Below are 72089 nucleotides of genomic sequence, written 5' to 3'. Positions count from 1 at the left end.
GAAGCAGCATGAAAGCGTCACGGGGAGGCCTGCAGCCGTTATGAAGAGAGCGAAGGGTGGTGGTCCTCCTTATTAGCTGCTTGATATTCACATATTGTTAGGGTGCGCCTGTTATTTTGCCCGCCCCCCCTCGAACGGGTTCATTTAGTTCTCTCTGTGTGCATTTGATCATAATGTCCTCACCTCTGCTGGCTCCTCATCATTAACTCCCAGGAATCCTGCAACAGTGGAAGTTTGTCTCTTCAGACTGTCACCGACCAGATTGGACTATTACAGTGCCACCACACACACGCACACGCATGCACAAACACACACAACCAGAAATGAGAGCGTGCGAGAGAGCAACAACACACACTCCCCCAGTGAAGAAGAAACTGCAGTACTGCTTACTAATCTCTGCACTTTGGGAGTTTTTTTCTCATAGGCTCTTCTGCAAAGGAAAACCCTCGCTGTTGAATTAGATTTGCTTACTCGTCCTCACCCATCTTCAAAGGACTCAGATAACTGAATATACCTTTTATTCATTTCATGGCACTGTAATTGTTTTTTTTTAACCACTGAGCAAATCCTGAGCAGGTCTTTGGGGAATAGATTTGTGTATATGACTGTTCTTTCATCTGCATTGTGTTTAGTAATAGTATTATTATTTTAGGGTATTGTTTTTTTCCCTCTTTTTTTAAACATTGCACTATTTATTATAGTTTTCTGCTGCTACGAGCTTTCTTTTCTTTGCTCCCTCAATGATTTTGAGGACAGCCTTGTGCTTTAGGTGAAAAGGACTCATCTGCTATCACAGGGTGAAGAAAAAAGAAAATGCCTTCAGGTCTTTTCATTAAAACAATTACGCTAATTTTACTTTACTTGTTAAAGAAAAAAAAGGAAATGCTTTATTTTAAGAAATCCAGGGCTGGTAAAAAAAAAAAACTGCAAGCAATGGGAAAGTGCGCACAAGCTGAAACATGGAAGAGGGCTACAAGACAGGATGAGCACAAGACTGAGACTGTCATGATTAAAGCGGGATAATAATTAATGCGTGTTATGTTTTATGGCTTTCTCTGATGAAAACAATAAGAGCAGCTCAACATTAAAAGATGAAGACATGTCTCCCCACTCATCTGCACATCTTCCCTCATCATTAAGGTTGGGAATTATTTTATCTGCACAGTTTTCATGTTGAGAGTGATGTTATTAGTTTCTTTGTGCTTGTATGACCACAGCCTTACAATTAGATCCTTCAGATAAAAATCAAAGCCCACTGATGCATCAGAGCTGTGGTACGATATAAATTATTACCAACCGATCTAAAATAGGACAGATTAAATTTCACAGTTATGGCACTTTTTCCTCCCTCGTTCCTTTTTGGCACATGACAGAAGTCACACAAAAGCGTTGTTGGTTGCATTTGTGTATAAATGTTTTCTTCACATCTTCTCGTCTCACTCAGCACTGTCACATCCAAAGCCCCAGTGTTAAAGAACTGACTCTGAGATGTACCTGAAAAAGTAAAAATAAACAACTTTTAATAGCTCTTAGATGATAAGTCAGATGCTGCTCGCTGTAGTCATGGGGTCCAGTCAAGCTGTGCTTTTGGTAAATAAAGGCAAACTTTAACATTTTTGGATCAAAGCGGCACAATGACACTCGAGACCGTGATTTTTGAAGCTTTGTGGTGTCTATAGTCTCGGCTCTTCTCTCATGTGAGAAATCTTTTAGACTAAAACAGGACATTGTTCAGTGTAAGTTTAATTAAAGTCTTTTTAGTATTCACTTCTTTTACCTTGCACCAAATTTAGCCTTTACTTTTCCTCCATGAAGACGACCTATTATGACCTCCCCTGCAACTTTAAGGACTAGTTATAAAACCGACAATAAATATGTGGTTCAATGATAATTAGAATAGGCTCTGTGTTTTTCCAAAGGTGGCCCTAGTAAACTGTATAGGCAGAGATCACCCTCACTAACCTCTGATGCACACACAGTCATATTGTTCTGGAAGCAGGGCTGAAACATGACAGTAACTGCTCCGTTTCGGGGGTAGACATTAAAAGGGACACTTTTAAAAGGCCATGAATGGCTAATCATTTAGCCTAGAAACAATGTCCATGGATGTCTGGTGCAGAGTGACACATACCCAGCGGTGGGAAGGCGTTTCAGCTAAGGCTTTAGTCACCCAGAGACTGGTCGACGACCCTCAGGGAACCACTGGGAAAAATATGAATTCCCTGACTGTCAGTCGAGTTCCTGGATCATAAGCAAAGAAAGTGCTGCACTAAAAGCCTCTTTGGCACAGGTGTCGAACTCCAGGCCTCGAGGGCCGGTGTCCTGCAGGTTTTAGATGTGTCCTTGATCCAACACAGCTGATTTAAATGGCTAAATTACCTCCTCAAAATGTCTTGAAGTTCTCCAGAGGCCTGGTAATGAACTGATCACTTGATTCAGGTGTGTTGACCCCGGGTGAGATCTAAAACCTGCAGGACACCGGCCCTTGAGACCTGGAGTTCGACACCCCTGCTCTATGGGATTGCTTTGGTTGTGAGCCAATTGCCACAGTCACCCAGTGATTGCATGACTGGAAAAACATACTCTTTACTCTTAACCCCTGACTGTACTCATTTCTGTTTAGTTTTTTTTTTAAGTTTTTTTTTTTTTAAAAAGAAGTTGATGTTCCCTTAGAGTAACATTATTTATTATCGTATTAATATAACACAAGGTTCCTTTAGCATTGCACAGAAATAGCTGGCTTCACTTTTTATATTTTTTACTTTTACACTGAAAAAGTACAGCCTAACTCAGCTTTTCAGTTTTTATTAGAGTATTTTTTTTTAAAACAAAGCATCTGTACTTCCACTTCTACCAACAAAACCTCGTGATCCAGCGTGTTTGCATGTAAACAGTTTGTGTACATCTCAAAACTATTGGCAACAGAAGAGGAAGTGCTGAATATTCACTGGCTACTCTGGAAGGTTTAAATATTTGCTGATATCCCTAGAAATCAACTTATGAGCTGAGGAAGTCCCAGAATGCAGTTAAGTGAATATCACTGGAATAATGTATTTAGCTTCAAATTACACATTTACAAGTTTAAAGGGCAGTTTTGAGGAAAAAAATGCCCCCCTGAATATGATTATAGTATTCAGCTGAGAATGATTGCTGTACACGTAAATGAAAACCTCTGGGACATTGATATTCAGTGATTATTTTTCTTTCTTTAGTCAAGTCAAGGAAAACAGATGTTGGCCAAAGTGCTGTGCAGCTGTGCAGGAAAAACAGCTAAAAACAAAACATGGCACTTAAATGAATAGTCAGCATAAAAAGTACAGTAATTCAATGCTGAAAAGCTCCTGCCATTAAACATATTTCCTACAATTGTGCATTTACACGTGTCTCTTATTTGAATCAAGAGTGATAAACTCGTTTTAGCTCCTGACCACAATTTCATCTAAATAACCCCAAAAGCCCAGTGTATGTGTATATTTTTACACAGCTCAAAATGTTATCTTTCTTTTAAGCAAATTATAAACACAACCTCAAACATGCTATTGTACTCAACAATTCATGTACAAAAACAGCTGATTTACAGCAGGAGCGCTCTTAGGAAAAATATGTATTTTTTTAGAGAGTGTGCTTTTTTGCAAGTCAGTCTGCAATCATTACACGTGTGTTACTATTTACATATCAAGTGGATCTTTAAGAGCATGAAGGCTTCACATAGAGATGATTTTAGAACCAAACACATCATTGAGATTTAGACGTAATTTCTCCTGGGTCACAGGCCACATTTTTGGTGCTTCCCTTTGGTGTATCACACGTAATATATTCTTTGTTATATTTATAGCTATACATAAATATATATATTGTATTATGTCACTTCTAAATACTTAAAAAAAGGTTTTCCTATTTGTTGTACTTTAAAATTGGTGTTGATAGGAAAAACCTTTCAGTGCTTCTTTGATTTAGGCTCTGGCTTTACCCACTGCTGCTTTAAAATCAAACTAAAATTTAAATTTTCAGTCCATGCTTGGCTGAATGTTTGTGGAGTCTGTCACAGAAGCTTGCGGCAGTGCCAGGGCCAGTCAGGAGTGGGCTGATTCTGTGACTGGACTCCAGTCAACTCAGTCTTACTCCAGTTCACATCATCAGGCTGTATCCCAGAGGAGGAGTCAGAAGTTTGACAGACAGCCATGCTGCTAAACACTTGAGAGGACAAGCTCAAGGTAAGTAGCGAAGGAGGCGGAGAAGAGGCTTAGGCAATAGGCACACATACATAATCATGTTAGGGGAGTGCATGGGGGACAGGATACACTAATGCACAGACACACAAACATCCATGCATTGGAGACACTCTGCTTAGCCACACAGCCAAAAGCTGAAGTCTGAAATCCATGCATGAAGTACACTTTGACACAAGAAGGGCCTGCTGCTACTATATATATATATATAGGACCTGTAAATTTCCGCAGGTATAGTGTAGTGAAGAGAAAAGAGAGTAAAGATAGCATGAGGGAGAGAAAAGGCATAGCAAGGGGATGAGTGCAGCAGTTTTGAAAGCGTTTGGCTCCGTTCAAATAGTTGCCATGGTTTCGAGATGTTTCCATGGAAATGCTAGCTGCCAATAAAATGAATTTGAGGAGGATCTTTGCAGCAGGTTGGCAGGAAGGTGAGAACGATGTGGGAGAAGGGGACGACAGGAGAGGCAGCAGAGTGGGGGTGGAAGAAAGGAGAGGAACGGGAACACAGAGGCCACTTCGCCAGCTTTTCTAATGCGACAGTAACATGCATGGGTGGACAACCGGGAAGAATTTGGGGTAAACAAGGTGATGGAAACATGCTGCGCAATGAAAAGTGAATGGCAGTGAGACTATTTCAGGCTGGATGGGTTGTCATAGTAACCATAGCCTCACAAAGCAGAGTGCAGGTAAATACCCAGTAGTCTGGCTGGTCACTGATTAACATGTGTGCAACTGCAAGAGTGTGTTTGTGTGTGTCTGTGTGTTTCAGTGTGTGTTGGAGATATAGACAGTAAATAAAAGATGGTCTTAAAAAGTCTTAAACATGCATTCTTTCAAATGTCCAGCAGGTGGCACCTCCTGCGGATGCAAAAGAAGATCTAATTGTATAAATGTCAGTAACAAAAAGAACATATTTTTCACCTGATCAAGGACCTCATGGTTTCACTCACTTGTTTTAGTTTTTTATACAACTGATTTTGCAAATTATGATCCACTTTAGTGATAAAAACTTGGGGAAAAAAAAGTTTGGAACAGTTTTAACTTACAAAATTTGGTATATATAAGATGTACATAGGCTCTGGGTCTAAGAAACACGTAAGAATCCAAAATGTTCAGCAGGGGGAAACTCCAAAAAAAGGTCAGATTGTACAGAGGACTATGGGAAAAAAGCTCACTTTAACTGTAAGCTCAGTAAATAATCATTTACTTTCATTGTAAATGGAAAAGTATTGGTACTTAAATACTCATATAGTGCTTTTCTACTCTAATTGAGCACTCATCCACCCAATCACACACATTGATATAAGCACTTTTTTCTGTACCTAAGCAGCTTGTATAACCTTTGCAGACACACTTTTACACACTTCAGTGTGTTTGCCCAAAGGTCCTTCAACATGCAGTCTGGAGAACCAGAGGAGCAAACTAACCTTCCAATTCCATGTAGCATTTGAGATGCATGAAAACTTGCTGTCTTTATGTTATCTGTTGATTTTGCTTGTCTTGGTATTGTAAGGTCGACTTTAACATTAAGTCAGACATAATGACAGAGAGAAACAAAAAGTTGTAAGGAGGAGAGAAGAGACAAATTGAAATAGCATAAAGCCGAATGAGATAAGCTAGATGCACCAGGAAGAGGGATGGAGATGCTGCACATGCCCCCGAGTCAGAGCAGCAGGTAGGCAACCTCAAAGCGTGAAAGTTGGGAATGACTACATATCTGTCCTATGAACGAATAAAAGTGCTGAGGTGTGTGGGAGATGAGAGGTCTTTTAAGCCTGAGCTGGAGTTCAGTGGGGGTCGGGGGCTAAGAAATCACCTTGTCTCGAGTATGAGCAACGCGATGAGACTGGTCATCACGATGAGCCACCTTTCATATCTCATTTTCACTCTAAAAATGTCAAGTTGGAGGCACCCAAAATGCTGGAGTCGAGGAAAAAACACAACTTCCTAAATTGTTCGGTGGCTTCAGAGTGGCTCCCTCTGTCTTTTCTATGAAGTGATTAAAAAATATGATTTGGAACAGAGCACATGCAGGAGAAGGTGTGCTTTTGTGTTAGTGTACACAAACTCTCTGAAAACACTTTTCTCTAACTTCCTTCTTGGAATCAACAGAGTGAGCTGAATGCTTTTGCAGGGTGCCGACTCTGACGCACATTTGTATATGTGTGTACACGAGTGTGTAAGAGCACCGTGTTTCATACTTTGGCTGCTCCTTCAAGGACTAAACAAGCTTTAAATGTGCGTTCAGCCACTGATCTTCTGCCCACCCCCCTTCCTTTCCTTTCTTCCATCCTTCTCTTCCGCCTCACACCCTGAGTCTCCTCCTTCACTCTCTTTTACTCTCTTTCTCTGAAGGACAGCGGTATTCCCACATTTCTTGGTCGCCATGGCAACGCTGCAGCAAGGAAGAAAGAGAGGCCGCAAGAGGAAGGGGGGTGGGTTGTGGTGGTGGTGGGGGGGGACTCAGGGAGTTGGGGGGGTTTGGATGAGAAGGTGGTAAGGGGGATGAGGCTAGAGATGTGTGAACAATGTGAATGTTACCCCAGTGATCATCAATTGCCCCCCCCCCCCCAACAAAAAACAAACAAACAAACAAAAATAGCAAAAACAAAAATGCACTCCTCCCTCTCATCCTCTATTTTTTGTAACGCTATCCTTCCATACTGTCCCCAGAGTTTTAAAACTCAACCTCCACATAGCGCTGTCATTGTTATCATTATTATTATTGGGTCATTTAGCAGGCAACGTTGGTATCCACGGCAACCCGGAGAAGTGGCACTGGTTCCTTGGTGAATACCAATATAGACAAGCATCCATCAATATCCCAGTGACTCATTATCAGTCTAATGGTGAGGCCACTGCTATCACACCAGACTATAAATAATGTTGTCTCATTAGGCACCACTGCCTCCGCCACCAGTCCATACAGAAACAGGTCCGGTGGAGGAGCAGAGGTGGCGTGCCCCTGCATGGTCAACAATCCTTACGCTGCAGACATGTGTGCTTTTGCGGTTGCGTTAAGCTGCAGGATGCTGGTAAAGTACAGCGAGTTAGCGCGCAGCTGTGGCGAAGGCAGCCAAGGCGAGGGGGCAGGCAGGCAGCTGCAGCACACTGAGGGGGTTGACTCAATAAGCCAGGTAGTGGAGTAAATAAGGCTTGTGCACTCCGTTATGTAGGTGTGCACGACTGCAGGCTCTGCCCCCGTGTCTGCTGTCTGTATCCCTGTCTGTTGTTCACACTCTCTGGCCAACGCGCACACACACAGACACACACAGGCAATCCTGCAGGACCGCAGTGGCTGCTGCCCGTCAGTACTCCTCTGTGGCTAATCGATGGATTGAAGACACTGATGAGACCGGGAGAGAAAGCGCGAGAGAGAGACATTCACCTCAGCCGTTGCCTTCTTGCCTCAAATCATTACCAAACTACTTGAATCGCTTAGCGCTGCAGCAAAAGGATGGAAGGGAGTGGTGACAGAAGTGCCCGCATGCTCCAGCTAAGGTTGCACACCGCACAGTACATGGATTGTTAAAACGTACAACAAGTGCACACTCACGTCTCATTGTGCACCATTAAGCCAGTCAGTTCACCTTGGGGAAACAAACACGGCACCTTTATGTAACCAGGAGGCTCAGAGCGAAGAGGAAGAGCAAGTTGAGGCTGGGGGTGGGAGGGGTGAGGCGAGGCTGACTCTTCTCTCTACAAGAGACTGCTGTTTGCATGTCAATCATCTCCAATGTGTAAGAAACCTGAGAGGACTGTTAATTCTGCAGGTTTGCACGACAAGTCATTGCGTGTTGATTGCCTGTCTGCTGGGTGGTAATGCATTCATAATTGCATCATGTTTGTTTGTACAGATTGTCTTCCGGTTGTTCTGCTCTAGTCTGGAATGCTGAATATTGGAGATAATTATCTGCAATATAAGCCTGCACTCCGGCCAGCTGAAACACTCTCGTCTCTTTTGTTGGAATCCTGTTGGATGTCAGGATTGGAGGAGCTCTATGGAAACTGATGTGTGGACAAGAGCCCACTGTTGGGGCCCAGACTGGAACTCTGATAGTGTCTATCGCAAATCAATATGCTGCAGACGCTGCACACCACAGACCAGACTCCACCACCTCCTTAAAGAGCTGTTTTTAATGCACACTCAGTCACACATGTTGGCTGGTGGATTGGTGTTACGTTGACGCTTCCACCGGTGTCTGACAGAACATATGCTTGCTCTCGGGAAAAAAAATAGACATCTCTTCATGGATAACTGTGCATGAAATATTATCCCTTGGCAAATCCTTGTTATAAATTACATCTTGTGTTGTTTGCGGGATTTTTTTGACCTTCTCCTGGGATGACATATTCTCTGCTCTGTCTAACTGCAATCTGCTTTTGTCATACCTGCTCTTAAAGTGTGTAGGCTTTTCATTATCTTACGCTAGGTTTAACAGTCCATTTAGGATGTGTCACAGTAAGATGGAAAATGGTATCGCCTGGGTGCTGCCTTTCAAGAATGGAAATAAATAGCCTCATTTTCAGGTTAACCAGCATTTACAACCTCACAGAGCCACCCTGAAACTGAGACTTCAGTTTGTGTACGAATCAGATGAGTCTGGCAAATAAAAAGACCAGATGAATCTGCAAATTATTTCAAGGTCACCTGTTCCCTTCTTCCTTATTTTCTGCAATATGTGCAATGTTACCATGGTGGGGAGTCATAGTAAACAAAGACAAAGGCACAAGTAATTCCCGTTACCCAAATGGTCAGGCTCAGGCACCAGACTGCTCTAAATGCTGGATTTCTGTACAGGCATTTTTAAAACAATTTGGGTATGTCTGGTCAGACATGGTCATCAATAAGCACAGCAGCCACACCCACCTACTCTTCAAACTTTCTGTTTGCATGGTTCAGCCAATCAGGATGTTTTGAACAGCTGATATATGTAAGGGTTGCAAAAAATATATATATTTTGAAATATGAGTCAAGCAAAGTTACCCTTTGAGGTCTGTCATCACATATGATAACTCTAACCCTAATCCTACAACACACTTTGGGAAAGAAGCAATTATTCAAATCAACTTTATTTATAAAGCGCCAAATTACAACATTCACTTCAAGGCGAATATAAGGTAAAGACCCTATGAGAATACAGAGAACAAGAAACTTCTGGCCGAACCAGGCTTAGGGATGGGGGGCTATCTGCTGCCACTGACTGGGTGTGAGGGGGAGGAACACAGGACAAAGACACGCTGTGGAAGAGAGCCAGAGTTTAATATAGTAACATTAAGATTAAAGATTGATGTGTAAACACATAGTGAGTGAAACACTCTATAACACTATATGTACTATATTTTTTTAACAAAAAGGAAAGTTTCCAGCCTCATTTTAAAAGTAGATGCTCTGTCTCCTGAATAAGCACCAGATATTTTAAATCCCCACTGATAGCAAATGGTGCTTTGGTATATCAGTCTAAAGCAAATATCTGCATAGTGCAACATAGTCAATGTATGCATGGTTATTTTGTTGGCTTCAGTCCTTTTTTGTGGTATAAAACTTGTATGCATCAAATTGTCGATAAAATCATCATAACTGTAGGGTCCATGAGTTGAAACAGAGATTCAGTGAGCCTGCATCTTGCTGTCATCTTAAATCGGTCATGTGATTTGGACATGCCGGCACATCCATGGACTCCAGAGGGTTAGAGTCCAAGGATAAAAATATGAAGTTGGAAAAGAGCATACAGCTACACATTAAAGTTGCAGAAATCATGATGACAGTTAGCAGAACTAGATGTATTCATTACCTATCTCAGCTCCATTGGAGCAGTTGAGCATGCTACTACCATGGATCTGTTAAAGCCAAATTAATATCTGTATGTTACAGACTAAGTGTCTTGGACGCTTGTGACGACAATGCTAAAATGCTAGCTAGCTTGGTTAGCTAACGTTCAAAAACAGACACTTCCTCATTTGTAAGAAACGTAAAAAAATATAAAACACTATTTAATACTACAACTCTATCCTTCAGCAAGAAGGTTCTGAGAATTAATTTGTGGGCCAGCTGGGACCCTTCTCTGGGTTCTTTAGTACTCTGGCCTCCTCACAGTCAAAACACGTGCTTGTTAAGTTAATTGGTGCTTCTAAATTGGCCTTAGGTGTGAATGTGAGTACGAATGGTTGTCTCTTGTCTCTCTGTGTTAGCTCTGATGGACAGGTGAACTGTCCAGGATGTTTTCTGCCTCTTGTCCAGTGACAGCTGGGATAGGTTCCAGCCGGGAGACCCAGATTTCAATTAGCAGTTAAGAAAATGGATGGATAGCCTTCTTGAGAAGACCTTTGGTGCACAGCTGTTATTTGTGAGAGAACCTTGATTTTCATTTTGACAAAGTAGCAATAAATAAAGTTCAAAATGAATAAGCATTATGTTCACCGAGGCTCAAAAAAGGGCTAATTTTGAGGTCCCAGTGAATGTCAATAATGGGATTGAGATTAACAGTGAATTACCACTTCCAGTGACGTAAAATCTCTATTCGAATGCCTGCCAGGTTGCTGAATCCACCCACGGGCACCCACGTGTCTGATAATCTGATAAACATTAATTTTTACACAACAAACACAGTTTGTGTCACCATTAATCATGTCTGCATGTTACAGCGGGTACATAGCACACTGCACATATGTCACACCGAGATGCGGCGCCTCGATACAGTATGCAGGATGTGTCATAGGTTGCACGTGTCATCCTGTCTTCATTCTCTCTCCCTCCATCTCTCTCCCGCTCTCTCGAAACCTGCTTTCTAATCAATAACTCATCTCTCGATGTCGATTCCCCTCTACCCCCACAGGAAAACAAATGTCCTTCCACAGGACAAACAAAGAGAGGGGAGGATGATGGTGGCAGGGGGTGAGGAGGGATGGCAGTGAAGTAAAGAGGTAAGTAGATAATTGAGAAAATACTGTAAACCCAGTGAAATGGCAAAAAAGCCTGTTGCAGTGAAGAGGAGGGGAAAGGTGGAGAGGACATGGGAGGGAAAGATGGGGAGTAGAGTTACAGAGGGAGGTGGAGGGAGAAGGATTAAACGGGCAGCCATGGGATGGATGATTAGCCCCTGTCTCCAAGGTTACACTTTACAACTGTATCACTGCAGAGCGGGACAGTGGTGATGTGAAGGAAGAGCGAGTGTGGGGCAGTGGAAGGGTGACACGGACCGTTCATCACACCAGAATGAATTAAAGAAGACAGAGACACCTCTTTCTGGCTGTGACCTTCACATCCAGAACTAACTCCAGCCTTGACCTCCAGACGAAGCTCACCTCCCAGAGTAACCATGCAGACGACGCCAACGTAGCATAAGCACCAGAGCAGAAAGAGAGACAAATGGCAGTGAGGAGCAGAGTGACATCCGACGGGCCCCAGAAGGGAAGAGACAGGAGGGAGAAATCACTTAGATTCCAGCCAACTGCAAGAATTGGCCTTTAAAAAGAGAAGGAGAGACACCCCCCCCCAAAACCCCCCCCCCCCCCCCCCAAAAACTCATTTGGTCCTCCCTTTTCCTTTTTTTCTCCGCCTCTTTCTCAAATCACTATTCCAATCCCCCCGTCACTTTGTTCCCCACTGCCTTCAATCACAACTATTTTAACATAAGTAAAGCTGAGAGAGAAATAGACTCTTGTGATTGAGTTGCATGCTTTTGCCTCAGTGTTTTGTCACATATAAATTGCCCTGGATTTCATGCAGTCTGTTCTAATCTTATACATACTGCTGCTCTACCCTTGAGTCATGTAGATACTCGTGTCGGTGAGGTGAAAATGAGAATTGTTAGGTGGTTTTGCATAATCTATTCAGTGCGGTCGTGGACTGCACTCTTGATAGCATGTATGCAAAAGGAGGTGGCGTTGTATCAGCATTTTGAAGTTCCACCACATGACTCCACTGGAAAGAGCTAGCATTCGCCTTACTGATATCCTTCCACCATGCACTTAAACTAATCCACCCATGCAGAGGATGTTCATGCAATTCAAACCTGTTTTATTTAACACTGATTGTGCACAGACTTCATGCAAAAGAGGACAGTGCTTGTTTGCATTCCCCCCCTTCATGCACACACCCACACAAAGGCTGGAGGAGTAATACATAATGTGTAACTGGATTACAATAATCTGATTACAGAATTTACAGAATTTTGGAGGGGGGGAAAGGAAAAGCTAAGATTACATGCTAGATTACAGCTTTGAAAAAAGAATAAATACGTCCTGGTTTACATGTCAAAGCTGCTTGAAAGAAAATGGAAAAGTTCATGTATTAGATTTGAACAATTGGAGTAATCTGAAACAAGTAAAGCCAGATTGCAGTACCTACATATAAAACACCTTGGCGAACAAATTCACACAGTGCTGAATATTTTTAGTATTTCTGCACTGTTGCTTTGAGGTAAAGTTATATTTCTCTTTATTTTCATGTACGTCATAAGCCCACGTCAACAGTGCCAGAAGGGGGAGACAAAAGTTGTGCACTGCAGATATAAAGGCAAACAAAGTAAGAATGATACATTGGGTCTTGAATGCTTCTAAAAAATAAATGAGGCATTTTAGGCCAATTTATTAGACTTGATTTTTCCACAAGGGAAACACCAAGTCAAGTTTTCACACTGGATGCTGTCTTGCATGTTCGAATGATACAATATTTAAAGGTTTTCCCTTCAAAGCTGTGTTAACGGATTTACTTTACTGACTCTAAGGAATGTTGGTCTTTTGATTTTGCTGGTCAGTGCACCACTTTGATTCCAAAAACGATTTGATGGCTTGTTGCAAAGTTTTTTTATAAGGTTCTATGGTCCCAGTGATGGATAGGAATATGTTTTTTTTATCCCTTGGCAACACCATGAAGTGCACATCATAGTGCACATCGTAGTTTAAGGTAAAATGTCTTAAACAAAAAGTGCCAGCATAACATTTCATTTTTGCAGCTATGCTATGCAGGCAGTCTTCAATGCACGTGCAAATTTTAGTTTAAATTTGGCGAACGCTAACCACAACTGTGCACTTTGCCTGCACGTTGCTTGCTGCAAACCACTGAAAATAATGAGTGTCAGATCAGAGCGCAGGCAGGTGCTAGATCCTGTCCGAAAGCACCTTAACAGATCTGCTACCTTGGCTCAAAATTATCATGTTTTTTTAAATATACATGTTGCTGTGCAAGCACGATTTTAGCACTGCAACTTGCAAGACCCAAGACCCATCAAGTCTTTGATCTATTAGCCATCTCCAGCAGAGAATCATTGATTATATTTCATTCCTGATTACATTATTGAACACGTTTTAAACCTGGACATTTAGAGAACTGTTCAATGCCCCAGCTAGAACACTGAACATTCTTTTTGAGGAAAGAGACATATATGCATGTTATCTGTTTTCTCGGATTAATTGTGCTCAGATCTCGACAGATTTGCGGCAATATTTAGTGAAAAATATCTTTTCAGAACTTTCATCCATAGTTTTTCTCAAATGATTATCTGGTCCAGGGCTGCAAAGCTGTTTTAGTCATAGGACAAGAGGCAGTATGCCCGTCTGTCACATACAATCACATCTTCACCCAGTTTAAAATCACTAATTAAACTAACATCAGTGTCGTGGGGCGATCGTGGCTCAAGGGTGTTCGTCTTGTAATCGGAAGGTTGCCGGTTCGAGCCCTGGCTCGGACAGTCTCGGTCATTGTGTCCTTGGGCAAGACACTTCACCTACCGCCTACTGGTGATGGCCAGAGGGGCCGTTGGCGCGATATGGCAGGCTCGCCTCTGTCAGTCTGCCCCAGGGCAGCTGTGGCTACAATTGTAGCTGCCATCACCAGTGTGTGAATATGAGAGTGAATGAATAGTGGTATTGTAAAGCGCTTTGAGGGGTCCCAAAAAGCGCTATATAAATGCAATCCATTATTATTATTATTATTCTTGGAACGCAGCTGGAGTATCTAGAGAGAACCCACGCAGTAGGGACATATGCAAACTCAGAGTACTTTGGAGTTTTGAGTCCCCAGTTTGGACCTTCTTGCGGTGCTTCATCATTGCACCACTGTGGATGGATGGATAGCACCAGACCTTGGTGCTTTTCTTGTCCACTGTCAGGCAGATAGCCACAAGAATTATGATATTAAAATTGTTTATGATAGACTTTATTTCACAAACATGACAGGAGAATCAGTATCACAGTAAAGCGGATTAAACCTAACACACCCCTACACCCATAATCTGCACCCATACACGCAAACGCACATATAAACGCACACAAATATTGTAAGCCAATAATTGTAACCCTGAGTCAGTACTATTCAGAAGCTGACCTCTTGGCAATCCCCCAGCCAGCACGAGCTAAGTGTTCACCGCAGGCTAAACAACATCCCACAGAACAACACACGCAAACATGCACCCACGTGAACACAAAGACACACAGGCATACAAGCAGACGTAGGGCGCAGGCGTAGGTCAGCAGCTCAGGTCACAATACACACCCTGCAGCCAGCCGGTCCACAGCCTCAGTGTCAAATCAGGTTTAACACAGTGACACAATCTCTTGGAAACACACTGCTGCAGCACGCTGAGGGGAAAAAAATGATGCTGACTGAAGGAAAATAACAGCGACATGGAAGAACACACACATTAAGAATTCACATGAATTCATTCACACATATGCGAGGCAAAATAACCTGCGGAAACAACATTTGTTACTCTAATGATGTGGCACACATGGTCTTCCACTTTTTTTTTTCTGTCTCACTGATTTTCATTAATAGACCTACAGTCATAAATAAGCAACACGATCTCACATTGCAATTTGTGAAAAAACGTTATTTTTATTTCATAAATTTCTCAGTATGGCACATGAACAGAGATCGAATGTTCTGAAAAAGATTTGGCACGGAACCTTGAAGCAGAACAAATCCACCGTTCTCCACACACACCATCTCTCTCTCACACACACACACGCACGCGCACACACCCCTGTGACATGTTCCTTCAGTGTTAATATGCACATCTGTGGTTATAACAGGTTAAAACACAGTCTTAAAAACAATCACAAGAACAACCATAGTCAATATTGCAGAAGAAAAGCTGAAGAGAAACAAAGAAGCAGATGGAGGCCATGTTTAATTGAACAGAGGGAAGGAAATATCAGAAGCCTTGGTTTGTTGTGGGTTTGTTTTCCATTTTCCTGAGAGAGGATCGGAGTGGTGCAGGGGGCTAACCTGGAGCACGACTGCACGTGTACTTGTTTATGTATGGGAGGATTAAGGGGTTAATGCAGAATCACAACATCTAGCTGCAGGGGGGGGTGGAAAATGGCAGTAGGAGAAGGTGGGTGGGGTGAAACACCAAATATGAGGTAGATAGAGAAGAGCGGAGGAGGAGAACAGAAGGGTTAAGGGGATGAGAAGCATGAGGGGAAGAAAGGGGGATAATGTAAGACGTACTCCTGTGAGCAAGCAAGCATACGAGTGTGTGTGTGTGTGACTCAGAGGGAGAGAGAGGGGGGAGAGGCTGTGACTGAGGCTTTAGCTACATTTCTTAAGGAGAGGGTGAGAAAAGGCAGAGAAGCAGGAGAAGTCAGCCATGCTCCTCCTCTGCCTCCCTTGGGTCGGGGACAGAAAGGAGTCATTTCCCCTCTGGCGCTGGGTGACATATAAGCACCACAGCGGCCCTTCCTCCTTCATGTCTTTATCTCTGCCGCACACAATTACACAAACACGGATACCGTGCGCACTCGAGTGCACACAAGCACGCACGCAGCCCACTCGGACGTATGCATAAATATGCATACTTATGCCACTCATGCGGCTATTACACAAGCGCACACTGAGCTGGAGCCTTACACTGGTGCACACGCATGCAAACACACTCGCACATGTAGAGTAAAAAAACTGTACAGATATGGAGTGACAGGATGTCTCTCATTGTCAGCTTTCATTCCTCCTGTCATCCTCGTCCCTTTGCAGTCTATCTCTCCTTTCGCTTTCTCTATTTCTGTCTACTCTGTCCTCCCTCGTCACTCTGTTTCCTTTGGGCTCAGAGGGTGGGGAAGCCAGAGGCGACAGAAGCTGTTGCGTGGTAAGCAGGCTCTAGCGAATGTGGCACTGGCATGACGGGATGCACAGAAAACGCTGCAGCTTGAGCACAATCGAGGCCACTGCGGTGCCCGTCGAACGTCGCTCGTAGCCGTTCTCGAGCATCAGGGTTAAAAATATAACTTGAAAGGTTGGTGTCACATAGACTGCGAGCAGAAATGAGAGCAGACATGAAATGAGGGTACTAAGGGCCAGACCGGATAAATAAATCAGCACCAATGAGAGAAGCAGCATGCCTCACTGGCTGACATGAGGGGGTGGAGACAAAAAAGGGTAAAGAAAAATCAATATCTCCAGTAAAAGTTTATTTCATATTGATGACTGTTTACAACCGCTTCATCTTTTTCTAAACTTGAGAGGATGAACCAGGTCTGATTCAAAGCTCAGCCGGGGAAGCCTTAACTGGGTCAGTGCTGATTTCTACTCTAGTTTCACCTCTCCGAGACCAGACACCGTCTGACTTGACACTGAGTTGACATCCAGTGAGGGTTTGACCTCATGTCCTCTGGGGGCTCTGTTGCCTCAGTAGACAGATAAGCGGTTAGACAACTCCATTATCAAACCACCAGCCTACATACATATGGCTGTCGCTATCTCCTCCCTGCCCCCCATAAGGTGCTCCAACCAGACCTGAATTTACACTTCAAAGTGTTGAAATGTACTCCGTGGCCCCTGCCCAGCTTCAAACAAACATCACACACACACACACCAGAGTGCGAATATGATGCCGAGCCAAGGCTCCCAGAAACAGTAAATCTGGAAGCTAGACTGCTGTGGATAGCAGGGAATATGCGTTTGGAAACTTAACTGTAAGCATGTCCGCTGAAAAACAAAAAACAAGCGCGTCCATGCTCACAGGTGTACACACGGGTGATCACACCCACAAACTACACCCTTTTTGGCTCCTACCTCAAAGCACACTGTGTTCTGTTGATCTTATGTGCTGCACAATAATGTTTAACATTTAGTATTTACTGTCATATTCCCATATATCATTGTGATGTTGTTTATTCTATTACTCTTGTTCTCTTCTGCTTGCTTTCTTTTTTCTTTCTCAGCAGGTGATCCAGGTGATTGATATATGCATTTTTTTTCTCTGCCCGTTCTGTTGGTTTTTGTCTTTTGCCCTTCTCCCCCGTCCCTCTTCTCAGCTGTTTCTCTTTCCCTCTTTCTTTCTCCCCTTCTTTCCCCCAGTCAAGTCTGTCCCGTATTCAGTAAGTGAAAATAAAATAAACAATAAAAGAAAAAAAAAAAAAAAAAAAACTTCAGCTCAGTGTAAAAATATAACAAATCAAAAAAAAAAAAAAAAAAAAAAAAAAAAAAGCATGTCCGCTGAGAGGAGCACAGCTGCTAGGTCAGCACATCCTTTAATAGTTACGAGCTTGTTCAGGCCACAACACAAGTCCCCGAGTCGGCGCTCATCACAAAACAGGAGGGGAGTTTTCCACAGCGCTCGAGGGCATGAAGTCTCTCCAGAAGTTTCCAAATCCCAACACGAGCCACAACATCCCAGATTGTTCTCAAAACACAAATCTGCATTTGAAAGTGCAATATGGTCGCTGTCAGATGAAAACCTTCCACAGCCCCAAATGTCAGCTTTTCAGGATCTAAGAAAGAACGGGCCTCTTTTGTGGAGTTCTGAAAAGGTTTCACTTCCAAAACGGCCTGTAGCGTCTAAGAACAAATACTAAAATATAATCACTCCACTGATGTTCAAAACTGCAGTTGGAAGGTTTTCACACGACAACACTGATATTCTCCTTTATGAAGCATTCATGAGAAGCTCTGTGTTAAGCAGTGCTCCAGCTTTATGATTCCCATTAATCGGTACTTTACAATTACATGGGCTGTGAGCGTGTCCCATTTTGCTATTCACAGCAACTCTGTGGATTTTTCTCAGTTTTCCTCTGAGCTGCAGCTCAGCGGCCCTCTGACCCACAGCTGAGTGACACAGAGGAGATAGTCATCCGGGATGAAACACCACTCATCACTCTCACGTCACGGCCCACACACTCTGACAGCCCTCTCTGACTCCACACAGCTCAAAGCTCACAAGACGGCCAAAATGGACATCTTGCGCCCGGCGCCATTGTTTCCAAGGCAACAAGGAAATAAGCCATGCGCTAATGTCCCAGTCGCTCTCAAATTACGGACACCTTCACAGGATGTAAAACACACACGTGTGGACTGAAGCATGATGGCAGCAGTTCAGAGGTTTGCATTAACCTTCGCTGCACTCAGCTGCAAATTGTTTAAGAAAGCTGCACCTCAATCAATAAATCACTCCTTCAGTCAGTGTCAAGAGGGCACGCGTGCCCTGGTGTGTGTGTGTGTGTGTGTGCACGTGGTTCTTAAATGTATAAGTACCCAAGTGCACGGTCAGGTTTGAAAAGTGGCTGCAGAGCAGGGTTTTCACAGTGATGACACAGAAAAAATGTCTTTGCACATCTCATCTCAAGCTCTGGCAGGAAAAAGAGCATCGCAGTGACAAAAAAAGTTCCTCAGTTCTCTCATAATGTGACTGAACACAGTGACCCGGGCATCTGAAAACTGGTGCCATCAAATCGGCCTTAGACCAGTGTGACGGCGATAAAGCCAGCATAGCGAGACAGGGCTGCTGCTGTTGGGATGGTGGAGTGGAACGGTGTGGGGGGGCTGGCTCGGTGACACAGTGGCACACAAAACACTGCTGCACTTATTAGAAGCAGCACTCATCATGTGAGGAGACAAGCTGCAACATTTGGCTCCCGTGGACCGTCTTGATGACCGTGTGAAAAATAATAGCTATAACGATGCATATAAATTACAACCCGTTTGATGCTTCTGGCCTCTGCAATGTGGAGAAAATTAGCACTGGTGACTGCACATGCATCATTGACACCCTGTGTATCAATAATGCATTGAGTTCGGCTGTCACTTCTCTGCTATTTTTAAAGGGGGGGGGGGGGGGTGATAAAAAGAAATGAGGCAGCGTGGTGCTCACACGGGGCTTGTAGTGCTGAGGTTAACATGTGTGCGGGGCTGCCCTCGGGGACAGGCCCTGTTTTCAAACAGTGCTGGTCGCAACAAGCGGCAGATTGAACCAGTGTCCTCCCATCTGCAACTACGCAAACCTCACCCACCGCAAGCGAGCTGCCCAAAAATCACTTCATGTGCAGCATTACTGTTATGACTAGTCACATCACCGTCAAGGTGATTAACCACAAAACAGCCACTGAAAATGCACATTAAAAATCACTTAAGCTTCGCCAACAGGCGTTTCCCTGAGCCAGGGCGAAACAATAAAAATAAATGGCACAATCCAAAACGCTAACCTTCATTAGCTGGCTAAAAGTGTGAGGTAAACATAAATTGCTGCTCATCTTGACCCTTGACCCCGAACTTGACAGGGAGCTAAAAAGACGATGAGGATTTGGTGAAAGAGGAGGTCGCCTCGATCGAGAGGACGTTTCATCACTCTTAGTATGCAGAGAAAGAGAGACAGAGAAGGGGGGGGGGGGGGGGGGAGCTGCTTACGCAAAAAATAAATAAAAAACTGTATTTTTACTTTAAGTGTCAGTGAGAGGCTCACAAAAGTTGCCTGAAGCAGAGGGAGACAGACAGAGCTGGTTTAAACTGGGGATTTAAAATGGAGGTCTGACCGCCCCTCCTCCCTCTTCCCCTCTTTACACAACCGAGCTAGCAAAAGCCCACCTGAGCACGCACGCACCTGTGCAGGAGCGCACACACCGAGCAGCGCTGCATCAACAATGGTGTAACATCTCTTGCCATAAACAGCGTACCGCTTCAAATGTCCTGATTTCCTTGCCTTACACAACAGTACAACGGGCATTTTATAATCCAGAGCTGCACATGCACTAAACGCACTCAAGCTTGGACTCACACGCGCACATATTCTGGTGATTTTCACCTATTCCCCGAATGGGTGAATGAGCGGGTCCCTTCCTGCACAGTAAACAGCATTTCCATTAGATTGTTGGGAGTGTGTTCAGTGCTCTGTGACTCAGACACTGCAGCACTGTGACTGTGTGTCTCCAGCTCAACCGCTGCTCTCTCTCTAACACCGAGCCTCAATAACATGGCCTCTGGTTTGTGCCACTTCACAGGAGCTATAGGGGCTACGCAGCGCTTTCCAAAGTGGCGAGCTACCACAGGCGATAGGCAGGGCACGCAGTATTTGAAGAATTAGGGGGGCAATAGCTTTTGTAACAGTCCTTGCTTTCAGCCACAAACCTGGCGCGCGCACACACACACCACACTCTTACCCACCAGCATGCCCACATGATAATTTCACTGTTATTTGCACACACAGAGGCAGATGAATATGTAAATAACTTGTGAGCAGAATATGGATCCCTTGTGCTTGGGAAGGAATATGTTAATGAGAGATGCAGGGTATGAGTGTTAATCACAAGTGCTGGGTGCATAAATGTGTGGTGGCCTATGCAAATTAAACACATAGGGGAGAGTGGCATGTAAATCGTATGATTCACTAAGAGAAAGTCAGCGGCGTGAGAAGTATAGTTGCTGGTGTAAACAAATCAACCACATTAACGAGGAACATTACCGGGGTGAATTACTTGGCATGGAAAAAAAGAAGAGGAGTTCTATACCCTCTGCTCTCGTCTGTTTAGCATTCGAAACCCAAATCAAGACGCTGTGATAAGGGCTGTCGCAGCAGCAACAGTTGCCAGGGAAACCTGATGGCAAGATGCTGAGGGTTGGAGGGTGGAGGGAGTTTTATGTGAGGACATGGGCACAATGCTCAGGTTGATTTGCTACCACTGAAGGAACACTGGCCGGCTCGTCGAGATATGGCACCTCAAAAGGAACGAGACGGACAGGAGAGGGGGAGGGCGACCGGCTGCCTTACGAGGAGCCGATGCTGACGGCGTTTGGCGCATTAGTCTGAGGGTGTAGTCATGGCAACGAGGTGTTGACATAGCGCAATCGCACTCTGAGCACTGTGATGGTGATGACATTCACGAAAAGTACAGAGCGAGTGTGATTGAGCTTGTAAACCGGAGCAGGGCCTTTCCTGTCCCCCTGTGCAGAAAATAAAAGGACCCAGTGCTGACCATTTCACATTCGCTATGTCTCATCTCAAGAAGAGCCAAAGGGACACAAACAGTGATACTACAAATAAAGTTGATTGTAACATAAAGGAGAAAAAAAATATATAGCCACCAAATTTCACAGACTTCCACTGCCATTTTATGTGCCAGTTTTTTTTTTTAATTTTAAAAGTGACCTCTGCTAACAGAACATCTCTCATAATTATAACCAGTGTAATTAGCTAATTATAATAACAATAACAATATTACAATAAAGATAACACTTGATTTAAAAATAAAACAAAAAAATCAAACTAGATAAAAACCCAAAATGAAAAACACTTATCATAATAGTTTTGTTTCCTTTTTTTTTTCAAAAGAGATCTATAAGGTTCTATATTTTTTTTCATTTAATTGTACTTTTTCTTTAGAAAAAAAGTTCCCCCCATCTCTGTTTCCTGTACTGCACGTCACTTCCTTCCTCTTCACTGAACGAGCATCGCTTACCTTTAGAAATGCTTGGCAATGCCTGTCGTCCATTTAGTAGTTCCCTGCTGCCATGAAATCCACTCACACACGATAACACTGAGATACAGTTGCGAGATAATCCTCTGCAAAGATGCAGTCTTCGTCAAAGGTTCGTGTCCTGTCTTTAACGTGTGACAAACATGAGGGTTCCTGACTGCTTGAGACAGTTGGAGGAGTTGGTGAGAACTGGACTGAGGAAGCCATTTAGAGGGGGCCAAGTTATTTCCTGCTGATGCATGTGGAGTAGTGGCACGCCGTCCCGCTGCTGTTCATTAGCCGAAGTCCAACAGGATCAGTCATAAACAACTTCAGCGTCATATACAAATGAAAAAAAGTACTTTTCAGTTATTTGTAGGCACAAGTAGTAATAATAATAGTCGCATGAATGCTAATAATGATAACATAATCCCTTGGATAAATCTCAAATGATCGGCTGAAATCAAATCTGGAGACGTCTGTAGAGCATGCTAAATCAGCATGTGCAACATTTTGTGTCATTTCATGTGCTAATCATTAAACGTTCATTATGACAAATAAAGCTAAACCTTGTTATCATTATTACCGTTCCGATTATTATTATTAACACTCCCGCTAGGCTGTAGCTGTACCAAACGATGGAGAGCTGTTGTCGTATTTCGTATTTTCGCAGTAGAGCATAAACACGTCCCTTCTCCGGTGACCCTGTTTATGTGAATGCGACAGGAGAGGGGAAAACACGCTCTGTGGCTACAAAAAAGTCAAGACCAAAATAAATTCACTCAAACATTTTGTCTGTTTTGCTTTTTTTTGTTGTTTTTTTTTCCCCCACTCTCCCACGTGTCCTTATGCGGCACAGTCAGTGGCCATTTTGTTCCAAGTTGAGGGAAGTAGTAAGGGGGAGGGGGGGGAGGGCAGTGGGGTGGGGGGCACTAAAACAACTGTGTGTGTTTTTCTTTTTAATATATTCTTCAGACGTCGTAGTTTTTAGTCAGAAGCTTGATAAAGATTCTTTATAATTTACTTCTTTGAATGAAAATATATTTACGGTATATATAATATGTACTTTAGTCCTTTTTTTTAATACATCGCTCTTTGTCCTTCATGCCACGGGGTTTCTCTCCTCCCATGATAGCCCACTCTGTTGCTTTCTTCCCTCAAAGAAGACAGTAGCCAGTAAAGTGTGAAAGGGAAAAAAGTGAGAAAGTGAGAGAGAAGTGAAACCACTCGGAAAAAACAATTGCTGTTGTTTTCTCTCCCTGCAAAGTACTAGTCTGTGTTCTGAACAGTATCGCTGCTCTGCTCTGTATTTTAGTGCTTCCTGGAAACCTGGGACAGCACTGCTCACCCAAATCATTGTTTGTTATTCGGAGTCTCTGCCAAGCACTAATCTGAAAACATGTTCAGTAGCCAATATTATGTCTCCCTCTAAATATATACACTGAGTGTGTCTGGAAATATACGAAGCTATCTGTAAAAAACATACAGGCTGTTGTTCATAGCTGTCCACTGGGTGAAAAGAGTTGGCTTGATCTTGGACTTTGGCAAAGACTATAGCGGGTTGCGCACATGATTGTGATTTTTGTGGTGATCGTTCCATGTGTTGGTGTCTGACTTAGTGTAAAATTATGTTCAGATGCTATTTGTGGGACTGATCAGATGCAGTACTGTCTCCTTCAGTCTTCCTATCTGCTTCTACCTGCCAAGATTGACAATACAAAGCAGCAACTACGAGAAATTTCATCTTTTTTTTCTGAAACCCGTCCACGAGGACGGTATAGGCTACAGTCAGTTCAAATATTCGCGTACTTTCTATATCACTGTCACTATCCAGCATCCCTTTCCTCTTACCTCATACTTCTACCCTCACTTTCACTCAGATTTGAGTCTCTTGCACATTTTCCTTGGAGCCACTCTTAAAAAGTAGTGGCTCGTTCTGGCCTTTCCCCATCAGGCCTTTCAGAGAATTGTGGAGACCCAGTTGAGGAAGGGGCACTGGGGAGGGCAGAGTGCCACCTGTCGGTGTTCCCCCACCAGTGGAGGTTGGAATCTGGGAACAGGATATGTTCTGTGACTGAGAGCATGGTGAGGGGTTGTTATTGTTGTTGAGGCCCACAGATCCTGTGCCCAGGCCCAGGCCCATCATGTTGTTGTTGAAGTGATGAGTTTTGTAGTAGTGGTTGAGGTGCTCCGATCGAGCCAGGTTGGGCAAGTTGACTATCTCTGGGTGGTGCAGCCTGAGGCTCTGGGTACCTCCAATTCCACTGCTTCCGCTCTGTGTCACGGTGGCTCCGCCTGAGATGCCGCTGCCCCGACCACTGGCCCCAGCGCCGAGCTCATCCTCCACATTGATGATCTCGATGGCACGTGCAGGGCCGTGATGTTTGTGCAGCTGGTGCTGCTTCCTAAGCTTGTAGAACACCACCAGCATCACGGCTGCCATGAAGGTTATGGCTACGAAGCAGCCAATGATGATCTTGGTGGTCTTCATCACATCATCCATTAAGGTAGCGTCTGTGATGGGCTCAGTGAAGGTGGGTCGAGTGGCGCGGGGAGAGGAGGAGGACCAGCTGATAGGCAGAGAGGAGTCTGTGGTAGCAACACCGTCTGGCCACAAATCAGAGGGAGTGGGGCCAGGTGGAACACGGATGAAGGTCTCATTGATGGCAACCAACGCATAATCATTACCTCCAACAGTATCCACAGTTTCCACAGTAACTGTTGTAAAATAGGTGTAATTGACACTAACATCAGCAGCAGTAACGTTGAGGACAGCGGTTGCAGTGGTATTTCCAGCAGCGTTAGTCACCATGCAGGTGTACTGGCCCGTGTCTCGCAGGGTTACATTGGTGAAGTTGAGCGTGCCATCGTGCAGGACCGATATCCGCACGCGGTAGGAGCCGTGGGTCATGAGAGTGCCATTAGGGGTGATCCAGTTGACGGATGTTGTGGATGTGCTCGTTCGACACTTCAGCTCGGCAGCCATACCCTCGGTGACATTGAGGTCTGTAGGTGGCTCCACAATGACGGGCGCATAGCAGGTGAAGTGGCTTTGGTCAAGCTCTCCAATGTATTTGCCTTTTAAGAATGGTGGAGCATGGCAACGAGCGCAGCAGGTGGTGTTGCTCGGCACCGTCTCTTTTAACCACCAACTAAGCCAAAGCACATCGCAGTTGCACACCCAGGGGTTGTGGTTAAGGTGTACCCTCTCTAGCTGGTGAAGGGGTGTGAAGAGATCGTGGGGCAAGGAGTGGAGGGAATTATGGGATAAGTTGAGCTCTTCCAGGTTTTTCAGGTCATCAAAGGCATTGCGCTCAATGACGGAAACCTGTGAGTGCATTAGCCACAGCTTGCGAAGAGAGACCAAGCCTTGGAAGGAGCCGGGACGGATGATCTCCAGCCTATTTCCTGACAGCTCCAGCTCTTCCAAGCGCACAAGAGCTGTTAGTTTGGGAATGTCTTTCAGCCCACACATGCCCAAGTTTAGGTACCGCAGATTGATGAGGCCAACAAAAGCTGCGTCTGAGATGAAATCCAACTTCTTGAGCTCACCCAGGTCCAGGCGACGTAGCGAGGGCACACGGTGGAAGGCATAGCCTGGCAGAGTCTCGATGGGGTTGTTGCGCAGCCACAGCTCCCGCAGCTTGCTGAGGTACTCAAAGGCATGTGATGGCACCAGCGTGAGGCGGTTGTCAAAAAGCTCCAGCGTGTTGAGGTTGGGCAGGCCATTGAATGCTCCAACTTCAATCTGACGTATCTGATTCTTGGACAGCTGGAGGATTTCAAGGTGCCTCAAGTGCTTGAATGTGTCCGACTTGATAACCTGGAAGGACAAGTAATGATAAAGTTACTGCAAAACATGTAGGATTATTAATGGAGCTTACTGAAAGAAAGGTATCTGAACAAAATGAAAAAAAGGAAGCTGTGTTTTACAGCAGCTATTTAAAACAAACTCGATTACACCTTTCATAATAACAAACCAAATACACTTATAAAATGTTAATTTGGCTGTCATGCATTAGTTCTCAATGAGAATGAAGATCAATAACAGCTTCCCTAAATGTTTAATTTGCTTTTTTATTTATTAAAGAATACCAAATGATATAAAACCTTTAGCAGACATGCAGCACTAATACTGACATTGTTTATTGTTTATTTTTTTCCTTTTAGGGACAATGCACATTAATCAAGATTACTGTAATGTGTCAGTGTTTTCATTTTACAACTATTAAATTAATCTTTTAAAATATTTTAACTTATACAGAGAAGATTTTAAATGATTGTCAAACAATACCAAACAGCCATTTAACCAAAAAATGTCTCATTATATTACACATGACAATGGCAGAAAGGACACAGTGAGACAAAATAGAAAAAAACAAAACCAAAACAAAACACAAGCACGCAGTAACTAAGTGTGATAGCAGCTCTGGTTTCTTCTCTTGTGGTTATTTTAAGGTCTAAGATTACTTGCAGACTGTTATGCTCATTCCCACCTGCACATTTTTATCCTTGGATTTTGTCAGAATGCACTGATAGTTAAAAGTTAAAAGTTCATTTTAGCGCTCTCCCTTTAAGCTAAATCTCTTCCGATTTGCTTGTTCTCAAAAACAGGTGGGCTGGACCTCTGTTCCCATGGTCAGAGGGATGAGTCCGAGATGGCTGTATTACACATCGGAAGTGACTGGTTTATATAGTTGCATTAATACATTTAAAGTTGGATGTTTAGGCTTGTTCCTGCAAATATGATACACAGAGAATCAGGTGAGCAGTGAATAAACCTCTCCCCCTGAGCCTACAGGTAGAATCAGAGAAGGTGGAGGGGTTAAAAGAGCCTGCAGCAATGCAGGGGAGCAATGGTACTGACAAGTCAGAGGGAGAGATGCAGAATTTTTCAGATTAAATAGACAGATAAATTCCCGTGACAGATTGGTGATCTGTCCCCCATTGTAGCTTGAATAGTCTCTGGTCACCCCACGATCCTGAATTGGATAAGCTGAAAAGGATGGATGGATGGATGGCAAAACTGGAACAATGTGTTTGATTTCACAAGAGGAAAGTGAGTGGTTGATGGTAAGTATGTATCCATCAGTGATATCCACTCTCAGTGACATCATGCAGAGCCTAGAGTAGAAAAAAACTGCCTGAGCCTGAACATTGAGAGCAGCTTGAATCCTGATCTTTGGGGTCACGGGAATTACTTATTACTTAGTACTTATTTTGACCTCATTACTTGAAATTTTTCTCCGTATAACATGAGGATCCACCAACAGTATAAGATAAGATAAGATAACCTTTATTAGTCCCACACGTGGGAAATTTGTTTTGTCACAGCAGGAAGTGGACAGTGCAAAAGTTATGACGCAAAAATTAGAATACAATAAGAATAAATACAGTACACAGCTGTACAGAATAGAATAAAATAATATACTATATACAGTAGAATAAAATAGAATAAAAATATACAATAAGATAAAAATAGAATACGAATGCTATATACAACTGAGTAAAAATACAACGATGCCAGAAAAGATTATTGCACTTAGTATTATTGCACATGTGTGGATGTGTGTGCTTGATCAGTTAAAGTCTTTATTATGGAGTCTGACAGCAGTGGGGAGGAAAGACCTGCGAAATCTCTCCGTCCCACACCGTGGGTGCCGCAGTCTCCCACTGAAGGAGCTGCTCAGTGCTGTCACAGTCTGCTGCATGGGGTGGGAGATGTTGTCCATCAGGGATGACAGCTTAGCCGCCGTTCTCCTGTCACTCACCACCTCCACTGGGTCCAGAGGGCATCCTAGAACAGAGCTGGCCCTTCGGATCACCCTGTTCAGTCTCTTCCTGTCCCCAGCAGAGATGCTGCCGCCCCAGCAGACCACACCATAAAAGATAGCAGAAGCCACCACAGAGTCATAGAAGGTCTTCAGGAGTGGGCCCTCCACCCCAAACGACCTGAGTCTCCGCAGCAGGTACAGCCTGCTCTGCCCTTTCCTGTAGAGGGCGTCTGAGTTATGAGTCCAGTCCAGTCTGTTGTTCAGATGAACACCAAGGTACCTGTAGCTGTCCACAGCCTCAATGTCCATACCCTGGATGTTCAGTGGTTGCAGTGGAGAATGCTTGTGCCTGCGGAAGTCTACCACCAGCTCCTTGGTTTTACTGGCGTTGATCTGGAGGTAGTTCAGCTGGCACCAGTCCACAAAGTCTTGAGTCAGTCCTCTGTACTCCTTGTCGTCCCCATCAGTGATGAGGCCGACTATTGCAGAGTCATCAGAGAACTTCTGCAGGAAGCACTGGGTGGAATTGTGGGAGAAGTCTGCAGTGTAGATGGTGAAGAGGAACGGAGCCAGAACCGTTCCCTGTGGGGCCCCCGTACTGCAGACGACCCTGTCCGACACACAGCCCTGAGTCCTCACATACTGTGGTCGGTCGGTGAGGTAGTCCAAAATCCAGGTAGTGAGGTGATGGTCCACTCCAGAGTTCTCCAGCTTGTCCTTCAGAACCGAGGGAAGAATAGTGTTGAAGGCACTGGAGAAATCAAAGAACATGATTCTCACAGTGCTTCCAGCGGTCTCCAGGTGAGCGAGGGAACGATGTAGGAGGTGAATGACGGCATCATCTGCTCCAATGCCAGGCTGGTAGGCAAACTGAAGTGGGTCCAGTGATGAGCTTGTTAGGCGCCGAAGCTGAGCCAGGACCAACCGCTCCAGGGTCTTCATCAGGTGGGATGTCAGAGCCACCGGCCTGTAGCTGTTGAGGTCCTTGGGGCGTGAAGTCTATATATTTATATATATCTATATATTTTCCAGACAACAATAAAAAGCGTAATCGGCCCCTTTGCTGGATGTTCCAAAAAAGGAGAAAATCCTATTGCGACGGCTGAGTGGCCAAAGAATATTTTCTTCCCTGAAAGACAAATGTCTTCTTTAATTCTGCATTCTGTTATTCTTATGTGTTAATCTGTTTCCAACATGTAATTAAATTATGTTAATCTGTTCTTAGCAAATAATCTTTGGAATTTGGAGATGGTCTAGTTTTTGTAATGTTACAAATCAGTGCGAAAACAAACACACAAAGCAAAGCAAAACAAAAAGAAAAAACATTGCTAATGAATGACTTACGGGCTAAATGTATGTTTAAGTAAAGAAGCCATACATTTAAATAAAAATGTATTTTTCTCCTAATACTGATAACTGCTGACCCTCAGTGATTCCTGCTGCTGTCTGCATTTGAGAATGACTCCCTCTGACTATGGAGATAAACATGATCAAATTAAGGGTTTCCCTGGCCTCCACGTTAGACTTTCTCTTAAAACAATATGCATTTGAGTAATGGAGTTACACTGAGTGCTCTGATTTACAATCAGAGGTTGTAAATAGCAGGGATACAATAAAGCTTAAGTCAACAACTTTGGCTAACACCCACTGAGAATACAAATCTTTAGGACAATTCTGGACTGAAAAGATGGTGGATGTCCCACCCACGTCCTCAAAAACTCAATCAACAGCCAACACCAACGAACATATGAGCCAAATGTGTTCACATACTAGAGGTTCATGATAGGGCAAGCTGTGAGGCTGCACCTGCTGTCTTTGTAAAGGTGTCATTGTGAAGCCATAATTCAGTAGACTCACCCAAAGTATGTGACAATGAGTGAATCTGCACAAGAGGTAGTTTATTGAAACTAAAGCAACAAACATCAAATGTACTTCATGCCCAGCGAACCAGCTTTTAAAGCCTGAAATGCCCAGATGAGCTGCATTACCTGACGACCCTCCCATGTCAGACTATTGTCAGTAAAAGGAGGCAGGGACTCCCATGGAGATAGTTGGAGGTACGTCACATTGCATGGAGGCAGTATAAGCTTTTAAAGCTTTATCCTGGGCAAAAATATCAGACTTTTTAAGCTTCAAAAGATCTGATTTAACTAGTGACTCTATATTAGCCAAGAAATTTCTCTCCCTATTCACCAACAATTTAAGGAAGATACTGAGGCGTTCCAAAACCAGCTGAGAGACATAATCTCCCCAGCTTGCCATGGGTTTCCCCCAGGATCTTCTCCCACTAGGAAATGCCCCCAAACTCTCAACTAGGAAGCATCCAGGAGCTTAGACTGCTGCCCGCAGGACCCGGACCTGGTTGAGCTGTAGAAAAGATGGATTGATGGAACGGTGGATGGATGGATTCTGCACATGTAGTTTCACAATTGCTCTGTTTCCCATTCATTTAGAAAATAATTGCCAATTGGACGGCTATGGAATTGCAAGACTTGCTTCTAAAAGGACTGTTTTTGCCATTTAAGTTGGGGTCAAATACACCCAGTGACCAAAATAAAGTTTTAGGAATTTGATCAGTAGCCCACATTATGACTACAGCACAGCTCAACTTGTACTGATGAAAAATGGCAAAAAAAAAAAAAAGGTCACTTTTAATTAGTAGTTTCATGCTTCATTCGACAATATATCACATGACAAAAAGCAGTTAAACTCTTGACTTTTCATTAAATCTGAAAGCACTGTGGTAAATTTACTGTAAACCCAACCCTGTCTTAACCCTGACCATATTTCAGCGCTTGCTGCAGACACAAAAGTGCTTTTCACACCGTTGTTACCGTGAGACTCAGGGGGCTTGCTACTGACACATTATAATCCCTTGCTAATAAGCTGATTATCAGTGTTGGACTACAGTATTCGCATAAAGTGTCACGACAAACCACAAAGGAACTATGAAATTAAATTAATACATTTTTACTAAATTTGGTGTGACAAACAAAAAGAGATGATTTTGTCTGCAGGAAGACATGAATCTGAACTCTATGGGTGCCACGGGCCCTGGACAGAGCACAGTAGCATTGGTGTGGTCCAACTGGAGCTCATTTGGCGTGAAGTCAAAGACACACAGTTTAGTGAGCGCGACTAAAAGCCCCTTAAATCTCTGACTGTTTGAGATATGTGCAGCCAAAGCCCTCAGTGAGGCACACAGAGGCTCCTGGAGTCAGGCCATTGCTTCTTCTGTATGTAGAGCAGGAGCGGGGGGAGAGGAAGAGGGGAGTTGATAGGCAAAAGGAGGGAGGGGGCGAAAAGGGAGGGGTGAGGATGTTAAGAGGGGGTGGGAGCTGTCAAGGCTTTACTCTGAGGGTACTCAGTGAAGGAAAAAATAAGCCAGAGAATCTAGGATGCCTTCAGGTGTTAAAACATTTTTAGATTTTTAATCATTTCAAGTGGGGCTGCAGGATACAACAAGCCGAATCCAAATTTTGTAGGCTAAAAACAAAACGCAACAAATACTCTTCTTATTTCCTTATTTTTTTCTCCCCTTTCATGTTAACAGCATCTCTTAAAGCCTCACGTACCAAATCAAGTGGCGTGATGTCCCATTTCTGCTCCGTTAACGTCACATAAAGTTTAATAAGATGTTTTCTCCGAGGAATAGAGAATATCAGGCTGCTCGGTCCAATGTACAGAGCAATTTGACATTATAAGAGATGCACTGGACAATTTTAACAACGTTTAGGATACTCGTTGCTTTTCATTAGAGGAGATAAAATGTTGTGGAAATGAATTTAAAACCACAAAAGAACAAGGCACTGTCAGGAACATGAGGATGGATCCAGCTACATCAAATGCTGCAGCAAAGACTAAAATCAACCCACTCGGTTTATAAATTTAGAGATTCATGTGCTTTGCATCGATGGTCTGTGGTTAAATGATCTTCCCCTGCAGCTGTAAAGCCACAAATGCTGTCTAGGGACTCGAGATAAATTGGTAATGCATACAAAAGGCAGCTCAGTGTCATGGAAATCTGCCTTGCTTTCAATTCATAAAATATTCCCTCAGTTCACTAGAGGCTTAAGTGTATTTTTCTACCATTATAGCCGCTTACTTTCTTGTCTTTTCTTAGAAATAAAGTTTCCAAGAGAGAACCTGTATCAACAAGTTAATCCTAACATCCACAACTGCAAACGCAAATGTTCGCTCTGATAGCGGGCAAAAAATGCAAACACAAGTGTTAAAGACACATAAGTGTGCTGGTGTCTGTGTATGTGTTGATTTTTAGATGTGTGCATTATGATGTGAAAATCCTCAATCTGCTATACAAGATGCGACTGTGCTATATCACTGACTATGCAAATATCTCCTTTCATAATAAAAGAAATAAATGAGTTTGTAGAGAAGTGTCAATAGGTTATTTGCTGAAAAGAAATGCTGAAAATGTGGCGTATTTCAAATGCCAGAATGAGTGTTTTCTCTGTGCATTGATTGTAAAAAAGAGAATGAACCATGACCTCCAATCAATTAGTGTTATAGGAAAAATGACTGGCAGTCAGCACCTTCAGAAATTACATCATGCATCATGATGCAGCTTATGATGCTTACAGAAATAAACTGCATGTATTGTATGCTTTTCTTTTTAGCAGTTTATGTGTGAATATTTGTGTCATATTCCAGAGTTTCCCACACACAGACTTTACTTCGGCGAGTCGGTTAGTATATTTTGGTGAATCATTTTAGCATCTTTTTTTTTTATTAATCTCAGAGAACAACATCATCTGCAGTATATTATTATTAGTATATGTTATTGGACATCCCTTCACTCTTGTTTGGAAAATCCAGTCATTATTAGCCAGCTAGCTCCAGCCCTCCCCCTTTTGTGTTTCCCCATTAGCTTAATGGCTAGGTGACTGGATCACTATTGTGAAGATCTACTATATAGTTTAGCTGCGTGAATCCTTCCTCTCTCACTCTGGTAGACTCCAATGGCTCGTTCTTGGACTGCAGATTGCCGTGGTAGTCCTTGTTCTTGAGCTGAACTGTATTCAATCTACAACCTGTAACAGATAGTGAACCGCTTCCTCTGCTGCCACCCAAAGGTAACCGAAGCAGAACAATCAGTATCAGTTGGGGGATGTGAGAGTCCTTTGAGAAGCAGCTGATTACTAATACATGATACCTTTTGGTAACTGAGATTCATAACAACAACAAAAGAAAGACTTTTTTTATTGTTGCCATTTTTTATAGCACTATAACTACTATAGGTAGCATATTAGTTCCTTGTTGTAGTGGTTAACACATTCCCCTTTACATCTGAAGGATACTGGGTTCCAGACTGGCCGGAGACAGAAACCCAGCCTCAGGGAATTAAAAGCTGGTGCTCTTTTTATGCCAATCCCAACCATTTCTCGATTCCCTGGCACAGCCCTCCCAAGACAAGTAAAATTTGGAAAATCTGGAGTAAAATCCAGAAAATCCAGAAAAAATCCAGATCAAAAATTTGAATCTATCTGCTGTGTCTCCCATGAGCAGGTACTTTTCTAGGTACTGCAATTCTTTTGAGAAGTGAAAGGGGAGGGATGTAGCTACAAGTGTTCTAGTCTACCTATATACTGTATGCTAAAGAAGGAGGCCCATTAAAAAACCATGTGAAACACAGAAGAATTCCCATAGCACCTCAAAATCCCTATGTGGGAGAGGGCGACCAGTGTAGCTGTTGCAATTGCTCTGTCATAACTCATTGATAAGAAAGTGATGATTTATCCTGATTTATCCTTATCTATCCTGCTTTGCAGTCCAAGGAGGAAATCTTCCAATTTTGCAAGAAATTTGGAACTAGTACAAACAAGCCACTGGTACAAACTACTAAATATCCAGTATTGTTAAATCCTACTGTTCATCCGTCATAACATACTTAGCAATTAAAATATTTGCAAAGGAACAACTTATAAACTGTTGTTTAGCTCACACGCCTGCTTTTGAGTGCACATGTACAGGGCTGTGGAAACGTGTTTGCCCCTTTTCTTATTTCTTATTTTCCTTCCATATTTGCTACTGTTTCAGGTCACCAAACAAATTTTATTATTGGACAAAAGCAATATAGAAAATGCAGGTTTTTAATTATTATTTCATTTAGAACTCAGAGCAACATCTAAAGAAATGCAGGCCTTACTAGTTGGTTATTTAAGGTTAAGGTTATTTATTAAACAAGAAGAAAGAGGCTGGGCAAAAATGACATCAATAGGAGACTATCCGATTGTTCAGTCTGACGTCACTAGCCGTGTCTGGGTCTAAACTCCACTGCAGGTCCATATATCAAACGATCACTATGGCATTACTGAGAGTTGAAAAACTGTCTAAAGTCTTTCATCTTTAATAAAATGATCAGCGTTCTGCTCTACCAGGTGTAACAATTGAGTTTAACATCCAGGCATCCATGAAAACGGAATTTATGACATTTAACGGAGTTAGAAGTTAGCAGGGAGTTAGCTCGCTAGCTTCTATCTAAATACAATATAGCATGTCCTGACTGCGGAGTTTTGGAAACAAATTCAAACGTACAGCTCTGTTATCACTTCCAACATAAATGAAGACAGAAAACTAAACAGCAGTGACGTTTGTAGGGTTACTGAAGTTTGGCTAGCTGGTATATAATGATGTGCTACGTGACCGCTAGCGACACAGCTATGTTAGCATAATATAAACAAGCTAACTTTTTTTCCACTCGATAAAAGTTAACGTGAGTGTTCTCGGTGGTCAGGAACAAATGTAATCGCATGGCAGGATGCTGTAAAAGGACCAAACTTCAGCCAGGAGAACAACTGAGATAATCCATCCACAATACGAGGTTAGTCATTCATATACTGCTGCATGGGCTGGGCTGTAGTTACATCCTAAGGTTTTAAAAACTGAGCTTAAATAAATGATTAGTGGTAATAAAAGCCGAGGGAGGTCAACAGGGATCACTGACTGTTTTAGGAGCTTTTTGAGATCAAATAGAAGAAAATACATAACATTAAACATGTTAACAACACAAAAGCCATATTAAACGCAGACTACTTTAGACCCGGAAGTAGGATTCATCGCGTCATCACTGAACAACCGGATAGGAGAGTTCCAAGCTGAAAACCACTGCTGACCAAACAGAACACAAAGGCTCATCTTCATTCTGCAGACAAATGAGACAAAAGTTAAACTTTTTGGAAGGTTTGAGTCCTGTTTCATCTGGGATTAAACTAACACAGCATCACATGAAAAGAGCGTCATAGCAACATTCAAACACGGTGATGGTAATGTGATGGTCTGAGGCTGCTTAGCTGCTTCAGGACCTGAAAAACTTGTTGCAATTGATGGAACCATGAATTCTAGCCTCTACCAAAAATCCACTTGTGTTATGTAGGACAATAAAACGCACCGAAACACACCGACAAGCATCTCTGAATAGCTCAAAATAAAAATGTAGTTTTTGGAGTGGATTAGTCAGAGTCTGGACTTAAATCTGACTGAGATACTTTGGCTTGACCTTAAACAGGCCTTTCATGCTCTACAACTCTCCAATGTAGCAGAAATGAAACAATTCTGCAAAGAAGAGCGAGTCAAAATTCTTCTACAATGATGAAAGAAACACTTGACTGCAGTTCTTGCTGCCAAAAGGACACAACCAGTTATTAATTTTAGGGAGCAATTGCTTTTTCATATAAGCCCAGTTGGGGTTGAATAGTTTTTTCTCTTAGTAAATGAAATCATAATTTTAAAAATGCGTCTTGTATTTACTCTTTGTCTAATTTCAAAATTGGTTTAATGATCTGAAAAATGTAAGTGTGACAAATATAAAGGAAAAAAAACTTCACAACACTAACATCATCATCTCAGTGAATAAAAACATTAGTCATGCTTAGCTCTGCAATGCAGACTGAAATGATTTGACCTCCGTCCACCATTATTTACCTGTATTGAGTTCTCCTGCAGGTTGAGGTATCGCGTGTTGACTGATATGCTTTCTGGCACCTCCTCCAAGTTTTGCCTGGTGCAGATGACTCGGCTGGCCTGGTTGGAGCAGGTGCAGAGGGAGGGGCAGGTGGAGGCGGCTCCCACTAACTCCGGCCCAGGGAGGAGGAGCCGCAGCAGCAGCTGGGCCAATAGAAAGAGGAAGGGGGAGGGGCCGGGAAGGCAGGTCAGCGTGGCGATGCGCATGGCAACTGGGACATGACCCTGTTCTTTAATCCGAAGGTACAGGTGAGGTGACTCCACACTGGTGGATCTGTTAGAAAAGGTTTGCTTTCCCTTTGGTCCTCCAGTGGCAATTTGTTCTTTCTAATTCCGCATGCTCTGAGATGTTTCGTGTCCTCTGTCGAGCTCTGTGTTTTTCCCTCTTGTTTTTTGAACATAGAAATATGCAGATAAACAGATGTTATTCCCTTTTTTTCTGGTGCTGTCGGGGGATTCGAGTGAGGCTTTTTGTGAAGTGAGAAGAACCCAGGAGTTACTGTGAAGAACAAAAGAGAGAGAGACAAAGAGAAGAAGAGAGAGAGCAGATATTAAAGACAGTAGACAGACTACACTTTGTGTTTTTACCAATAGACAACGAACAGAACAAATAATGGGTAGGCAGCTACGATATAGCTTATCATGGGAGGGATTGTCAAAAAATCTTTCAGAAGCATTAGAACTTCTGTGTCACTGCTCATATCAAATCCCACATAATCCCTGAGCAGACATTTTGTCAGAAATCAAATCCTTACACACAGGGCAGATGGAAGCTGATTCTGTAATTAATGTTACGAGGTGGAGGTGTGGAGATACGGAAACAAACAATGTGAAGTGGGACAATCAGGTATTTTGGTTTTTAAAGGATTGCATTTTGTAAATCAATAAATCAGAAAGAAATTAGTTCTTGAAACATTGGCATAACCGCTGTAAACAGATAAGCAGTGTCACACAAAATCGTACTGAAACAGCATGGAAACGGTGCAGTTTTGCTTTTGAGGTTTTCCTGTGCAGATTTCAACTGCTCAAAAGTTTAGTTAGAAGAACACTCAGAGAAGAAGTGATCTTTGTACACTTGTTTCATGTTTAAAAGAATAAGATCTGTCGCCAAATAAACACGACAACTGTTGAATGCTGTGTTTGGGTGACAAATGTCACTTGCCTGAAATGTAATTCAGGAAAATGAGTTTTGTTGATTTGATGCAATACAGCGCTGAAAATATTAAAGCCTTGAAAGACAATGACATGGATCATTTTGTGCAACTTAAAGTTACACTTGTGAAGAAATGCATATGAATTCTGCACACGTGTTGTCAGCTCGACATGGGTCAGAACTCTTCACTGTGTAAAACTAAGCTCACCTGTATTTACACATCTGAAAAGGAGTAGTTGAACCAAAATCATTTTTATTTAAGGAAAAAGAAAGAAAACCTCAAAGACGTGGCAATGGTGGTGAAGAAGAACTCCCTTTTAACAGGATGAAATCTCTAGCAGTATGTGGGTCAGAGAAGGACACCCATATGTACTGACTAGTTTGGGTTGAGTGGAAAAAGACCCTCAAACAATTTACAGGACAAAACATAAACTACATGATAGTATATTTAGAAGTATATTATGGCTTTTACATTGCTTCAGAAATGGTAGTTTCAGTGGGTAGGAAAATTGTCAGTTTGGTAGGTTGAAGATAAACACAGCGCCATTAACAAATGGTTTGTAAAGTCACGTTCAGACGCCTCAATTTCTTTCTTTTTTTAGTTAAAACAGGTGCATGTTTTCTAAAATGGTCATCTCCATCCATCTTTTATATACAGTCTTTGGTTTGTAGACTTTTTTGACTGTTCAGGGGATTACCTGAATTATTAAAAGTAAGTTATTTAAAATCCATCTAAATTAAACCCAATTAAACCTGCAGTTATATCAATACTTCCAACATAAGGAACAAATTAGTAAACAAAATAGTTTCCATATCAGAAAGGAATTACATATGCAAGAATGTATGCATGGTTAGTCAGATTGAAGAATTTCCACTTAAAATCTCAAAGCTGTGATATTAACTACAATAATCTAATTATTAAAACGCTGTGGAACATACACAATACACCATTCTCTGCATCAACTGCAATATTTCTGCTGTCTACAGAGTGAATAACAATGTTGGGTTTTACAGGAAATGTGTGATTTGTAGGAGCAAAAGAGACAAAAAGCACAACATTTTGCAAAGGTAGACGTCAGAAAGAATGAAAAACAAGATCTAGGGAGCGGTGGGGTTTCTGGGACATTTGGTCTTAATTCTGAGAAGCATTAATAACACCACTAGTGTGAGATAGAGCCTTCCAGTCATCTCTGCTGTGGTCTCATTTGTTAGCACTAATTATTCCAAGGTATAACAAATAATACGACAATGATATATTGATGTTTGAACATGAACACTTACCACCTTTAATTAAAGTTATCCAGACCTTGAAAACAAACTGAAATCAGTAAGCGCTTTTTTTTGTTTTGTTGCAGTAGCACAGACACAGAGGTGGGACTAAAATGCGGCCGTTCAAGTCCGAGATGCAGAGCGCCTCTGTATCCCTCCCTGCAAGCTGTTTAGAACCTGAATAACCTTAAATAAGGGCATCCAGCAATCTTAGATATTAATGATGATAGTTGTAATGATGGGACTTTGACACGCAAACTCATTTGACACGCTGAGCATCCTCACTTGGCACAGTAAGAAAGGAGATGTTGGGGGGAGCAGAGAATGAGAAGGAGAGGAGGATTATTAATCTGATAGATGACTGTATGGCTGCAGGCAGAGAAGGGAATTATCAACACTACAGTAATAGATGAATACTGAACAGCTGCAGAGAGAGGGCCGGAGAAAGAGAGACAGAAAGGAAGAAAGAGATCGAGACGGAGACAGATGGAGGGAAGGGTGAGTGAAAGGGATGATGAGGGATAAAGACCCAGAGAGAGGTATAAATAGTGGGAAGAGCAGAAAAGAGATGAGTTGTTAAAAAAAAGAGAAGATAAAAAAGTGGAAGAGGGAAAATAGGGAGGAAGAAAAGAAGAGACATTAATATTAATCATCTCTCACTCACCAAGAGAGGGAGAAAGAGAGAGAGAGAGGAGAGAAGGGAGGAAGGCTCAATAGAGAGATGAATATAAAGCAGACAGAGATGGAGGGAGGGGAATGACAACACAGAGACGCATATAAAACAGAGTGAAGGAGAGATGGAGGCAAAAGACAATACAGAGGGATGAATTTGAAACAGGTGGAGATGTAGAGGAAGAGATGGAGGGACAGAGCGGGAGGTTTCTCCTGAGTGCCAGGGGAGTGGGAGGAGAGGCAGGCTTGGACTGGCTGGGCCAAGATTGATCAATAATGCGTGTGCTCAAGTTCAATGACATTAAAACACACACAAGGACACGATGACAAATCATATCAGCAGCAGTGGCGGCGGTGTCTCTGGTCAGAAAGAACAGGGCACCAGCGGTGGCAGCGAAAGCAACAGTCCCACTCGTCTGCAGCTGCTCGTCATCAGCCGATGGATGAAGAGGAACTCGCAGTGCTATTTCTGGACCAGCTCTCACCTTTCTACGTATTTTAATTTCCAGCTACCTTTTTTTCCCCTCTCCTTTTGGCGAGATTTAAGTGCCAGAGCTATTTCAGGTAGACGGCATCAGAGCAGGGTGGAAAGGTGCAAAAGGGGGGGGAGAAAGAAAGAGCGCAAGGGGGAGAGCCGGGGGTGACTGGGGCTGAGGTTAAGATGCTAGCTCAGATGTTGGGTCCATCGAGGAGAATGAGGCTGCTTGAAGCTGACAGCTGGTTAGAGGCTGGTTGATTGTATTCTGCCTCACCGCTGTCACTTTCCACATGTTACAATAGTCTCTAACTGTAACCCTCCCTCCTTATCTTCACTCTCCTCTTCCTCTCTCTATCTCCCCTGATATCTTCTTCCTCCTATCTCCCATCTCATTCTCTAAAAGTGGGAACACTCTCTTCCTCTTTGCAAACTCTTTCACATTCATCCCCCCTCCCTTCCCAGCTGCCTCACACCTCCCCTCCACCCTCTCCTTCTCCTCCTCTACCCTACTACTACATATTTCCTGGACCTCCACCCCTCTCCCCCCTCTTCCCCCCCCGTGTGGCACACTGTAGTGTCCAGTGGCGGGGGTAAACGCTGCACTGACCCCACAGTTTGATGCAAGATTAACCTGCTACAATGATGCATATTAACCCTTAACCCCCACTCTTTCTCTTTCCAAACACAAACACACTGCAGCTTCCTCCCCCCACTCCCCCACTCCTTTTGCTCTCTCATTCCTCTCGCTGCATTCAAATCTTAGCCAACAGAGTTACCATGGTTACCTATTCACCACAGTCTCCCACTCCGTCCAGCTGTATCCCACCGATTCCACATCCACCCCGCTCCACCTCCCCGTCCTCCCTCATTAGCACCCTATACACACGTATACAAATGGCATGGACCAAGCGTGAGCGCAAATGACATCAACGCTGCACAAACCACGAGGTAGGGTAACGGCAGGCCGCGGTTACCGTTTGTAGCAGCGATGTCGATACAGTTTCCTTCGTCCAGCGAGTCGCCACAAATGTCAAGCAACCACAAATCACAAGAACAAAGGTCAGGGCTGTTTTTCCCTGAGAGCGATGATGTAGTGGCACATTAACAGGTGCATAAATCGCATTCATACGCAAAGAAAACAACTTTTTGGAATTTTTAAGGCACATACAGCCTGTTTTCCCAAGCAGCTTCTCACATGCACACATTACTGTAGTTACACAGATCTTTTTTTTTCTTCTTATAAGATTTTTTAAATGTTCTTAGAATAATACTAAATAAAGCTACTACAATTAACATGTTTTAAATCATTGCTGATCACATGACAACTTGAATCTATTTGTTCATAATGAAGAACCTGCAGAAATCTATCATGCAGCTCCCCACTCCCCCTGAGCTCAGAGACATTTTAGATTTACTTTATTTAGGTTTGCTGTCACTCCTCTGATAGCTTGTTATTTGTCCACAAAGGGCAGCTTACATTAAAAAATGCTTTAACATGCCCACTGTAAATCATCTGCTCAGCACAGTCAGTTAATGCAGTTTTAAGATTTGAACCCTAGTTTTAGGGACTTTAACCATCCATCCATTTCCTTAACTGCTTATCCAGCTGAGGTCACAGTCAGCTGGAGCCTATCCTAACTGACATCGGGCACACCCTGGACATTATGCGTGTCCATCACAGGGCTAACGCAGACAGACAGACGATCATTCACGCTCACATTTATATCTTCGGACCAAGTCTGAATCACCAATTAATCTAACATGCATGTCTTTGGACTGTGGGAGGAAGCTGGAGAATCCAGAGGAAACCCACGCGGGCAAAGGGAGAAAGAAATCTAGCAAAACTGCCAAATAATTCTGGTGGACGTTTAAAAAAATGATCATAAGTTATAGCTCTGTGTTTTCAGTATGGTTTTTATTTTTATTTAGTTTTTCACTCCTTTAAATTCCAGTTCAGCTTCCAGAATGGTTTTGCTCATTTCAGTCTAGTTTTTATTATTTAAAAAATGCCAAGTTTTAGTTTCTGTTTCAGTTTTTTATCTTTTCAGTTATTATGAAGGGAGTATTTGACAGAAGCTAACAGTTTAATTTTCAATTTTCACATAATATTGAAATGGATGGAAGTGGATCACTGGAACGTCAGGTAAAATAATTTCACTTTTTTGGGTCATAATACATCACAGGTATTCCTTCAGTATTCTCTTTAAATTCCCCCCGAGCTACAAAGAGCTGATATATTTGATTTTATTGGTATATTCTGTTCGCACAAAACTTTGATTTTATCAAATAAACCCTGACACCATTCTACACTTAAAGGATTTCCCACATTTCATTTCTCAGTAATTTAAAGTAAAGTTGTGTGCATCTGCACACTCTATGCTTGCCCACTATGAATTTTTAATGCCCGACTTGCTAGAGGCTCTGCAGAGTTGAAAAGGTCAAAAGACCCCCATCTTGATGCTTTTGATCCTCGCTGCAATCATGTATCCTGTGAACCTTATTTCATAAAGACTTGTGACAGCTTCTAAATTTTGGGTAATTGAGTTTGAATAATTTTACTCTCCACTTCATCTCCGTCTGGTTCTTTCCCCCATCAGATCGAATCCTCGAGGAAAGAAGCAGAAAAGGGAGTGAAGCGTTCCCCTTTTTTCACCACAAGAAACGTGTGATCTTTAGTAGTGTATACTGACCAATAATGGACTGTTGCTCTAAGTGATATAAGAAGAAAGAGACAGGATGAAAGACAACCAGAAAGATGCGCTGACAGTCGAACAAGCAGCAAGTCGGACAGACAGGAGCACACTCCTTCTCTGCAGAACCCTGTCTGCACATCAGCATGGAGGCCCATCAATAATGACTCGGCACACACCAAGATGGCAGCTCATGCAGCCACGAGGAAAAAAAAAGAAAAGAGGAAAGCTCATCATGTTGGTTGTGTGCTGTGGGAATAGAGCTATGACCTTTCCTGATCGCTGTGACATCTTGCCAAACGGGGTTGTGCCTGTGAGGCTTTAAGACAGTGGAAAATCTGCTCTCACACACCCCAATTTCTGAGGCAAGGAAGTAATTTTAAATAATAACCTGAATCTGATTTTATTCCAAGCTGCAGAGAGCAAATTTATTTACCTTAAACCTGCAATGCTGTTATCATTTCAGGGACGGTATGCTTCATGGCTGCCGCCGATTCAGTCAATTTAATGAATCAATCTAATCAATTTACCTTTTATTAAAATTCAGTTAGCCGTCTAAGATGTCTGAGATGATGAATATGACAAAGCTTTTTTAATCAATGCACATATTGATCAGCTACACTGCCTGAATCTTTTAATCTGAACTGAATTCATTGACCGGATTCCCCAGAAAGCAGTTTCGTTTTTGTCGTTATTTTGTGTCCAGGGCTCTCCTGTAACTCAGTTCATAGGCTTTATCACCCTGAGAAAAACACAACTGTAAGAAAAATTGGCTTCTATCTGAATTACATCAATATCACCCTCGTAACCTACAACAGAACACAATGATTTCAGTAAAAATTTGTAGATTTTGCAGCACACAAGACTGTCTGCAAACAGGAAAAATGCTTGTAGTCTAATTGCTAACAACTGGCTCTGAGTTAGTGATCTGGGGTGATGAGGGCAAGAGTAGACATCCAAATGCACCTCTTGTCTCATTTACTCCTTCTTTCTCCTCTAACTTTTAGTTTCTGCCAACAGGGCAGAGTGGATGTCCCCTCACAAAAGGACACAAGTCTTGGCACCCCGAGGCATCGCTAGGGGGCGAAGTCTCTGGGGGGGAAAGCAAAGTCTTTGTGCAACAGAGGATCATCCCCTCTCATCTTTTCGAAGAGTCTTTTGAGCTCCGTTTTTAAGACATGCTGGTCAACTCACTGGGTTTCTTCTTTTCTCCCATGACAATACAGCTTCAAAGAGAATGTGACTGATAACAGTGTTTTGTTTAACACCCAAGACTAAATACTTTTGCAATGTAATAAATACATATTTAAATTACAATGAGCTAAGATTTAGGAACAAATATAATTAAATTGGTTTATCATAAAGCAGGCCATCACTGCTGACACCTTAAACAGTACAGTGGCCTGGATTACAGTTTGGGAATCACTAAGATATTTCTTGGAACTTGATGTTCTTAAGATCTGGTTTAAAATATTCTTTAAACTCACGCATCCTTTCTTTAAAGTGTAATAAGTTGTGGAAGTTATTATTCCAAAATAGCACTCCGACACATTGCATTTTTTCAGCTTGTTTCCTAGGTTTCCAAAGCTGCAACCTTTGAGATTAAAAAATGAAGACAAAGCAGAAGCTGACAATAGCTCCAAAAGCGACTCAGTCCTCACAGACTCTCATGTTAAAATGTTCTCAGCATGTTTGTTTACAGCAGAAACAAACATGTTGCGAGCGTAGTATGAAAAAATATTTGTGTTCACTATTTCCAATTTCCCATGTCTTGTTATCTGTAGGATTATCAATTTTCAATGTATTAAGGCTTTAAGGTATGTTTAATTAAGGGCTTCAGCTACCATCTGTCTGCTAGGCTTGAACTTAGCTAATTTCTGTCACTAATCTCGACTATCTCACTGCATTTGTGGTGTCAGTGCTGTTTTGCTATTTGACAAATTATCCAGCTTGCTGTGCAACAGTCTATCCAAAATGTGTGAATGTTTTCAAGTCTTATTTTTTTCAACCATTCTCTTCCACTTATCTGAGAGGCGGGGTACACCCTGGATGGATCGCCAGTCTATCACAGGGCTACACAGACAGACAGACAACCGTTCACACTTCCATTCACATTTAGGCGCAATTTTGAACCATAAATTAACCTAATCCCACTAACTGCATGTCTTTGGACTGAGGAAGCCAGAGCACCCGGAGAGAACTCACACAAACACGGGGAGAACATGCAAACGCCTCACAGAAAGGACCCAGCCATATGGTGAAGTCTCAGGCCATTCATGCTGTGAGGCAACAGTGCTAACCATACTATCATATCATATTTGCATTAATTAGAAGGTTTCTGTGTCTTTCTGAGGTACCTTTCAAGCTACATATGCTAATTAGGGTTAGCCGCTAGCTTGGCACCGCCCAAAATGCCACACGCCAGGCTTCACAATGAAGGCACCATCTTATACTATAAACTTAATGGAGGTTTTTTCCTGTTGAAAAGGAGGTTTTTCTTCCCACTGTCCCCAAGTGCTTCCTCATACGGGGATGTTTGATGGTTGTTGTTTTTTTTATCTTGTTTGCTTTTCGTGTTTGTTTAATATTGTTTAGGGATAAAACTGACATTTCACTAGCTGGGACTGCATCCTCGTTTTAGGTTTGAAAGCATTTCTAGTAGATAATGGCATGGCTTGAATGTGAATTGAGGCTGCGGTTTGGGGAAGGCCTCAGAGGGGACTAGCAGCGGCTCACGGGCCAGGCAGGCCCCCATTTGCTAAAGAGAAGTGAATGAATAGAAAAAGGGGAGGGCGGATAGGCCACGAAAATGAGAACGAACAGCTAGTAGAACCGGTCGGGGTCATATATACGTAGAGAACCAGAAGGGGCGTGTGTGAAGGTGTTTTCTCGCTCCTTATTGGAGATGCTACATAAATACAATTGCACTGAATTAAAATGAATTGCCTCACCAACTAGTATTATATGGAGGGTTGATATTAGCTTGGCTTTCTTTTTTTTGACAGATTGGTTCAGAGTTGGCGACTCTGATGTTGGAAAACTGCAATACTGTAGTCATCAAAGTTTAGATAGCTGTTGCTGCAGAGTCAGTAAATCCTTCCAGTCTGTGGGGCTGTCTGCTTCTTATGCCACAGTGTCTTTCTTGTTATTTCTAAACATTTAATACAAGCTGCCTATGACTATTTGGAAGGTTCGGAGGTCTTAAAATGCAACTGCCAGGTTCTGCTGACTAACAAAAGCAGCTAAATGAAACTGTCTTTCAATAAATAATACATACTGTGCAGATTAATCAGTTACTGCTTTCAAATTACTGTCTGTAATTAATATAAAGTCACTTATTGAAGCTGTTTGAATTTAAAAATGTGTGAATTAGCGTGTAAAGTAGTCAAAATCCAGTCTTTCACAAGTGAGTGCATGCAGCATCCAGCTGTCTACCAGAGAGACGTGGCAGTTTTCTCATCATATAGATGTGATTTGACCAGGAGACAAATGTCTAAATACCAGATCAGCTCAATCATAATTTCTTAAAGTGACTCAGATATCCAAAAGAGGCCGGCCCCTCCAGTGAACTGCATTTGAACACACAGCGCCAAACCAAATCAGTCTCATCTCACTGCGTCTTATTAGAAGGGAATATGACAGATTGCAATACAATCAAGTAGGAGGCTGGAGCGAGGTCTTCACTTTCCTAGACGATCGTTTCTTCAGGCCTAGGCGGGTCGAGGCCGTGCTGGTCTATCGCAAGTGTGATCTCTGTGCTGCACAGCTCATAAGAAGCAGACAAATTTAGGATGTGATAAATCAGCGCTAATATGATTACCCCCAGTGTCTGCTGGTTAACATAAAACAACCACTAAATTTTCACTTAGCAGGCACTTCTCACTCAGCCTGCATTGTCTTGTTTATCCCGACCAAGGAAAGCAACTCGTGCAGAAAAGCATCCGAGTATACAGAGGTCAATCTAAATATAAACCGTACCGCCAAAGTAAAACGACAACAAAAAAAGAGTTACAATATTAAAAATCTGAATGCGGGGAAACACATTTCACTTGTTTCAGCAGCCAGCCATAATGTCAAATGGTAATCCCGCCACAGAGACAGTTTCACCATAATCAGCCCATTATAATCCCATCCAGACCTTCCACAGTCTGCTACCAACCAGCATTAATTTTTAGCCCAGTCTGTTCATGTTCATCTAGCCTCATTTTTCCTTCACTCCCAGCCCCGCTTTGGTCCCAGGGTAGTCTATCACACTTAAAGCTTACCCTCTTCACAGGCACTTATACACATTTAAAGCATTTGACTAACTGCCAGGCAAAATTGACTTTGGGATGAAAGACCAGGGGGCTTTTAAAAAAATGAAAGGGGGAATTCTGCATCAGGACACAGGAGCACTGATTTAATGGAAAACAAAAAAAAGAAGGGGGAGCGGGACTGAGAGAGAGAGTTTTATTCCGCAGAAGTAGCCGAGTCACGCACAGGGCTTTCTCTTTTTAATGATGGAGCAGGGGGGTTGGGTATGGGAATATGGGGCTATGACAGAAGGTACTTGTGAATAGTTTTTAAATGGTGGGGGCGCTGAGGGGGTGATGCTGCTGTGTTACATTGTGCTGGATGGGAGAGAGGAAGCCCCATGCTCTCCCACTTCCTTCCTTCTGTCGGCCTCATCCACTGTGTTTACCCTCCCACCCTCTGGCAATGAAAGAAAGCCGGACGAGCACTGGCCTTGCTGGTGAATGAAGCCCTGACGTCACTTGCCCACACACACACACAAACTGTAAGGAGTGTGACTAATAGCATACTAACGCCCTTTGTGTTGTCTCTGTTATACCTGATTCATGTCTGGCTCCCAGGGGAAGGAGGCCCCTGGGTTATTGAAATATTCAGAGACGTTAGATGTTAGTACAGGTGAATCAATTAAACCAGTCAATAAATCCCCCATCCCCTCAACAGGGACTTAAGGACAGGGGTGTATTACAGCACTATGCTACATTCAAGCAAAAACACCACCATTCTATACTGTATTGAGTTTTTACTCCCTGATATTGCATGTAATGATTTCAGCTTATGGAGCAACATATTCGAATTAGATTGAGTCAATACGTGTTTGATAGCAGATATCATTAAATGGCTGGTATGTTGTAATAGGAGAGAAGGGAGACTGTGAGTGGGAGAGAAGGTGGAGAATTTGGTTTCGAGAGCAAATTCCTATTATCACAGATGAAACAAGCCCAAAGCACGCTGAAGCTGAGATATGCATCTGCAAAGACAAACATGGAAGTACATTCATTGTCATCCCGAGATATGTAATCTTATCAGTCCTTATGAGGTAAACGGAATTAATGTCAAAGGACTTCTTTATGCTTTACAGTCAAATTCAAATCATTTCTCGGCTTGCTAGCTAATCATAATGTACTCCTGTTTAATTAACCCCTTAATGAGGAGTGGGCAGTATATAGGGGTCGCTTATCTTATTTGGGATTTCATGTTTTAATTATCACCAAATAGAATCATGGTAGCTAACTGTGTAAGAGAAACAGATAGAAATCAAAGAAAGATCCAAAACTATAAAATATAACCTGACTATATGTATGTCCTCTGCTTAGTTTCACTTAGACTGTCAGATTTTGATTAATAAAAAAAACCAAAAAACTAAGAGGTCTAGGAAATTTGTAGTCGAAGGGTGTGGAGGGGGTATATTTGCTGTTTTTGAAATTTGCTTAGTTTCACTGATTTCTCAGGTTTGGATGAGTTGGTAAAAATAACAAAGTGCAGGGAAAAAAGTAATTTTTGGCATTTAAATGTCTCTGTGAATTCAGACAGAATTCACAGAGACACCCATGGTTAGCACTGTTGTCCACCCATTATACTGAGTCTAAACCCACTTTACCTCAGTTTCGATCCCCTAGGTGGGGTTCGTTACAGCCCAGATACCACAAATGGTTCTGGTATGGACAGGAATCAGGGAAACTAACAGTAAATCCCTTGCCTGCAGGTTGGACTGACAGTAATCGTGGCTCACGAGTTGGCAGTTTGTCTTGTAATCGGAAGGTTGCCGGTTCGAACCCCAGCTTGGACAGCCTTGGTCGTTGTGTCCTTGGGCAAGACATTTCACCTACCGCCTACTGGTGATGGCCAGAGGGGCCGATGGCGCGATATGGCAGCCTCGCTTCTGTCAGTCTGCCCCAGGGCAGCTGTGGCTACAACTGTAGCTTGCCTCTACCAGTGTGTGAATGCGAGAGTGAATGAATAGTGGAGTTGTACAGTGCTTTGAGGTTCTCGAAAAGCGCTATATAAATGCAATCTATTATTATTAAAAAAAAAGAAGCAACCCTAGACAACTCTTTAGCACAAAAAGTTTAGTTTAGTGAACCTAAGGGCAGGATAAATAATGTACAAAACACACCCTTATTAACACAAATGATATCACAGTTATTTAAGCAAATCCAATACACCTCTCAAATTTATGTGTTAATTGCAATTAAAAATAGTGCGTTAAAAAATAACACATTTAATCACACTTTGCATTCCAAGCAAAGGGGAACTTTTGTCAATGCACGACTTCCTGGTATACCGATTTTACCGATGCACCCATCAGAGCTACAAAGAATCAGAACAAAGCGTATTGCTAGGACTGATCAGAGGCAAGTTTAATTTCAAAAGACTACCCAACAGAAGCCTTGATAAAAGTGTGATTTTGTGCAAACTGTGCAAAAAAGGAGTTGGCATACCATCGAAGCACTTCAACCTTACGTCACCATCTAAATGCAAAACATGTTGCAGCGAGCACAGAAACTGTGGGAACTGTTAGCGCTAGCAGTGCCAGTTCGGCAGCTCAAATAACTGGCTTCAGGACCAAAATTAGTAAGTCAACATTGGACAAACTTACAAATTCTCTCGCAAAATGGATTGCTCTGGACTGTAGACCACTATCAGTGGTAGAAGATAGAAGCAAGCAAAATTAGATGCATTACAGACAGCCCTGCTAATATGGAGGAACTACACCAGGAGCAAACAAGACTGGGGCAAGAGAAAGAACCAATCATACAGGATGTTTCCACAAAGTAGAATTCAACGCTGGATATGGTTTCTCGTCTACTAAAGAATCAAGAGGCTGTTTTTGCTGCTTTAGACAAACAAAAGCACAAACTCCATCAGAGCTGGTAATACTCCAAAAGCTGGCAACTGTTCTTGAGCAATGCAGGTAAATAAAACTATTTCTAACTTATTGTTACTGTTTCTTCAAAAAGCTATATGGTTGAGTTATTGTGTAGATTAATAATTACTTTCTTGAACTGTCTACTACAGATTTGTGGTTTTACCTGCTTTCTGCCATCTGCATCACATCATGGAGATCTCCAATGATGACTCAAACTACATGGTGAAAGCCAAGACTGCTTTCACAAAGGACATAGCCCAACGTATAGCACCTCCAGTTTTTTCAGCAGTCTGTGCTGCTAGGCGGTAAGCTTGTTGCAATTCAGTTTAATTATGTATCTGTGATCCGTCAAGCATCTTTGTGTCTCATCCTTGAATGTGAAACAGATGTCCATGGGCAACAGGGCCTCTCTACCAAACATACGCAAGTAGGGTGAGTACAAAGTTGCTTCATTCTGTGTGCAATTGTACACGTGTGCTACATGACTGATGGAATGATTACACATATATTTCTTCTTGGGATCCAAGGTTGCCACAATGGAAAGTAACGTCCGGTTAAATCTCTCCGGCTGTGGATCTCCTTGGGGATGATAAAGGGTTGTCCGGGATTTCAGATTCCTTACACTCTTAGAAGATCTTGAATCAGCTTACTCTCGAAATCATGTCCCTGGTCCAAATGTATTCATGCCGGAAGTCTGTCGAGAACATTGATTAGTCTCTGCTCATGTTCTTCCAAAGTCCTTCCAAACACTGTCAAATCTTCAAGGTACACTATTACCTTAATCATGTGCATGTCTCCCACCGCTTTGTCCATTACCCTTTGAAAGGTTGCAGGAGCTCCTGTTATCCCCTGGGGAATCCTCTCAAACTGAAAGAATCCCAAAGACATTTGAAAGCAATTTTCTCCTTGTCCTCTTCGGCCATGAAAATTTGGTACTATCCACTTTGCAAATCCAAGACTGAGAACCACCTGCTTCCAGATAAACAGTCCAAAACCTCATCAGTACGAGGAACTGTGTATTGAATAGTACAGGAATAGTTCTGCGATTCAAGGCTCGATAGTCCACACACATGTGCAACCGCCCCGTTTTCTTTCGTGCCAGGACAATGGGGGAAGCATAGGGACTCCTTCATTTTTTTTATTATTCCTGCTGCCAGAAGTCCTTGAAGGTGGTTGTGTAAGTCATCTAAATCAGCTGGGGCGACACGATGGGACCGCTCTCAAAAGCAGGTATGGTCAGCCAGACGGATGCGGTGTTGCACTCCTTTAGCCAAACCCACATCCCATTCATCCGTCGAGAAAACTTTACCTCTCTCTGCAAGTTTCTGCCTAAGCCTCTGTTTCTATTCAGCTAGAATCAATATTTACTTAAAAACTTTGTTCACACATCATTTGAGATATAAAAAAAAATTAAATTAGATTACATTACAAAAAGATTAAAAGCTCATTAATATTTCTGTAGTGGCGAATTTCTGTCCCAAGCTTTGAAAAAATAATTCTTCCCCTTCTTAATGTGAGCTGTCCAGGTTTATTTCTGACTCATACATACAAACAAAGCTATCATATCACAATGTCATAGTCAAAAAACTGTTTGCTGCAACAGCGCACATTTCCAATGCTGTGCTGGCTCATTCTATTCCACTACCACACGTACGGCATACAGTGCTCATCTTACCCAACACAAATTAAACACACAGTATATATTTTCCTCATAACATCTTATACAAATCAAACATGTAACACAATAAACCAAACAGTACCGAAAATATTCTTCTATGGATTGGCTCTAACAATTTCCATCGTCAAATAATAAAACTGATTTCTGGTTTAACTAAATACACAAGGCAGTATTAATTTTGACCCGTTTTCATTTTCACTCCTGTTATTTGTGTTCCAGTTGAGTTACATTTATTTAACCTTTGTCCTTAGCTGAGCTTTTTAACATGCAATGGGTTAAAAAAAATACAGTTTTCATTCTCATATAATACAGAACACACAAAATATAAAAACTACAATAAATACACAAAACAGGGTACACCGTTTTAAATATATCTCTGAAAAGTAATACTTTAATTTATTAATAGATAAAACAGCTACAGTCCTACTTTGCTCTTCGACAACCCCTAACCTTTGCAGGGAAAGAGCTCATATCTGTAATTAATATGATTGCCTTTTATTGTCTAAATTTAGGTGTGTAGAGTGATATTTTATAGTTGTCATGCTTCAAGTCACTCTGTTACTGTCTTTAGCAATATCTAAGATAAACGCCTTGCAGGCAGCCTGTTGTTACATTTAAGGACTAATTTTAAAGACGCACACACACAAATGAATAAGACTCTCAAAGCTAAGTAGGCTGTATTTTTTTAAGATGTGACAATGATGCCACTGAAGAGGCTTTTCAGAGCCTGACTGCATCAGAATAGGAGTTGTAATAAATATGACATTTTTATAATATCAATGGTAGTGAATTCACTTTTTATGTCTTATAATGTCTTGTTTCCACTTGAGCTAAACTGTAATTTTGTGCTCTTTGGCGTAACCTACAGAAGGTCAATAGAGCTTATGGTGGTGTGATAAACTATTAATTAGACAATAATAATCCCCCCACCCCCCCAAACCCATTTTCTCCCTATTCAATAAACTCCTTAATGTGATCTCATGACAGGACATGCAGTCTGAGATGATGTTACGCTCTCGCAATTTGGTGTAGTTTGCTGCAATAAATGATTCCGTTTGGTTATCGGAGTATTATTACAATAAGCGCTTATTTTTAGAAAAGAGCATAAAAGCCTGATTAGGTTATTCTTAAACTGGAGCATTCAGCGTTCCACATTTTAATCACCACTCATCCTTGTCAAATAGGATATACTGCAGCCCCCTCTGCACCACATCAGTCTCCTACCTCGCCCTCCTACTCAAAATGTCCAAAGACACGGTGTTACTCTCATTAGGATGCTGAATGCAGAGAGGAGCCCTGATCTATTCAGAATTGCTCCTACAAGAGCGGGGACCTCCTCCCCTTCAGAGGGGGCATAGAGCTCCAGATTAAAAGTCACTGTGTTCACCACCCTGCTAAAGCACTCCCATTAACAGACATTACATTACCTACCCCACATGTTCAAATCTCTAACTGGGGGCTTCATACCACTTGTCATTACATGCTGGGATAAAAGTCTTTTTAATGTTAACATCGTCACATTCACTACGCCACCTCCCTACTTCAAATGAAATCCACTTATTACTGTCCGTTCTGTGGCGCTGCCTAGTCGGGACGCCGATTTTGTGAACAATTAATCCGTATTTAAGGTTGTTAAGTGTGTTGATACACTGAATTCCTGCGCGCTGAGGGGAGAAGCCAAAGCCAGCAGCTAATCAAAATGTCTCTCAGCGATTTACAGAGCAATGCAAACTGCACTTTTTTTTTTCCTTTGGAGGGGTAGGTGGGGGGGGGTTACACTAAAACCTTTTCCCAGTGTTTCTGAGCTGAGCGTAAGTTGCTCCCAGCTGTTTTGGAGAGGAGGACTTGGTTCAGCATTTCTGGGTTTCACGCTGCCCTCGCTTTCCTTTTTTTGTCGTTTTTTTAGCTCAGTGTAGAATTTCTTGCAGGAGGTCACACTAAAGAATGTCAACTCTGGCTCCATGTGGCTGTTTATGTGTGTGACATTTCTGTGATGGGGTCAGACTATGCCGTGTTCAGTGCGTGTATCATCATACTTTTTTGGTCAGTGTACAATGTGCATGAGCAAAGTTGAACTGGTTTCTTTAAAAGAAACAAAGTTGTAGTACATCTGGAACACTGTATCCGTTGCTCACTCTTAACAAATATAATAAACAGAATACTGGCACTTATAATAAATATTGTTTTTTGTATTTTTATTTATGCATGAGTTACTGCCATCATCAGCTCAATCCAAAAAACAATAATGTGCCATTTTGCTGAAACAAACATTAATCATTGCATCTGCGTGCCCTGGATTGAAGTCAATGAAAAAAAGTAATCCTCAAAAAGTAAAAGGTACTATGTCATTTACAATTAAAAGTTAGGTTCAAACAAACACAAAGGGAAGTTTTGCTCTTTGTTGCTTGCACTATAGTCCAACAGTCAGCTGGTGGAGGCACTGAAAGATCTGACAGAGTGTTTGGAAATTTGTCAGCATGAACTGACCACCAAATTGGATGGGTGTGTTTGGATGAGTATGAGGTCTGTGTGCGATAGAGGTGGAATATTTCCAACTGAAGCAGACATGTTTCCATGATGCACAAATTGATACTGGTTCACGTCTTTATATGCATCATGTGAACATTTTTGGTCCCAGCATACTATATCGGAAATTTCTTTTTAAATATGTATATGTGTGAAGGTGTATGCTGTATTATAATTGGGACATGTGAATAAATATAATTATAAGCGTTTTGTAAAGACAGACAATACAGAATAAAACTGTGACCACAATCTATAAAACAACTGAGCAAAACACGTTATTTCTCTCAGGCATCAGATGGATAACCATAATATGGGAATAGAAATAAATTGTTAACCTCTTAACATCCACTAGCTCACCAGTGAACCATGTAGGGCAAAGGTGGACAATTATTTTTTGCAAGAAGCCTCATGAGAAACTGTGACCATTATGGAGGTCCACACCAACAACTTTTTACAGATATAAAATTATTATTGACCAGAACTGAGTCTATCTTATTGGTGCAGCCTTCCACAACAGTCCCAGTTTTTATGTGACCCCTTGGGCAAATTAATTGTCCACCCCTAAAGTAAGGGAGGGTTAGAGTTGCATTTTAGCCACATGCTAAACAAAAAAAGATCCAGAAACTATACAATTCTACCTTTTAAATCAGATTTCTAACACAGATTTTTTACAGGTTTTTTTTTTTACATCTACAAGACTGAATATGCTAAACAGATTTTTAAAAACTGAAATAAAGGGGTAGATGTAGAGCTGGGCGATATAAGATTTTTTCATATCACGATATGTTTTTTTCATTTCAGGCGATAACGATATCTATCACGATATAAGCCAAATAACTATATTTGTAAGATTTAAATGTGCCGTTGCTCACAAGTAAAATGTGAAATAATCAGCAGCTTGTTTTTATTTATATATTTATTTCCCATAATAAGTTCAACAGGGTAGATGTACTTAAGGAACATGAGACTTTTTCAGATAAATAAAGGCAAATATTGCAAACTACACAAAAGGCAGCCGCTAAAGCGTTTAAGTTTCAAAATAGAACAAACAAAACAGACTAAATTGTCAATTCCACTTAGAAACAAAATATTAATTCTAAAAATAAATCTTAGTTTGTTTTACAGAAGAACAGACAAAATTGACTAACTTTTGTCAATATCAAGTAAACTGAGAACTAAAAGGAAATTCTCAATCTCTCCTTGTTGTATAGCTTAGCTTTTCAAACAGTTTTAACAGTTACTTTAGTCTGACAAAAGCCGAATGACGAATTAGCGCTTCCAGTCAGAGACAGAGGCTACGTCCACACGTACACGGGTATTTTTGAAAACGGAGATTTTCCGTTTTCGTTTTAAAAAATAATCCCGTCCACACATAAAGGCAGAAATGAAGGAAAACGCTGCTATGAACATGCCAAAGCAGCAGGTGGCGCTAGATTCCTAACCGTGCAGAAATGTTGGCCAATCAGAAGTCTAGAAGCCTCGGTGGGAAAAAGTAAACAAAGCTGGGGCATAGAAGCAGAACCGAGTCGTATATGTGGAGGGACAGTAACTGTGTGTATATGTAAGCATTTAAACACTGCAGAGAGTAGAATTAACAGTAACAGTATTGTAGAAATTCATTTCACCGAAACAATAACGTGGTGCACAGTGTGACGTCAAAAAATGCGCACACCTTTGACGCTGCGTTTTCTCCGTTTTTCTAGTCCACACGTAAATGCAAAAACTGAGTTTTCAAAAATCTTCGTTTTCAGTGACCAAAAACGCCGTTTACGTGTGGACGAAAGGTGCAAACGCATAGAAAAATCTGCGTTTTCAAAAATACCCGGGTACGTGTGGACGTAGCGCATGCACCAGTTTATTGTATTTCCAGACTTGCTTTCGGCACAATTTACAGTGCACGCTACTCTGTTTTTTGTCAGACTTGAAATAGCCGAAATACCTTCACACTACGGAACTTCTATGGCTCTTCCGTTCGACAATCTCTCCGGCATTGGAACCATCATCTGTTTTCTCTTCAGTAACCTTCGGTCACGCTCGGTTGATTTTTCTAGTCGGCACACTCATTTCCTCCATTACCCGGGCGGTACGGTGGCTGGCCGCTTCCCAAACAAATACACGTGTGCGGCTTGGCACTTGTGCTGTACGTAACAAGTCACGTGACGTGACGCTGCGGCTGTGATTGGTTCGGCTCTGCGCTACGTAATTTGGATTGGCTGCTCTTTTTTTTTTTTTTTTTAAGAGGACAAGAGCGGCGAGGTCTATCGCGATAGTTAAATTTTTCTATCGAGAAAAGGTTATATCGCGATACATATCGTTATCGTTCTATCGCCCAGCTCTAGGTAGATGTAAACCTAACCGTATCACCATCACAAACTCTGGGGTCACTGGTGACCAGGTGGAGGTTAAGAGTTTAAAATGGATAACAGGAAACAATTCAGTGATTTTTTTTTTAACAGAAATGTGTTTGTATCCCATTTTAGGTGGAGGTACCATTGAAATGTAAGGAAATACACTTTATGGACAACTGAATATAGGATTGTCAAATAAATCGATACAATTGATACAAATTACTATTGGATTCGATGCTCATTTGCAACAGTATCAATACCAACAGGCAGGCACACAGCCCCTCCCCTCACTAGCAGCTGAACACATGAGCAGCAGTCACCACACTGACCGACACGTTTTGAGACAATGTGAGAGGTCAGCATAGCTCCAGTTTCAACAATGTTAAACTCATAAGTGTTAAGCTGGCAGGAGCAACATTAGCCATCTGTTATAATTCGTTATCATTAAGGCAGCAGTTAGCAGCTACAGCTAATAACAAAACCATAATGTTAATGTGGGAGCCAGGAAGCAAACATTATCAGTCCAGCCCATAGATTATGTTAATTTAACAGGATAACATAATTATTTGAGTCTAAAAGGTGTAACTTTCCTCTTAAAGTCCCAGATAGATGCTGTCAACCAACAACTAGAAAGAAACAGTGGCAGCCTACCTTGACAACTCCATGTGAGCAGCAAAGAAAATCATCTGACGTCAGTTTGAGTGTTTGAAATTTTGCCTCTTTTTCATATTTTAAATTTTGTTGTTTTTGGTACTGAAAATGGTTTTGAAATTGGGTTTGAAATTCTAGTATCGTGACAACACTATCCTCTTACACACGGAGTTGCTAGCGCAGTTATCTTTCACTCCTCCATAATTACATGTTCAGCTAAAGATGAATTGATGCTGGTTTGTTACAGTTATTACAGGGGTGTAATCTGCCTGTCATAACTTAGATTACCATGTGTAATTCTTGCTCTGTATTATTGTCATTTTCTAAAATAATCCACTGATTTTTCGTAGCCCTCTATTTGCTTTGCTGGTTTATGTAACAGGATGCATCTGTTAGGGAACAAAAATATTTTTATCTGGATACAAATGGAGATGACTATTTGTTTTTCTTCATTGACACTTCTCAATTTATTGCATTAAAGTGGGTGTTCTGCAATCACTTGTGATAATAGTGACGTGCAGCAGTTGGCTGTCACAGTCACATTATGCTTTTATCTTTATGATTCTTAGTTTGGACTAAATACAGACGCTGCAGTTTGGCAATAAATTGTAATATCTGACATTTTTTGAGGTTTTAACAAGAACCTGAAGGCATCAAGTTTATCTATGTTTCATAGGAGTCTACATTTAGTACTGCATTACTGCTCATGAAAATTATATAATTTATATATTTTTCACATCACACTGAAGTCGCGTCAAACTAATGTGCATAATGTCTTTCAGCATGAGGCTTGGCAAGTATAAGTACTCCTATAAAACTCTAATATTTGGGATATTTTTTGTTTGGCAGTTTTACAGATTTGTTGCTCTTAATATTTAACTGTTAACACGCCTTTATCCCTAAAAGTCGACCTTTTTCTGCATATGAACATGGTCAAATTTGCAAATAATGAGGTGAGCGTATGTATAAGTAACAGTTGGTGCTGAAATTTCAGACTGCTCCAAACATTTCGTTTGAAACCATTTTTTTCTGCTAGTTGATGTTTTTAATTTCATTGAGCCAAAGGTCCCTAAAATAGTCACATCAGGCACACATCTGGTTGTGAGCACACAACCCCCATCCACCTGATGTTTATGAGGCACAGCCAATCAGAAGAAGGACAAATTAAAGGGAGAGGATGTAGGATAAATAATGATCATTCTGAACTGTGAATCATGCAAAAGTACTCTTAGTACAGTAGTGAAGTCTTTAAAAACAATGGAGCTGGACATGCTTGCAGGCATTATATATGTTAAAGTCTTCTGTTGAACAGAATGTGTAGATTAAAATATATATAGATCTTTGGGGATATTAGCTATAACAGTTCTGCTGATAGGTTTGATCCTTGATCATTTTCTTTTTTAAAAATATATTGCCTTCACACATTTCCAGTATCAGTGCAGCTGCTTATTATTTAGAGTCTGAACACAGTGTAGGAAAAAAAAACCAGGCCTGTATATGACTCAGGTGTGTAAAAGCTCGACTATTAGTTTGACGTCATTGTTGTATAACGACAAAAACATGCCAGAATTGATAATAGCGGGTAATAAGCTTGGAGGCGTTCAATTCCGATAGATGGGATAATTTGGAAATGGTTCTCAGCTGCCATTCCCATCAATGACAGAAAAGGTCACACACTACTGTTTTGCTTATTAAAACTACACAGAAGGCAACTTATTTCTGTGATACTGGTAAAGTGGTGTTAATTAATTAATTTGTTTTGTTTTTTGTGGTCATTTCAAATACAGTTTCCCCTGGGCATGTTAAAGCAGTGGTTCTCAAATAGCCAGTTTAGAGCCTGCGTATGATTGAGGACTGCATGGGGAAAATGGACACATCAGTGAAAACACTTTCAGTTAGAGTGTGTACCATGTCTGCTCAGCACAGTGCTTTATGTTGTTAATAATCATTTTCATACTGGTTTAGAGTTTTTCAACCATATCCAAGGTGGCTGTTTTTTAATATTGACAGTATCTGTCACTGTTAGGAAGATTTAACCTGCTTCGATGACTAAAACAGGGGAACTGAAATTACAGACATACTCTGTTAGTTTCCTGCTGGGCTGCAATATCATGGTATGACATGAACTATGTGATAACATGATTGCATTGTTATCCTAGGCCTCAGTCCTAGTAGGCGTAGAGATTACTTTACAACCCCGAGGCAACCACTGTTTGCAGGGAAAACTGGTTAGTCAGTGGTTGTTGGAAGTTGCTGGTAGGTGAAATGAGTTGCTAAAGATTCGGTCATGCAGGCCTAAAGTCTAGTGCAGGGGTGGGCAACTCCAAGCCTCGAGTGCTGGCGTCCTGCAGGTTTTAGATCTCACCCTGGGTCAACACACCTGAATCAAATGATTAGTTCATTACCAGTCCTCTGGAGAATTAGCAGACTACCCCAGTTAAATGGTGGTGAAACTGTGGAAAGTGGAATGCAAATCAGAAATAAAGCTGGTTTGCCTTCAAAGCGAAAATGGGACTTTTTAAAATGTACTGGTTGCAGCAGTAAGTCACAAGTTTTACTTTGACATTTTTCACTTTCCCGTTTGCGTTGCCCTTTCACTACTGCCTGGTGAGTAGTTGGCAAGCGTTTGCAGATAAGTTGGCATCTTTGATACAAACCACAGTGACTTGCTGGCTACCAAAGCCATCACATGGAGGTTTTTGGTTCTGCACTCTCTTTGAAATCTATTTCATCTACTGACAGCGACCAGTCGCCATCCAGTCAGCTGTTATACATTTTTCCCTAGCGACTTGTGGTTGCCAGGTGATCACCGACCAGTATCTAGACCTGTGTGCAGAGGCATTAAGAGGTCAAAACTCCAGCTAGACTTCAATTACTCGACCAACATATTTGACTTTTTGCCTTATCAGAGCACATCATCAAAATCAATCTTATTTAAGATGTTATAGACAACATTTTACATAGGACGGGTACAAAGTCGGAAAAAAAAACAGTCATCTACATTCACAAAGATATCTGAAAGTTAAACATCTACAAGGATGGGCTGATATGGTCAAGTGATTTCAGGCCAATCACAGACAAAGGGGAGTGTCCAAGAAGAAACATGGGTGGAATGATGTTTAAATTTTGCTCCATAATGTCTTTGGACGTCAACACCAAGTGAGCACACAGTTTTGTATTTTTGGTACCTATACTTATTTTATTTAAAAAGTTGATATGTTTCCATTTTGACCCCGGCAAAAAGCCACAAGCCAAAATATGTCAGTCAAGTGAGTGTTGCTGGAGTTTTTCTCTCTTCTGACTTTATTCTCTCCTCAGTGCATCTTGGAAGTGGGTGAATTTGTGCCAAAGACCTCTATTTATTTATTTTTTTTCATTCTTATGAAAAAATTATGATAGCAAGGGCTGCACTTTGAGAACCATATGCTAAAGGACAAAATACACTTCAGCATTTCCACTGCTAAGGGAGCTTAATGGTTTGCACTATTTAGGTAGTGGCAAAGCCCCAGAGTGTGCACTTTTTGCTGTGTATAAATGTAATGGTTGGAGCCTGGTTTGATGCACATCCATGTATCAGGACAAAGCTCGCTGCATCTCTAATTGGAGTGAGGAGTCACTGCGATTCAACAATGCTGTGCAACAGCCCCACTTTGAAGTTAACAAGAGCGTTTTTTTATATGTAACATTAAGTCGAGTCCCCCACACACTTACATCATTTACACACACGCACTCCAAGCTAGCCGCTCCGACTGAGCACCTTTAATCACAAAAACGTTTGTTTCTAATTAGAACAAGTAATGTCATTACAAGTCTTCCTTTACTACTCAAGGTCAAAGTGAAGGTCATCAATACATGATTTCACAAATGGAGTTGTGGACTCTCTTCCAGCTACATAGTGTAGAGTAAAAATGAGCAAATGCCTGAGAAATAATGAGAACAGCAACAGTTTAAAATAAAAACGATTACGATATTAACTGCCTGTGCAAGTGAAGTGCTATTCTTTAAAGCAAAGGAGAATGCTATGACTGCATATGTTCTATTTGAAAAACATTTTCTGTTACATGACTGCAACACACCACTCAACTGTCTGCTCACTATAAAGAAAAATAAATTAGATTAGTTATAAAATGGGACGTTTTTAGCACTGATGCTGTCATATTGCTGGTGTTTTGCACATTAACAACATACAGAACAAAGTGAATTATTTAACCAAAGGAGTTCTCTGCAACATATGATGCCAGATTTTACACTGGAACAAGGCTCAGCGTTTAACTCGGACAACACGAGTGGAAAAAGGGAGAATAAGTATTTACTAAGTGTCGTGCAACATGTGGAGCAGAGGTGGGTACACTTTTATTTTGTGTGCATCTGTGTGAATGTCTCCGGCGAATCCTCGCGGTTTTACGCATAAACCTTCGTCTTTTTCACAAACAAACCGACGGCGTGTGCGTTCATGAGTGAGTGATAAGCAACACGCTCTCGGCCCCCATCCATTCAGGCCTCGCCCCAGCCTTCTCTATGAGTGACACACTGACTAATACACAGACAGATAAACACTCACACTGACAAACACGATAAGGCTTTGCCCACAAAACACTGACACGGACTGACTGATGGACGTCTCCATGGAGACTAGTCACCAAGACTGACACAATGTCTCTCGCCGCTGAGCGCCGTGCCAACTGAATCAGAGAGGTGAGGGAGAAGAAATGGAGATAGAAGGCGCGATAAATAGTGTGCAGCACCAGAAAGATTACAAAACAGCGTTGAAATGTTCTGGCCTGCGTGTGGATGCAGTGCAGATCTGCTCTAAAGCGCCACGTGATCGTCTTCGCTGCCCTCCAATCGGCTCCTCTCACACCCTAGTCTCACCCCACCACTTACACCTCTCCATCACTTTTCCCCCTTCACACTCCTCTTCTCTCTCTCTACCTCCTTTGTGCTCATCTCCTCGCCCCGCTTTCCTCTCTCTACACCTAAGGCATGTTTATTTCCACACCTCACCTCCTCTGCTGATTTCTCCACCCTTCTTCCTCTGCAGGTTCTTCTCTCCAGCCCATCTCTCTCCCTCTCTGTCTCATTCCCCCCTCTCTCCCTCTCTCTTACTCTCTCCCACGCTGTGCGAAATGGAAGCTCTCACAGAGACCTGAGGTTGCCATAGTAACCTGCCATAGTAACCACTCACCATCTTGCGTCTCTCCGTCACATCGGCGGGGGCTCGGGGCGTCCGCGGCCCTGCTCTGCAGCTCCCAAAGCGGGGTGTCAGTTCGCTAAACCCTGCAGTGTGGAACCGTGGAACAGTCCCTGGATTGAATCTGATTTTGGCCAGACAAAAACTCTAAATGACTACGCCTCTAAGAGGAGAAATAACTGCGTGATAACTGAAAAAAAAAAACAACAACTATTTTATCTTCGGATTTGTTTGATCGGTCAGGTCACTGTAAACCCACAGCTGAGAGGAAAAATACAACCATTAAAGGAACAGTTCACTCCAAAATCAAAGATACAGGCCCGTCCTCTAGACTGTAGTGTTGTTCATCCATCTAAATTAATCTAGTATGAGTGCCCTGCTTTTAAAGCTATCAGCTGTTCAGATGCCTGCCTTCTCTTGGATGTATTAGAACTAAACGGCACTCGCCTTATGGTACTCAAAAATCCAAACTCAACAGCAATGCCAGAATTCATGACCCGGGTACTCTAAAAGCCCACAAACTTTGATGTGAGCAGTTTCATTTAGTAACTATTTTTTTACTTTTTTTTTTCTCTCGCACTATGCACCACTGCTCTGTCACTCTTAGAAGCTCTACTCATCCAGTGAACACAGCAGAGAGAGGGAGACCTCTGTTCCTGTGCCAGGAGAAGTCGTCGTGATGCTGACCAGAGTTTTTTTTTTTTTTTTTTTTGCAATGCCTTTAAAAGAAATCCTCTACAGGGGTGTGAAAAGTCGCTTAATCTCCCAGCAAAGTCACTAAGTTAGCAGCAGTGAGGTCATCTGAAGTGTGATGCTCACTACTGGGAGTGTGAGGGAGGTCAGTCACACAAGCTGAGTATACAGTCAACATTTTATAAAAAATAACCAAATCTGAAAATTCAGAATTAAATACTCAACAAATGGATATCCAAATGATTTAGTATTTGGCACAGTCTAATTTTTGGTCTTTATCTACCTGCAAAGACAGGTGAATACCCATGACTGCAGCATGGGTATTCATCATATTAGCTAACTGGATGTTTTCTGGATTGGCCGATGTAGACAGTAGAAAGAAAATAGCTCCTAAGGTGAAACTGATCACAGCAAGGTTTGTGGATTTTTAAAAAATTAGTGTTTTTTTTGATAAATGTATCATGACTTCTGGAAAGAGAATTTTACGACTTCAATGGTATTTTGTCATGAGTGTAACAGATCTGTTTTTCCTTCTCCTTGTGGGATGTTTGGTTCGGGTGGTTTAGTGTGTCGATATATGATAACTGAAATGTGCAGGTACTTGGACATGATTGATGTGCCATCTTTCGGCTTGCAGATGATTGGCTCCAGGCTGAGGACAGTCTGGTGCCATCGTGGGCAGAGATTTATTCATCTTCCTCCTATTCCAACCTGCCACACGTGTTTCCACCTGTAGCTTTTGCTATGCGGTTTGCTTGATAGACTGAAGGAGTTTGTAGTGGTGGGATGCTGTTTCTTTTGACATGTTTTCCCCATGCTGGGCAGGTAAGTTTATGTATTTTGGTTTATTCCTATCAGTTAGGTCGCCTTCGGTATATTTCTTTAGATAGAACTCTTGGTTATTTTGGTCTTTGGTCACTTTAAAGATAACTATATCAAGTTCAACAAGTTGTTTCTGTGCCTCATCGGGAAAACTAAGATTCTTCACGTTTCTCAACCACCCCACTTTTGCACTTTGAGCACCACAAGGCAAGTAAGGTCTAGTTTTTTGGTATTCATGAGAGGGCAGACAATATCTCCAAAAGTACATAGCAGCTCACACCAAAGCAATCTAGATAGATTGGTCTGGGATGTTCTAACTCTTTAAGTCTCTATTCTAACAGAAAAGTTCAAACTAAGCCTCACTGAGGCTTTAGTATGGGAAGTGCCTTACCATATCAACTGTTTTGAGTTTGATAGAGAAACTTGAGCCTGAACACCTCGCCACTGCACCACCCAATCTGAAAGCTACCACAAGAGAAATATGCAAGAGGGGCACAATATATAAATAAACCAGTACAACTGAGTCAACACTCTACATATATCGCGGGGAGTCCGGGGACTTGGAAAACAAACAGTGAAGACGTGCACAGGTTCATGTGATGGCACCGAGAGTAATCGTCCTAACCATACAGCAGAATCTGCGATTTATCACAGCGATGGCGCGTAGCTTTGCTAACTGCCTCCTCTGGGGCCCTTAACGGCCTCCAGGGACGGCTGCTGGCATGTCTTATCGCCCACCCCCACCTCAGGAGCCGCCATCTCACAGTGACATCAGCACAGCCCCCATTGCTGCCCCTGAAAATACGACAACCTCCAACCAGCTACAAAAAGGACGTTTGGATTACGTGTCATCTTGTGCGACAGCATGCCCACGCTTCTCTCCAGGCATCTCATTGTGATCTCTCAGAGCGCCGTGGAAACCAAACCTGTCTGTGTCAGGCTTGAATCACATGTAAAAACAACAGCGGGAGGAAGAAAAAAAAGAGCGAGAGAGAGAGAAAACATTTAGCATCACACTTTGGTCATCAGGATTATAATTTCATGCTTCTGTTTCTTGCCATCTCCATCATCAATATTTATACTGTCATCAGCATCAGTATGCCACAACTGTTGTGCCTCCGGCCGGCACAGCCAGCCAGTGAGGCAGACAGAGGAGGAAAGGCCTCAGCCCGACTCTGCAATGCTGTATTGAACTCTTATGCCACCACTGACCCGAAACAAACTCCCTCAAGACTCTGTTCATAGATGCAGCCAAGCCGGCAGTAGCTGTAAAGCAGGGTGGTCATTGAGGCTTGACCGCCTTCATTACCCAATCACATTTACTAATACTTAATCTAACCAGGAGAAGATAATATCTCTTCTATTTGCCAAACTCAATATCAGACACTCAGAGCTGACCGCTCTCTCTGGTGAGCTCATTTCAGACAGCACAAACCGAAACTGCATCCTGACTGCCACTCACGGTGACACGAGGAAGAAACAGCCGCTTTCAGCCATCTTTACTAGGAGATGATCGGATTTTCGAGCACCTCCAGGCAGCTCTCCCAATGTGCCTTCATGAACTCATGAGGTAGGAGGGGGAAGGAATCGCCTTAGTTCATTTTTTCAGGCGTCGCTCTTCACTTTAGGTCATGATGAGAATATACTCCTCAGGGGAAATCTCACCATTTCTAATTATGTCAATTCAATGGATTATAGCTTTCATTTTGTGTCATTAACCATTGCCAATCTTCCAACTATTATTCAATAATTAATGTCTGGACAATCATCATGTTCCCCAAAGGGCCAACACCCAGGCCTGGACAGAAGACTCAATCAAACCAATCATGGCTAATTATACCCACCGCGCCATCATAGGGAGCTTAGCATTTCTGCTCTGCACGGGTCAGTGCTCATGCACTCCCTGCCCCCTGGTTGCGGGGATTCAAATTGTGCCACATCATGCACAAAAACAGAATCTCAGATATCCAGGTTCTGGCGTGGCGTGAGCACGTGGCGACTGTGTGCGATACGATCCCAGCGTCTCAGATGGGTCCCTCGTCTTGCTGCATTTTGAGCTGAACGCCGGAGGTTCCTCCCACAATTCTCTGCCTCTCTTGGCTGATCGGTGACTCTCCCTTCACCCTTCAACCCGTGTACATCAGCAAGTCTTGCAGCCATCAATCAGTGACACCGCCGCTCTATGAAGAGATCAGCGGCCAGCTTGCCCTGATTAGAACAGTTTAAGTGTCATCTATAATCTCTATCTGGCTCTGGCTCTTTGTCACAGAAATGAGTGCGTGTGCATAAACACACAGGTATGCACAAACTCAGGCAGACACCATATTTAGGGCAACAGTTACTCCCTTTGCATTCTAATGTAGCAGCGAATTAATGCAGTCCATTGTCCTTTTACAGTAAGGGGACAAAGAAAGGCAAACTACACTTTAACCAGATTAAAAGCACCCTGGCTTCATTTGGGAGATGCACAAATCATTGGGACAATATTTTAGGGGGCAATCATTTATATGCTGGATTCCTCTCATGCCCTTTGCCACCTAGGGTGTTTGTTTTTGGAGGATTTGCTTCGACTTTTATATATCTCCTCTGGAAATAATCCGCAATGGCTCCACTATTCCGACAACGTTAGAGCAGTGGGGGGCTGAGCATTATCTCAAAGTCACACCTTCCCTCTAGGCCAGGTGTGCAGGTGTAATTTACCATGTCCCTGTTAACCTGCTTGCTTGTTTTCATCAAGCTCATCGGCCATGCATAAGTGGTGTGCCTAGGAAATTAAAGAGCAGCTTGGCCTGATTCCTCAAATGACTGAAATTGCTCAGCCGGTGCTTAATTTGTGACACAGGAAGGAGTCAGTGGGATGTGTGTGTCTGTGTGTTAAATTTATCAGGTGACAGTTGAAATTTGCAAGATGACCCACATGCTATTTCTTTTTTTAAGTGGTCAGACTGTAGAAGAGGTTCAGAAAATCCTTCAGGAAAGTGTTGACTGCTATATTTTATTTTATTTATTTTTCCACCTTTCGCACATTTTAGAATTAAAAAGAAAATCTGCCAAATGTCCTTCCTTTGGTTGCCGACAATTTAGACCTTGGAGCTACCAGTGTCTAAATGTTCCCGTTACATGAACAGAGTCCATGAAGAGGAAATCAGATGAATAAAACATTCCACCTGCATCCCATTTAACTAATCTGTGTTAACCTTTCCTTGTGAATCGTGACATTGTTCAATTTTAATAACATGCATATTAGGTCAAGAGGTGTCATGACTTTGCACCTTCAGGACTTCATAGAGATCTGACCTACTGTAAGTTGTGCATTAGATTCCCCCTATTTCAAGGTCTTTACTCATTCAGTACAGGGTCTTCTTGATTTTATTTAAAATTAAAATCCCAATAATGAGGATCACAAGAAATCACGTCCCCCCATCCATAAAAACCACATCACAGAAACTAAATAGACTGCTGTCTTGTTTGAGTGGTCACAATGTGGCTGTCTTTCAGTAAGTGAGGTAATGCTTCGGTTTGTGGGGTTGGTGGGAGGAGGGTAGCAGCAAAGTTCAAGATGAACAAATTCCGGTGACATTCCGGCCTGGCTTTTGCGGCAGTGAGATGTCTTGATATTTTGAAGCGCTGCCCCGAGCTGGAGCACCTTGGCTTTAAATGCGATATCATGTGACAAGCTTTTCATGAAGCCCGAACCTTGCAGTTACTGGTGATGTTGTAAATACAGTTCACGATCAGCTAAGAAAGAAGCCTCGCTACCTCACTATTGACCATAAACCAATATGATTGGATGAAATACATGCTTTTACGAGCAACATAAAAACTTACCATCCTCTTAAAGTTTTACGTCTCTAGGCTTATTTTGGATCCAATAGAAAGGATGTGCAGTGGAATGAGGGCCCATAAATGGTATATGTCGTGGTCATTTGCTCGACTGTTTAGCTACAATGGTGTAGAAATTTATAGGTACTGTAAAGAGCTTTGAATTGCGGGGTGTAAAATGCAAGCAGCAAACAGTTCTACTTTAGCAGTATGAGAGCATGGGAGGAAATCCATACTGACACAAGCCATCTTCCAGTTAAAAACACACACACACACTTCTTTTTTTTTTTTCTTTTTTTTTTTTAAATGACATCAGAAACAGCAGTATGCGACATTACGTGATGGCAGAGCTTCAGTTCATCCTTTGTCATTTTTTTTTTTTTTTTTTTTTTTTTTTTAATAAATAGGACAGGGGGAATGAATGAGAGAAAGAGGGGGAGAGAAAGAAAGAAAACCAAAGGGGAGAAGAGACGGTGAGAAGGGGGGGGAAGAGAGAGAGAAAAAAAAAAAAAAGAACTCCTGGGTCACCTGTATGGAGAAAAAAAAAACAAACAAACAAAAAAAACAAACAGAGGAGACAGCAAACAACAAAGAGTAACATAATAATAGAGAAAACAAAGCACCATCACAATAAACTAGCTAGTCATAGATATCAATATTTACTAAATAATAAACGATATTGTGCAGCACGCAAGATAGACAGCGCACAGTGTGCTTTGAGGCAGCAGCCAAGAAAGCTTTAGTCCGCGTCTGTGAATACCCATGTGTGCATACCTGTGTGGATCAGCATGCTTGCATTCCAAAGGTTTCTCCATGTAATGATCTGCTAGGGAGTGTGGGGGGGCCACAGCCCCGTCCTCCAGGGTGTGAAGCGGGTATGGAGGAGATCAAAACTCCAGACATCCAGAGGCCCCCAGAACACAAGAGACCATGGAAGACCAACAGAGGGGCAGCCGCGCCACTGTTCCAGTAAGAGCTGAGGAGAGTCCCAGATGAGGGCTCGCCCAGCAGCCGCGGAGCAGAAGCCAGGGGGAGTTGCAGTGACGCGCCCGTGAGCGCCGCCGGCCCCCAGCTGTGCCTGAGTGACCGAGCCCCAGGCCGAGAGGCCGGGGGCACCCCACCTCCAAAGGGGCCCGAGCGAGCCCCAGGCCCCAGGCCCCGACAAGCGGCCGCCAAGGAGTGAGCCGGTGTGTACCCGGACGCCCACCCCCAGACACAAAGAACCACCAACACACCGACACCTGAGGGAGTCCGCCACCGGCAGGGGAAGTGGTGGTGGGTGGAGATAGGCCTCCAAACCTTGGAGGGCCTGAGGTGTCCCCAGAGAGGTGGCGTCTGATACCCAACCTGACATATAGACACAGACATACAGGCACACACAGACACAAACATCCATTCCCACCCTCATGCTCTCATATGCACTCACTCCACACTCAACCAACGTGGAGACAGACATAAAGAGACGCTGTACACACAATCACACTCCCCAAGCGTACTCTACAAACCGGGTCTAGGTACCCTTGCCCCTGGAGGGGGGAATTGCACCCAGACCCAGGTGGTGTTACCCTTTTCCCTGCGGTGGGGAGAGGCAGACCACCCCGACTCCGCAGCAGCCTCCCTGCTGCTGCGGAGTCGGGGGCCCCACACCCCAGACCGCAGTCAGACGGCCAACTCCTCCTACTAGCCCTCCCGCTCCAGCAGGCCGCAGAGAATGGGGGTGGGAGAAGACTCCAAACCTCCCTCCACCCGCTCATTGTAGTGTTGATGCATATGTGTTCTAAGGTGCAATTAAAACCCAGGAGGGCATGGAGCTACCTGCCAAGGAGCAGCAGGTAAGCGCATAGTCCCTCCTGCTAGCCCTCAATGACTAAGTGTATTTAAAATTGAGAGGTGGGCAACGACGTCAGGGGTGAGGTATACACCCTGATGGTGATTTGGACTCCGTGATTGTGCCCACCCCCAAGATCCTATATGTATGTGTAATGAGAGTGTGAATAATGTGAATGTCTAAGTTGTGGGATAAAATTGAGGCAGAGGCAGCCAGAAGGGGACGGGGGGGGGGGGGGGGGGGGGGGGGGGTAGCCTCCTCTGCACCCTGGTGACATACCCCCACTCCAAGGCCCTGCATGTGTGGGTGGTTGTGGAGGAGCGGGAAGAGGGAGGCAGCTGGAGATGGGGAGGGAAGGAAGGGAGGGGCAGGTAACCCCTCCCTGGGGCCAGCTCCCCCGCTGACCCCAGTAGGCACTCCCACCCTCCGCGACCCGCCAGGGAAGGGGGGCCCAGGCCCATCAGACCGGGGCCCAGTGCAGTAGCGCCCCCCGGCTCCACAGAGCCCTGGACAGTCCACCCAACCCCACCACAGAGAAAACTGCACCCACCCCACCAACCACACATCTTCCAGACTACATAAGACGGTAAACGCCCAGGCTGAGATCTTCCTCCACCTCTCCTGTATCTCCCCCTCCTGCAGAGAGTTCCTGAAGAGAAGAAAGCTCCTGCAAGATGTGACCATCCCCCCCACCAGTTGAAGAGCCCCCCAGGCGGCTCGACGCACCGGCGGCACCCTGCTCCAGGGCCGGGCCCCCATGCACCCACCCGCCCACAACCCCGGCAACACACCAACCAGGACCCAAGCCCCCGAGGCCCGGCCCGGGCCCCAGCCCAGAGACGGAGCGCCCCCAGAACCTCACGCCCATCCCGGACCCACCCAGGGGCAGCCAGGTTGCCAGGTCAGTAACCCACGTCCGTCAGCACAGACCCTCCCCTAGCCCCGCTGCACGCAGCCGCGAGGAAACAGTCACCTGAGAGCCAACAGAGCCCCCAACCGGACGTGACCGCTACCCCGGGTTGAGCTCCCCAAGGAAGATGCCTCCGGGGAACCCCCCGACGCCCTAAGCCTGTCCCTACCCCCTCACCAATCACAACAGTGAAGGCGGGACCAAACTATGACCCCCCACCCCCACTAGGTGATGGAGCTGATAAAAGGGGCCCAGAGCAATTGATCTAATGTGGTGGCAGAGGCTGTGTCAAGACTAATGTAATCTAATAGATAATTTCTATATTGGTTAGAATTAAGATTATTTTTATTTTTCCAGTTCATGAGGACTGTTTTCTTGGCTATGCATAGGGCAGTGAAGATCATATGGGCTATATTCTTTTCTGAAGTGACATTATCTAAGCTGCCCAGTAGACACACTAAGGGGGAAGTTGGGATGTTACATTTCAGACACTTTGATAAGTCTTCACATATCTCGCGCCAAAACTTTTGCACTGGTGGACAGAACCAAAGAGCGTGGATGTAATTGTCTGGTGTATTGCCTTGACAGTGTGAGCAGTTGTTGGAAGATGTAAAGCCCATCTTGAACATCCGATGACCTGTATAGTGCACTCTATGAAGTATTTTGTATTGTATTAATTGCAGACTGGGATTTTTAATTAATTTAAAAGTTTTTAAGCAAATCTGAGACCAGAAGTTTTGGTCTAGGTTGACTGATAAATCTGCTTCCCACTTTGCAGTAGGAAGGGATATTGATTCATCTAATTTAGAAAGTGTTCTGTATATTTTAGATAATAATTTGGGGGATTTAAGAGTAAGAAAATGTGCCGCACTTAGTGGTGTTTGTAATTCAACTTGACTGAGGTTAAATTTCTTTTACACACACACTTCTTCTGAACCTCCCTGAAATTCGGCTTCATTTTCTTCCTTCCAGGCATGCAAATCTGCTAAAATGTACACTGTTGGAGGGGCTTCTCGGTGCATCAACACCCCCTTCCCCTTCCCACACATAACTACAGACACACGCAGATCCTTCCAACCTTTTTCTTGTCTAATCCTGCCCCAGTGCCCCAGTTCACCTTCCTACACCCCATTAATAACCTATTCTGTCTGTCATAAAACTCAGGAGATCATCCAGCTGGTCCACAGCACACACATTGCCAGCAATCTCCTCCCGCTAGTCCCAGTCGGTTCGGATTTCTCTCAAACACTGCACATTAGCATTTAAATCCCCTCATAACCATATCATTGTGTTGCAGATAGAGGCAGTAGATCTTCATTCATCAGTCCTAATCTATCTGTTCCTTGTTCTCAGCCGGAGGGGCCCCAGGCTCTGACTCAGAGCTTAACCCACCGCGCGTAAGCCGCAAGGTGCCTGCGCATTTTCCTCCAAATCTGGGGTCATCAACAGGGGCCAGCGAGGGTAGCTGAAGCCCAACACACACACACATTAACATTGTAAACTGGTCCGATTAGGGGGGGGGGGTTTAATTGAGTATATTTGAGTGAAAGCTGCGCGTTAAACGGATCATATATTAAGCCCTGTCAACAGCTTGTGCTACAGTGGATGCTCCTCTTATCTCCAAGGTTAGATTAACTTGTGCTGAAAAAGCACACAGAACACAAACAGAAACAAGAAATACATCCCAAGGAGCTGGTGCAAAGTTTGAACTGCGCATACGGACCAAATCCAATCATGCAAATCAATAGAATTGAATCGATTCCCTGTGACACACGTCTGTCTTGTTGTCACGCGTAATTCCTGGATATCAGCCACCTTTAGAGGCCTCTCTCGGATTCCAAACGAGGACAGTTCCCAAATCACATCCGGTCATGATACACGCAGATTTCCAACATATTAGTAGTTTGTAGCGCGTGAAATGCACTTAACTGTCCGCCAGACTCTCTCTCGCGCGCACACACACACAAGCGGACACACCAGACAAACACCAGAATGTCACGAAACTGCACCCGGACTCTGAATGTCATCGAGACACTTACCTTTATTTTATTATGCTTCCATCAAGTCCTGAAACACATCTTCGCTCAAAGCGCGCGTGTCGGTACTCCGAGAGCTCTCACCTTCCCTCAAATAACAGCGTATTCCACTGCAGAGCCGCCGACGCTGTCTTCTCTCCCTCCTCTCGCTCTCCTCTCTCTCTCTCTCTCTCTCTCTCTCCTCCGTCTCCCTCACTGTTTCTTCTCTCTCTCTCTCCCTTTCTCTCTTTTTCTCTCTCCCTCTCTGATTGATTCACCCTTTCCAAGTGCTGCGCTTCTACCGCTGGTAATGAGAATTGTCTCAGACATCTTCAGGTGGATGGAACCACTGGTCGATTCAGAGGGGATGGGCTACACTGCCGGGACAGTTTTTCTTTAAAAAAAAAAAATAAATAAAAAAATTTATATATATATATATATAGTTATTTTAAATTCTTACTTTTGAAGCAAAAAAAAAATGTTAAATGAGTGATTTGCGTTGGTCTGCGTTGCACATAAAACCTAAACAGTCAGTTG

General features: G+C 42.8%; 1 protein-coding gene across 1 annotated transcript; it reads right to left on the bottom strand.

The window, feature by feature from the left end:
* Positions 1 to 17359: 17359 nt before the first annotated feature.
* lrrc4ba (leucine rich repeat containing 4Ba) lies at positions 17360 to 71840 on the bottom strand. The gene is made up of 3 exons (XM_085404642.1): positions 71577 to 71840; positions 35609 to 36146; positions 17360 to 25716 (listed from the first exon to the last, which is right to left on the bottom strand). The coding sequence occupies exons 2-3, from the start codon at positions 35852 to 35854 to the stop codon at positions 23770 to 23772; spliced, it is 2193 nt and encodes a 730-aa protein (XP_085260768.1). The 5' UTR covers positions 35855 to 36146; positions 71577 to 71840; the 3' UTR covers positions 17360 to 23769.
* Positions 71841 to 72089: the final 249 nt, after the last annotated feature.

Source organism: Rhamphochromis longiceps, linkage group LG4 (genome assembly GCF_057381845.1).
Source record: "Rhamphochromis longiceps isolate RC_006_pf linkage group LG4, R_longiceps_female_GT1.1, whole genome shotgun sequence".
Taxonomy (NCBI): Eukaryota; Metazoa; Chordata; class Actinopteri; order Cichliformes; family Cichlidae; genus Rhamphochromis; species Rhamphochromis longiceps.
Note: the sequence above shows the minus strand (reverse complement) of the source record. Positions and strands in the feature narration are given on the sequence as shown.

Bases quoted from the DNA above. Each gene is read 5' to 3' on its own strand.
- lrrc4ba (XM_085404642.1), bottom strand. From the start codon at position 35,854: ATGCGCATCGCCACGCTGACCTGCCTTCCCGGCCCCTCCCCCTTCCTC. The intron at 25,717-35,608 runs GTAAATAATGGT...TTGTCCTTCCAG, and splicing joins TGCAGGAGAACTCAATACAG to GTTATCAAGTCGGACACATT.